The sequence below is a fragment of the Schistocerca cancellata genome, chromosome 2 (assembly GCF_023864275.1).
Source record: "Schistocerca cancellata isolate TAMUIC-IGC-003103 chromosome 2, iqSchCanc2.1, whole genome shotgun sequence".
Classification (NCBI taxonomy): Eukaryota; Metazoa; Arthropoda; class Insecta; order Orthoptera; family Acrididae; genus Schistocerca; species Schistocerca cancellata.
In genome coordinates, this window is record NC_064627.1 from 640,407,114 (window position 1) to 640,479,202 (window position 72,089).

The window sequence follows — 72,089 nt, forward strand, 5'->3', positions numbered from 1 at the left end:
GGCGATTGCATCTTTCAACACGATCGAGCACCTGTTCATAGTGCACGGCCTGTGGCGGAGTGGTTACAGGACAATAGCATCCCTGTAATGAACAGACCTGCACAGAGTCCTGACCTGAATCCTATAGAAAACCTTTGGGAGGTTTTGGAACGCAGGCTTCGTACCAGGCCTCACCGACCGACATCGATACCTTTGCTCAGTGCAGCACTCCCTGAATAATGGGCTGCCATTGCCCAAGAAACCTTCCAGCACATGACTGAACGTATGCCTGCGAGAGTGGAAGGCTAAGGCAGGCCAACACCTAATTGAATTCCAGCATTACTGATTGAGGACGCTACTAACTTGTAAGTCATTTTCAGCGAGGTGTCCGGATACTTTTGATGACATAGTGTATGTTAGTCTCATAAGCTTTTTTCTTTAAATTTCGATTGTAAATTAGGAAAGTTTCACGTGGACAGCTTGTAATTTATTCTCCTGTATAGGTTTATGTATGGGTCCATAGCTGCTAATGTATTAAGTGAATTTTTCACAATAAAAATTATAATGTTTATTGTGTAATGCATGCTAGTACACTGACAACATGCACACAGGGATTCCACATTTTAGATTTTACTTGTGGACTTCACATCTTTACCTTACTAGGTACATGCTGCTTTTCCCCACTCTGTTGTGTGGGTTATAGCATGCTGTATGTATAGAAGCTTTTATTGCTACTTCGCTTGACAATGCCCAAGGGTAAGAAATCATCTAATTGCTCTATAATGAAATAAGGTGTACAAAATGAGAGAACAAAGGAAAGTGAGTTCCATGGGGCACTTTGTAGTTGTTGGTTTTGTTTCCCTTGTCGTCGGTGTTGCGGCGTCCCGCTTCCTGCAGCTTCCAGACGGTCAACGCCCCACCCGCGCTCTCATTTCGCAAGTCTCGGGCTTCGCTGCGTCGATGTAACGTAACGTAAGGCAGCCTACCGTAAGGCGACCTTTATTAGGGCGGCCATATAGCCAACCGGAGGCAGCGAAAGGCGCTGCGCGTTCGCCGCTCGCTTCTTAGGGTTAATTACACGTAACGTCGCTGTCCTCATGGTTGGTACTGGCTTCGTATATGACGACAGTAAATTGAGTGTGCCCGAGGAATATTTTGCACTTATGAAGGATAGTTACAACGCTTGGGCGAAGCTAAACTCGTATTACGTCCAGTGCGCCTTCCACACTAAAATTCAAGACAGTGAGGTCATCCTCCTCATAAAACTGTTGTCACTAATAGTGAAGCGTGTCATACAAAAATTTAGACAATGTGCGCTGTATTCATTCACCTTCACCATAAAATGAGTACTTCCTATCCTTCCTGCCTCATATCAGTACTTTACAGTCCATTAAAGCCCGACACCACAGTGTTCAAAAGTATCCGAACAATCTGAATGTTTTTAGCAAATTAAATATTTTCCACATCTAAACTGTTCTGTGATTCTTGTCAAGTGTACAATGTTGTTTCTTCATCTAATATCATCAATATAAAAAATCCCACACATCTATCAAAGCTGGTGCCTAAATAAGATTGCGAACCCACAAATCAAGTGTCTCGATGCCTAAACACATGCTAAACAAGCAATTAAATTTCATGTTTAGCCTAGTTATGGAAATGTTGTAAAACTAACCTGATAATGCACATGTATGCTAAAATATTATGCTAAGCAGGAAAGCACAAAGAAACAGGCAGTCGGAATTACTGACGGCTGCTGGAAGATTGTATTTAAATCCATATCTTGGACCTACAATTGGTGTAAGACACAATACACACTCAAATTAACTACTTTCACATCTGAATTTTTCCAAGATGCCTTTAGGTGTTAAATACCTCAATGTCTAAAATACCAAAAGTTGTTTGTATTTCAATCTGAGGCTATGTTTTTATTGTTCAGCATTAGTCAGCCACTTGGATGTGTACAGACACACGATAATAAATTTCGGTTGTTACATTAATAGGCACCCAGCCAATCAGTGCAAGCTCTCATCTAACGAATTAATGGCATATTTAGGGGATTGAGCGTAAATGCTTGTGTAGTCGCTGGAATCGAAGATTTTTCGAAATAATTCTGCTTCATGTTGCCTGAATTAGCTAATAATACCTTCACTGGTGTATGGACGCAGCACACTCCTATATTTTTAATGCAAAAAGAATTAAATTACTTTCTTATGTGGTTTTATAAGTGCTTGGTGTTTTTCATTATTAAGGCCGCTATTATTCCACATTACTTCACAGAATTTTCTGCTGAGAGTTTATTCGACAACAGTGCCCCTGTCTACAGTTTCATTCATTCTCTCATGAACATACACGAGTACAGAGTAGCTACAGATTTTATATTCACCATTCACTACAGAAAAATTGCACTTTTTCTACCACTGAGTAACGACGACAACATGGCGAGACGAGAGACAACGTGAGTTTTGTAAAGGATCCGATTCTCCAAAGTGATTAACCAAAGAATCATAGAAGGAATGGAAATATGCAACAGAAGTATGTTATATGGCTGCTTGGCCTGTTTTGCTAATGGCACTTATAAGTTTAAAATCAATGAAAATACAACTCTTGGTTTCCAATATCAAATGTAGATAATTATAAAGCCATGTTTCGTTTGTTATTACTGAAATGGAATAACCATGATCGGAGGATGTACCCGACTGGGTTTCCACTTATTCAATGATTAATAAGCTAATGTATGAATATTCATATGGCAGGAATTATAGTCAATTGTAATTAATTTTTATTACCTGGTCCTAGTCATGAAGAAAGCACTTGAACGATAGGCATTGGACTCCTTTTCAAAAAAAAACTGGATCTCAATCCCCGTGACTAACATTCTCCTCTGTTTTTATGAACCACTTTGAACTATTTGTAGAATTCCTTCAGTCGCATACAGTCCAGCTCCTCTACTTTTCATACACAACAGACAGTACTCTGCCTCTTACAACGTCTGCGGTATAGCAGTTGTTCATCTTCTTGAGAAGGATCAGAGATTTAAGTCCCGTAAATGACGAGATGATACGAAACGCAGTAATGCTGGAGGATAGGAGTGAAGCTGACACTGTACTGTCGAAAGGAACTGTCCTGACATTCGTTTAAGTGAATTCCGTCCTGCTGAATGTAGACGCGATATGTTAAATACAGCCTCATCTCGCCTGTACTTCTCTTCAGGCATTCGCCATATTCTCTACCGCAAGCAGGACCATAACTCGAAAAGGACCTTCCATGAAATTGTTTTATAAGAAGTATAACTGGAAACAAAAGTTCTTGTCAAAACGAAAATAAACCATGAGAAATATTCTTCAGTAAATCGAGCCTTCCCCTATACGGCACACTGTATAACTTACAGAGGCAGGTAATTATTAGAAAACTATCACTTCCGTTTTTGCTCGTTTGACGTATTTTTCCAAAGGAAAAGGAAGGTGATCAGTCATTTACTGATCACCAGTTTATAAACACACTTCACTCACTTTAACGTTAATTTAGTTACCGTCTAAAATATGGTAACAGTTCTAGCAATTCAAATTATCACTGTGTTAGTAAACACAAAAGTTCACTATGTCGCTCTGAATATCATGGTTCTGATCTTCGGGCTCTTATTATTAACCTCGTAACAATATGCTTTGCTCACAATTCGTTGTTCAACTTCATCGCTTACATTTTATTGCCACCTGCTGCATTCCACAAATCAGGACACTATAATGTTTCACGCTAATTATTGCTGACGGATGCAATTACATTGCCACAGCGGACTTCTTTTTTTCGAAATGACACTGCATAAAAGCAGTAATTTCAGGAAGTATTCCTTAGCACTACCATCGATTTATTGTTCATAGCACGTACTGTTAGCTCCATAAAATAATGCGACATTTTTACCTTCATTACAATCGTTGATGGTAATATTACAGATTCAGTGTTATTATGTCTCAAACTTTAAGTAACACTGAAATTAATAACCAGAACAGAAGAACATGGACTGTGACTCCGAACTAAATAGAAAAATCGTGCACAAGATTTAGTTGAGACAATGAGTACTGTTGCGTAGGAGAATAATTTTGTTGTAAATGATAAATTTTTTTACGTTCTACCAGGAGAGCAGAATGGAGAAGGCTAGATCTGGACCTGTGTGCCAATCGGAATGTCAAAGAGACATACCATTGAGAAACGGGCATCTGGGTATGAAGTGCGAGCGAGCGAAATGGAAACGTTAATGTCAGAGGACTATATAACAAAGTAGTGCGAAGTAACTTCATCACCAGAGCGCCACTACAAAGTCACTGACCTGAGCTCGATGGCCCAGAATAGTTACTGAATCACCACAATTAGGCAAGGAGCGCTGACGGGACCGATAAACGGGGGCAAATGCACCCATATATTCAGGGCCACTGCATCATAAGTACAACTGGCCCTGCAAGCTGCTACCTGCTTGCTCACTTCAGAACCGAAACACAGCCAATGTGATGCATACCACAGTAATGGTCCGTCATTGCTGTCAATTGGGACATTGTGAATGAGGAGTAGACTGATGTGCGGTTACCTCTCGTCCAGAGAATGTCAATCGCAGATGATATGCAAGCTGTCTTTTCCACATCGACCAGGCGTGGCGCTTTCCCACAACCCGCTGGCCGACTCATGAACATCTTCTGCAGCCTTGGTCGGTCCATGGGGGATGACCACGGCCTGATCTTCACAACTGACATCCTGAACCACAATCTGCTGCCTTCCGCTGAGTGCACGAGGTGCTGTCTAGTGATGTGCGAGCCGCGGGCTGGCGATGTCTTCCCACAGCATGCCACCATGACATGCATCGGGGATGTCGCAACTCGATGACGAGGCGTCAGCACTTCTTTGCCGACGGCACGACCAAAAACACTATATAGCTCTCTAAATTTAGCCTGAAAAATAAATGTTACTGCAGATACCACTGTGTCGCCGACGCCCTCCAGGTGTCAATACGACCACTCTCCCACAGTCTTTACCTAGCCTCCTGCACACAAAGCGTTACAGATCCCTGGGTCACTGTTCACAGTATGCATATATCCCCCCACCCCTCGAAAAAATGAAGCATTATGTGAGAGGCCAGGTTTGTACAATTCTGAGAAACCAGGTGTGGTAGCAGTAGACCCAATGATGTATCAAACGTGCCCTCATCCCCTTTCACGAACAAAACAATGCTTACGTCATTTGCTGGATTGATGTCATCTTACTCCAACACTAATCGTCAGCTTCTTAACGAAAAGACAGGAGCACGATAATATCACCTGCTGACTGTTTCACAGTGAGACGTGGACTATATTTTATGGTGTCTCATGCAGTGTGACTCAGACAGTGGTACAGATTCGCAATGACTATGCCTTCTCAACCGCTCCATTTGAATCAGAAAAGTTTGGTACGAAGTTTAGAGTCTGATTTAATAATAGACCATTTGAATCACATAGTTTTATACCCTAACGTTATTTTTCACGCAATTTAAGGTTAAACGTCATGTTTATTATGCAACATCTTACTAGCTTTGTATACATCTAAAAACAAAAGAAAGAAATCAGATATCCAATAATCTGTAGGAAGAGTGCACTCTATGTAATAGCACCGAACACAGAAACAGACTAAGACTACTCGATTGCATAAATGCGTTTTACCCTTGACGATAGTGACGATGTTTATTGCTGGCACCGCGGTAGGAATGATACTATATTGGCTTCAGAGGATGGTAAGTCCAATCAAAGCTGTTAGGAAATGAAAGCTTCTTTCTTTCTTTCTTAATTGCATCCCTTGTTGGTACAAAAACTAACACTGAGTGAATACTTATCTACAGCAAGCAGACGATTATGAACTGATGAAATTTTGTTAAATATTCTGAACTTCGCAGACACCTAACGTGTTAAAATTGATTAATAACTACACTCTATACAAAAAATACCGGTGTCCATCGCCTCTCGCGATACGTCGTAGACCAGAAATCTCATGGACTGGAATGGAACTGTCTTCAGCGATGAGTCCCGCTCCAAACTGAGCCCCGAAGACCAGCGAGGACGTTTTTAGGGTCGCGTAGGATAGCGGCGGGGTACCAACCTGACTGTCGCCCGCCATACGGTCCGGCAGTTGCGTGAGATAGACTGGACTGCCATATCTTTTCGTAGCAGGTCCATTTTGGTTGTCAGCCGCAACACTCTTACAGAACAGCGGTACGTCGACAATACTCTAAGCCCCATTTTGTTACCTTTCATGAAAAACCACCCTAGACTTACATTTTAATAAGATAATGCCCTTCTGCAAACAGAAAGAACTTCTACCAGTTGTCTTCGTGCCTGCCAACGCGTACCTTCGCCAGCGAGGTCTCCGGATCTCTTACCAGCTTAGAATTTTTGGAGCATTGTGGGCAGGGTTCTCCAACCAGCACGGGATTTTTACGATCTAAGGTTATAATTGGACAAAATTTCGTGCTATATGCCTTAGGGGGACATCTGACAACTATATCAATCATTTATAAGCCGAATAAATGCTTGCGTTATGGTCAGAAGTGCACCAAAGCATTATTGTCTTGCTGCCTGTGCAGCTGTTTCTCTTGAATAAATTGTCCAATTTTTCTAAAATGAAATCATTTTTTGTCTCTATATGTACATCACATCTACCGATTTCCATTCCTTCGTGATGCGTCGTTTCTTCGTCTTAAAATGCATTATGGAACCAAGTCAGTTTTGCAGTGGAACAGATATTTCTCATTAAGTCCACATGAGATGATAAAATAAATTACTATAAATAAGAAAAACTATAAAAAATAAAATTATTAATTATGAAATTTCACTCCGCAGCAGAATGTGTCCCGATCTAAAACTTCGTGGTGTATGAAAACTGTGTGCCGACCTGCGATTCGAAAGTGGCAACGGCCAAGGTCCCAGAAACACAGTTCCAATCTGCAAGGAATTTAAAATCACAGCGCAGTACTTGAGAAGACCACGAGTCACAAGTAACTGTATAACTGTGCCCACCAGCGGAAGAACAATAAGGTGAAAAAACTCCAATGAAGTTCTGCAAAAGCGAACTGCGAAGAAAATTTAAGCCTTGCAAATCAAACAGAAAATAAATATAATGCAATTAACTTAGAAGACGTGGTTTTGAACTGCAGCATCGTAACTTGAAAGTTAAGTACCCTTATGGACTTAAAGTAAAGTCGTATGAAATTACCGGCCGGGGGACCCAGAAGGGCTAGTTCAGCAACTGAAATGGAAAGTCTTCCCTACAAGTCGCACCTGCGGGCACCTTTCCTTGGCGAATTGTTACATCTGTGCACGTAAGTGTATCCTTTAAGTGTAGGAGACTGTGATAGGTGTGTATGTAGTGGAGTGTCATATTTGTGTTGGAGATGAGAGAGAAGGGTGATTGTGAAATCCGGTACCGGCACATAGCATACAGCTCTCGAAGACCATCGAGGCATCGAGAGCGGCTACCGAGCGTAACGCCCCCATCCGACGGACGGATCATCGTCGACAGTGTCGCCTACCCCTGTTTCAAGAGAAACTGCAGACACGTTTGGAGTTGAATCCAGGACATATGGCATAAAGAATCGTGACCAGGAACCCTAAGCCACAACCGTCCCCTCTACCTTAAGCCAAAGGGGAAAATGTCAGCAACATACGGTGTACCTGTACTGTAACCCATCTTAGTACTGGCCTCACCTGACCGTACTTAACTTCGGTGGTCTGGCGGAACCCCGTGAGTCCACTTTGGCATGACCGTTGACATTGTCTACTTTAGGAACGAACAAAAGCGTTCGGCGAAAAGTAGCTGTAATTATTGGTTTCATACAAGCAATGGCATAACAGCTGCTGCATGTTTTTCTGTCATATTTCATGGAGCTATAATTAGGGAAAATACGAGTTACAGAACAAAACAACGCTAATGTTTCTGCATGGATGCTCGACTGGAGATATAAATTGGGAAACCAGGTATTCGAAATTTATTTGCATGAAGTTATTCGAAATATCAGGAACACCATCTAAATTTTATACGCGATACCTGACTCTAAAAACATTTGATTGTACACATTTTAAAAGAAAACATTTATTTCACGAGAAAATTTGTTTCTCCCCTCCACTATACGTCAAATATTTTGTGCTGGATCTTCACGTATATTCTACTCGTTTGCATCTACCGACTATTTAGTGATGTACAGTCACATATATTGAAGAAATTAATGCATTTGAGATATTGTTTTATAATCAGGCGCAGCTTAACGTTCATAATAATTTCTAGTTCATTACGAACGTGCTATTGATACACTGTTCATCCGTTGTGAAGTGGTAGTCAATCAAAAATACATGATGCACCGAGAAACAAACCTGTCAGGCTTAATCTGGCATATACGACGGCATGCTGAAAAGCGATGCCATCAAATTTTTATGTGAAAACTCTTTAAAAAATATAAAAAAACATTATTAACATTCTTTATCTTTGTTCTTAATGTCAACATGTTTGTAGCCCTCCACTGCTACAGGAGCTCTAATTGTAACGTGTAACACGTCGGTACGTGGGAAATAGCATGCTATAATCGAGTTTTGAACTCAAAGAGGCTGTCCAGACATGGAGCATACGCTCCTTCAGCATGACAATGCCGGATCACACAGGAGAACTACGACGTCTGAAACAATCCGGCACCTTGTATTCACCGTCATGGACCCCGGCCCCCATACAGTCCCGACTTGGCCCCATCCGATTTTTTTGTATTCAAAACTGAAAGAACACCATCGAGAACTTTGACAGTGATCCAGCAGTGCAAGCAGAGGAGGGGTTGTGGCTCCGTCAACGAAGTCAAACTGTCTATAATGACGGTAACAACAAGCTGGTCTGTCGTTACGAGAAACGTGTTCGTCGCCATTGTATGTTAAGGAATAAATATGTAGGCATGAAGAATGAAGATGTAGTATGTTAATAATGCTTGTTTTATTTAAGAATCTTTAAGAATTTTTGTTGTGCCGTTCGAAGGACGAAATACGAAGGCAAGGTTGGTACCTCGCGTCCGGAGCTACAAGTATGTACAGCCGCTGCCAGACACGGCGACGAATGAGGGACATCGCCCAAGAACGCCCGCAAGAGTTTCATCCGCCACCGCTGTAAAGTGCTTGCTTACGTCGGAGGAAAATGTTGCTCAGCCCACTCTGCAATCATCGTCAAAGACGTCAGAATTGCCTTACTACCGAGACAGCGGTGCGAGATTTGTATTAACCAGAACCGTGTTGGAAAGGTATAGTCAACTGTACATTGCGAGAAGAATTATTATCTTGTACTGTGTCAAGTGACAATTTAGTGTTCAGTGACAGAAACAAATACAGATGACATTCTATGTTCAATATTTATTCTTGTTCATGTTAAAGTAAAGTGATCAAATATTTTGTGTGTGTTATAGTATCAACTCGGCATCCTCTAAAAGTAATTCTAACATTGGTGTTATTTTCACATTAAAAATTCGATTTTTACAAAATATTTTTCGCCTCGCTACAGATTTTGTAGACTACACAAGACTGCAAGAAATAGTTCAGGATAGCTGAGCAGAACGTGTAAAGGAAAATAAGTGTGTTACGACTACTTACTCTCTAATTTCGCCTTTGGGTCTAGCATCGTTTCATACCGGATGTCATGTGTAATGGTCGGGATATGAGTCGTGGAAGTGGAGCCGGTAGTTCATCAACCTGAGTGGAATGCAGTGAGGTGGCGAGTGGTTGTCTTGTGTCGTCAAGCAAAGGTTTTTCATGAAAGATATATTTTAATGCTGAGCACACTGCAACAATCGTAACGGCCCTCTGCGGTTGCAGTTCACCTCAGCACATATGTGGAAGCGCTTAGAAGAACGGGTGGCTTGTGGCCTCCGCCAGCCTATGGTGACGTGAGGAGCTCGGCGGGAACACTGGCACGAGATGGCGCCGCCTGGACACAGCTTCGCAGCACAAGACAGGTCGCAGAATCCCGCCATGGACCACTTAGAGGAAGACAGCTGTTAGCAGTAGCGCTGGCCCTTTCTGACGGAGGCGGACAGCGACAGAATGCCCACACAGGCGAAGGTGGCTGAGCGGCTGCCCAGCCCTGGTCTCGAACAGTGGCGCTCTATGGTAGGAAGCTGGCGGCGACGTGAAATAGTGTAGGATGTGGGCCACCGGCCGGATGGCGCTAAGTCCAGTGTATCACACTCGCAGATTTACGTCTTTTTAAAAATCAAGTTGATTCTGAGTTCCTTTTCATGGAATATAAGGCCCTTTCTTTCGAACTGTTCTGACGATTTCACACAGGATTAACACACAAATTAACCAAATAGGCCCCTGGATCCACTTGCTTCAGAGCATTTGCAGGATTTACTCGGAAGACGAACTGAATCTCAACACCTGCTACGAAGGACTCTCCTTAGGCTTACATCTTTCTCTTTTAATTCATAGTTTTGGAAATGACAGTTAAATTAGTTTTTATTGCAATTGTGTTTCGTGTGTGTTTGTGTGTGTGTGTGTGTGTGTGTGTGTGTGTGTGTGTGTGTGTGTGGATGTAGTTCTGTTATTGGGTTTTAAGGAACTGGTATGTTTTTGTTCCTGTTGAGAATTTTATCGTTTTTTTAATCGCATTAATGCCACTAGTCGCATAGCATATATTTATAAGGGCGCTTTAGGATACAGGCTCACATCCTAGATAGTCATTAACCGCCACAAAAAAGTTACTCTAACCAGCGATATAAACAATTTATTGCACTTATGCTAAAATACTTGACAGATTTAATTTTTATTATTGTTAAAATATTAGGCATATGTGTGGCACGATAAATGTAAGCTGCACTTGGGGGTGGGGGGTGGGGGGAAGATGCAGACTCAGGCTGTGAGGCAGAAACAGTAAACACTGTGACCTCCCCGGAACCGCTTCGTGGATCCGCACCTGCGTGAGCTACGATGTCTTTTTTTCCAAGCTTCACTGTGCAGCTTTCATGTTACGCAGCTGAGGCCATTGGGTCCATTGGCCATGCAGCACTTCTTTCTTTGTTGAAGTAGCAGCTGTATTATACTTCTAAAATTATTATATATCATATTGGAAATAGTAAATAATAAAATAAAAAAATAGTTTAAGAAGAGCGCGATGAAAGAGGATAGCATAGATTCAGTAGTAGCGGTCCCTTCACCTGTGCTACCCAAGGATGAGGTCTTTGAATATGACGTCGACCTGACATCCCAGTGCAGAGCCTCTCAAGGTTACTTAGTAAGGTATTATGATAGGATAGTTCACTTAAGTATAGGTTAGTGCTTTACAATAACCAGTCAAACTAGATTATACATGCTTCATCGTATCTATATACTTTGTGATCAATGACTACTATTAATATTTGGAGTTGATATTACTAACATATCCATTCATATATTTCATTGTGTAATTACTCTTATTCTAACTTACAATATATTTTAAAAAATCTGTTACTATAGTAACAGGTTTAATGTGGGGCGAGCTACAGTATCCTTCCACGATTATAGGATATGTCTCTCTGGTTTGATCTGTTTTCAACGTTCCTGTATTTGGGTGTCTACATGTTCCTCTTTGAGTGTAATGCAGCTGGAGGAGTCCGCAGTTCTGCAGTCCTCATTTGGACTAACCCAGTCGTCTCTTTAGCGCCTGCTACGATGCCTGTAACGTCTCATTTGTTTATAAATAATGTGTTCTGTGCTAGTGGCGCAGTCTGTTAGTTCACTTAATTCTCCCCATTTGTGTGAATCCCTGATTATCTGTTGTGTTTCAGTTGTGATTCCTGTATGTTTCGCCATGTGTGTGAGTACCATCCACAATATAGTACGATGTGTTTAGGGGATCCGTGTTCAATGAATTGGCAGTTACTGTCCGCTGAGAAGCTCTGAAGGTGCGCTTGATATATGCCACACCCAGTCGGGGACTGGCAAGGTGTACACCCTACAGTCTTTGTCACCATTGTCCCACTCCAATTGCTAGACATCCAGTCGCCAATTGCTTCAACGGTGCTTGTGTTCGATATCTCCCCCTGTTATTCCCCTGATCTTATCATGTCTTCCCCTCTGAAGACAGTAGCATGCTGATCGATAGCTGACCGCTTTGTCGATCGGGAAGACAATGTTCACTGCAGATAGAGCCTCTGTTGAGGTAGTGTGGAATGCCCACGACAGCCTCAGGAGTACACTCCTTGGTCCACTCCTCACTGCTGTCCTGTCGGTCACTAAAGCAAGCCTATAAGCCAAAATACTTACTGTGAAGCTCAGCAACGATTAATAGAGAGCGCAGTGGTGTACCATGACGTGTCTGGTTGGCAATCAGTACTGTGTAGTAGTTGTGTGGGAGAGTAGGTAAAGCATTTTCCTTGCTTTACCGTTAGTTACCCATATGTGTCGGGAGAAAGCGTGTTTTTCTTTAGTGTGTATTACCATGTATCATGTGGCAGTTTTTACTTCAGTGTTTATATTCTACATTTTGATTGATGGCCGTCACCATAATTTGCCTCTCAGTTTACCTACGCTGTCTCGTGTGCTGCGATTGTTTGTGTTGCGCCAATACTGTATAGTGTTCAGGATACCACTGGCTTTGCTCTGTAGTGACGACCGGTTGTTAGCGGAAACCACCACAAACAAGTCATCGGTGTACGCCACGACTCCATCAGAGCGTCAGTCCTCGTGTAAGAGATGCCACAAGGACTCGACTGCGATGGCCGAAAAGACAGGTTCGCAAATCAGTCCTTGGGAGCATCCCTTCGTGAGCTATTTGACTAGTTTCGGGTTTCTCGCCAGACACTTTTCGTGCAATAATCGTGGAAACTTTTGCAGGGGGCTGCGGGTACCTGACGGTCATGGAGTCGAGAAAACAACGCAGTCCACGAAAGGTTGCCGAAGGTGCCTGCAGTGTCGATTAAAACTGTATTTGCTGCATCATTTATTGATTGTCCTGCTCATACTGACTAGGGCTAAGGTCGTAGAGTTATCTATGTACATGTAGGTGGTTACATGGGAGCTGTTCCATAGCTAGAAAGGTCATATGGGCCTGTAGGACTCAGCTTCTGAAGGGCCTCTGTCTACAGATATTTTGATATCGTTATTGGTGGTTTTCCCTACCCAGACGCACAGCGTCACGTAATATCTCTGTTACGTGCCTGTTGTACTGTTGGATGTTGTCAGGGTGTGGAGCTTTCTTTTTCTCAGACTGACAGTTGGCAATCCGACCACCTCACTAGCAAATGAGTATGTAACACTTCCAGTTACGTATTCCTTGTATAATTAATCTCTTAGTCTTCGTTGTGGTACTGTGCGCGTCGTGGGACCATAGTTGTGGAGTAATTTATTAAGTACAAATTGTGTCATGTCTCTACACTCAAGGGTCATGGTGCCATCGTCCTCCCTTAACGTGGCCCGAACTAAGGGATATCTTTATCTTTTCAACCATTATTTTAATGGATGACCCAAGTATCAGTTTGTAATTGCGTTACTACATGTTTTTCCCAATGCTTGTAGTTTGTTCCTGAATACATTTTTTTGCGTCTTTCTAGCTCTGCAGTCTTATCTATTTTTCTCTGGCTGCGACTGAACTCTGATAAAGTCAGTTTTTTCGTCTTGCGGCCTATCTTAGTCTGGTTAGTTCAGTATTCCAAGGTGCTGTAGTACTAAGTCTGTTTATTACGCGTCTGTTTATTGGAAACATATTGCGCTGTCTCTATTACCTAGGTTAGCTTATGTGTCCTGTATTCTGTGCTGCCAGAAATTTCTGTGTTTTGCTATACATGGGTCTTTAATCTATCCCAGTCAGGGGTGGTCCGTTGTATTATGTTGAACAATTATCATGATGGTGTTGTAGTCCACGGTTGTTGCATGTGGCAAGACAGTCCAAATGATGTTCATGCTAACGCTTATGGCATTGGCTAATCTGATGACGATGTTACTCATTCTGCTAGCATAGCCATAAATGCGTGTTGTGTGTCTCCTTTGTTTAACACAGATAAGTTGTTTCCTGTATGGCCTCGTTTACAATTTGTCCTCTGTCATCAGTTCTGTCTGCATTACAGATAGTTAATCTAGCACTGCTGTCCGCTGACATTAATAATTTCTTATTTCTGTGGTATTGAGGTGCATCTCCAAACATTTCTGTGTGTGGTTCAATGAACGTACAATGAACGTACATTAACGAGTGTACCAAAGTTTGTCCGCCAATGCGTGACTCAGTTGTCACAAGATACCTATTGCAAAGTTGTGAAATTTTACAGATGTTGAAGTTCTTATTGAGAATAACAACTGCTGTAATGGCATTTTGGTCTCCGATGTTTCTCGTTGCGTGTGTTAGAAGACAGGTAAGTTGTCCATTTTTCATGTACGGTTCCTGCAAACATACAATGTCAGGTCTGAGTTCACACACGAACCTTGATAGTTCTGTGGCCACCAGAACGCTTGGCATTGTGGTTAGCTTCAGGAAAGTTTCCTATGTACGAAACACTTTGTTCCTAGAAGATCCCGTTCTACGTCTTTGTATACCTTTAAAATGTTTACTTCTCTGACCTTTGACTACATGGCTATGAAAACAGTTCGCGAAGTTCCAGCGGCCCTATTAGTAAGTTTTCGGTGAGCATCATCATTCGGTTCGTCTGTTTCTTTGCTGGGAGCAGACTGATTCTCCTTTTGTTTGGCACTGACGGATAAACAATGCAAGAGCAGTTTGAAGCACTTTCCTAAGCTCCAGTCTGCTTAATCTTTCATACTACATCATGGCTGACTTTCTCTTTGTTCTGTTGGCGTGCACGTGTGTGTTTGTCACAGTATTTTTCGCCTTGTCTGTCGTGTAGTTCATGAGTGCAGTAGCCTAGAATTTTGTCTTTATCTAACGGAATTATATTTTTCCTCCAACTGAATTTTGTTCGTCTCGCGTTTGCTTATGGCGCAATTGTTTCTCGTCACACTCATTGTTACCACTCTTGTTTACTTTTTCCTGTTTGTCACGCTCTTAATTTTATGTCTACATCTGTTTTCCACACGCATGAGTTTAATTTTGTGCGTTATCCTTAATGTTGTTGTCTGCGATGGGCGTGTCCAGGTTTGGATAGCCTCCAGGTCACTGGTTTAATGTATTGCGGTATGATATATCTTATATTTGGTCTATTGTTTGTTGGGATTTGTGATTCTGTTGCGAAATGTAGTGATTAGTCTTCAGTGTTTCCTGGCGCGTTGATGCAGTTATGATTTCTCTGCTCCCATAGCCTTTCTTTGGTGTATTCACTTGCTAGCTGTTGTTGCTCAAGTTCTTCTGTTCTAAACATGAGTGTGAACTGCAGCGTTGCCCATTGATATAAAAAGTGTTTAAAAAAAAAAGAAATAGTTCAAATGGCTCTGAGCACTATGGGACTTAACAGCTATGGTCATCAGTCCGCTAGAACTTAGAACTACTTAAACCTAACTAACCTAAGGACATCACACAACCCCCAGACATCACGAGGCAGAGAAAATCCCTGACCCCGCCGGGAATCGAACACGGGAACCCGAGCGCGGGAAGCGAGAACGCTACCGCACGACCACGAGCTGAAGACAAATAGTGTTTCAATTGCTGCGCTACTCCTCGTTCTATTAATCCTGCGAGACACATGTCGTCTATGTAGTCTATAATGTTTAGGAAGCTGCAACGATAAAAGTTATTGTGTACCAATGATGGGATTTTTTTGCTGTCGCTACTGGGTGTTTCCGCAGATAAACTGTGTTGGTGATGGCAGGTGACTACTCGACGCCAGTTGGCTGGTCTGTTGGTGGTCAATTGGTGTTTGTGTCTGCTGGGTGATATGGTGGTCCAGAAGTGTATCTTTGTGATTCGTGGTACTATGTTGAGATTGCTTGTTGTGTTGCAGTGGTTGATGACGTGTTGATTGATTGGTAGTTCCCTTGTTGCTCTTCTCTTGGGCTGGTAATTTTGTATTCACACTGTTGATCTAGTTCTCCTAACCACGCCTAGTCTATAGCTTAGCGCATTGATATAGGTCATATCTCAACTGAAGAGTTCTCCTATGTTCTTTGAGTGTTTCATAACACAAGCCCGTAGAGTTGAGAAAGTTAGATTAAACGATCTCTTGAAAGACTAGCGAGGCAATTGTGTTGCCTTCGATGTTCAGCGTTTCTAGAGACAAGTTATGATGGCAGCGCTAGGAGATTGCTCGCCGACAGCTTCTCATTCTTGTTGAGGTTTGTTTACACTGTGAATTGTGTTGGTTGTGTAATTTAAGTCAGAGATTATGTTACTGACGTTGTTTGTTCGTTTAGCAGACATTATTTTCTCAAGTTGCCTAACGTATAGGCATTTTTAAGTTTGGCAGTTCCCTCCCCGTTTTTGGTACACGAATTTCATTTGCCACTTCTTGTGCAGGGGATGCATCCGAAGGCGTTATGTTCTTTCTGGCATTGGATTTTTATGTCCGTCCATGCTACGTTGACAAGACATCTAACAGTATATCGACAAGCACCAACGACCATGCAGCATTTATGAACCACACTGATTGAGGAATGGAACGCCATATCGCAAGAACTTCTTACCAACCTTGCGCCTAGCATGGGTTCAAAAATGGCTCTGAGCACTATGGGACTTAATTGCTTAGGTCATCAGTACCCTAGAACTTAGAACTACTTAAACCTAACTAACCTAAGGACATCACACACATCCATGCCCGAGCAGGATTCGAACCTGCGACCGTAGCGGTCGCGCGGTTTCAGACTGTAGCGCCTAGAACCGCTCGGCCACTCCAGCCGGCAGCCTAGCATGGGTGCAAGTTCTAGAGCATGCATTGCTGTCATCAGTCACTCTATTAAGAATCACTTCCCGTGTTCTGTTATGTCCAGGGGACCATCGTACAAAGCGGTGACTTGAGTGCAATGGTGTTCCTGGACATCGAAAAGGCTTTCGACCGTCTATGGCACAACGGCCTCATCCGCAAACTAAGCGACGCGGGATTCCCCGGCGGGCTGCTGCGTCTCATAGACTCATACCTCACAGACAGGAGTTTCAACACTGACGTGCAGGGAAAACAATCAACACGACACGGTATACACGCGGGAGTACCCCAGGGAAGCATCCTAGGGCCCCTACTGTTTAACCTCTACATAAACGATCTCCCAACCACACACAACACAACGATGGCAATCTACGCGGATGACACAGCCATCCTTGCGCAAGATTGGAAACTATCAAACATTACTTCACGCCTACAGACTGCACTCAGAGTGGCTGAGCCTTGGTTGGAGAAATGGCGTGTTAGATTAAACGTCGACAAGTGCGAAGCCGTTCTGTTCACTAGAAGACCGAAGCAACTGCGCAAACACCGCTACTGCAGACCAATAACTCTACATGCACGCCCAATACGTTTCCGCGAGAAAGTCAAATACCTTGGGGTCTGGCTGGACCGGAAATTACTCTGGGGGGGCCACATACAATAACTGATCAACCGAGCTAGCGCGAGGCTCAAACAGATCTATCCTATGCTCAACAGGCGTAGCACACTGAACAGAAGGGTGTCGAGGTCCATGTACATGATACTCATCCGACCCCTGATGACGTACGCATCTCCTGTCTGGGGATACGCTGCGCCTACACGCCTGCGCCGTCTGCAGCTCATACAAAACACTCAAAATCATAAGCAATGCTCCACGATACACACGCATCGCGGACCTTCACCGGGAATACCGACTTGAGACTCTCACGGAGCTAATCCACAAACTCACCACATGACTATACAGAAACTCGAGACATTCGCAGGACCCGTTTATTCTGAATCTGGGGAACTACGACCACAACCATAGATGGAAACATAAAAGACCAAAAGACATACATGTAAGGACCTAACATCTATGGCCAAGCATACGCAAACATAACGGTACAGGCGAGCCCCTGTTAATCAGACGCCATTACTGGATATCCAGCTGGAATACACTGCCGAATAAATGGCACCACGCAGGGAAGCCGTACCGTACACTGCATGCAGACAAGCTCCACACATCCTTCACACAGTGAGATGATCTATGGCCAATCTCCCACTACTGTATAACGATCGTGATTGTTCCAGGAATGTAGCAGCTGCAGCAACTGGGATACATCACCATCGCTTGCCACGGTAATGATACACGATACCTATACTAACAAATTCAACCTTGCATGAACTATCGCAGCTAGTAAGACACTACTGCTATTACTACCCATCCCACTGTCGCAGATGTTTTTTTCCCACGACACGAGCCATGGCACTTTTTTCCCTCTGCTCTTCAAATCGCTAACCTCATTCGCGTTTCGTCCACTGTCTATCACCTGATGGACCGTGTTAATGCGTAGTCTTACCCAGACGCCCGGATAACATCACAGCCCAGCATCCTGTGATCCACTTACTAGATAACTAACATGTTTACAGAGGTGACAGTAGAACTTTTGGTTTGGTCACCACGTTGGTGCGGGCGTTGAGGGGGCCCATCTCTATAGTGTAATTATTGCCTTTGAATAAGTCACTTCTGTTGTCTCGTCACGTATTTCTTTCAGTTGCCTTATGATACTGTAGTAACTCTTTCTGTGTATGGTGCAAGTGTCATCGAGCTATGTTTTTTAGCAGTTACACATCATGCAGAAGTTATTTTCGTCCTTAAGTTTGTACACCAATATTTGCATCTGTATCCACAAGTCATTTTGCGACTTGTGGCGGAGGGTGTTTTGTGTACCACTGCCACTACCCTCTATCCATCTCGAGTCGCAAATGTTCTGCGGGAAGAACGATTGCCGGTGAGCCTTCGTGTGGGCTCGACTAAATCTTAGATCAGAGCGCTGTCCGAAATCAGAAATCGCAGGGCTGTGTTTTTCTTGTAACGTTATGTATGTCTAACCGATACCTTACATTTGGATGTGGATGCATTACACACGGCTCACACGTATTAATATCGTGTGCGGAATCTACGTGTATCTGCGATAGCTGGAAGAGACGTGACGAGACACGCAAGAGATTCAAGGTAAGTTACAAGGGAACAGTAGAAAGTATCGCAGTTCAGTTACTAGCTTATTTTTGGATGATATTCTGCTCCTGGTATGTGAAACTCGATGCACATTTCAGTACTTTTAGACCATGTCCATCCAGTTTAGTGCTGATCAGTGGTATGCTATCTAATTTTTCCGTATTACTAATTTTAGTCCATTTCATTAGCTATGGTTTTATTTTTTATTGTTTAGTTAGGTGAAATAAGCTGTTTGACATCTTCGCCGTAGTATGAATATGTGCGGAGGAAGCCGTAAAGAGAGAGAGAGGAGGGATAGGGATGCTGATTTCACACGTAAACATGCGACCGCGAGCGCCTAGGTTGCGGTGAAGATCGAGGTGCGCGTGTTTTGACAGCTAAGATCGATTTGACAGGAACACATAGAGGGCCAATTCACACTCTCTTCACAGTCTCTGAAACATGAAAATTCCAAGGAGAGAGACGGGAAAAGTGCGAGCGGTTGAAGGAGGGTCAATGGAGTCTTTCTCATGGTCGCATTTCTGCGAGTATGTGAAAAATAAACTTACTCGGAAATTAAAAAGTATTGGTCCATATGTGCCACTGAGGAGGTAGTAGGCTCAGAGAAAGGAGACGATTACGCGAGTGAAGGCGGGCCTACTATATCTGCATTAGTTTGTAAGTTATTGTAAATTAAATATTATTTATATTTTCCGCACCATAAAAGCAAATATCTCGGCAACGCATTCTGCAATTACATTCTCTGTGGATACGCCTCATAGAGCTGTGTCGGACATAGTCGACTAACTGAAATTATTGTACACATTATTAAATGACAGGCAGAAATATGCATTTCGCTCATCAAAAACAGTTATTCATGCTAAATAACTACAAAAATTCTGAAAGTAGCGCCAGTAATGAAACCTAGAAATAAGTGGTAAGTTATTGTATAGTTTACATTATTTACTGTATCTCAAAAACTAAGGACAGCCGCAGAAAAATGTTATTAATGAAGAACCTATGCCAAATAGAAGAAAACGAACGGCAGCTTGAGATTGCTCGGAAAATTTCCATGTGAGCCGATTTCAAGCAGGTATGTTAAATGTTTAAATTATGAATTTCAGCAACTGTATTACTAAGCTATGGATTTGACTTCAGCGGTTATAAAGGTGACGGCTATGTTTAAATGGTAGGTTTGGTAGAAGCTTGTCTTGGGGGCAGTTTCTGTGAGTCTTTGTGTTTGATGAGCGGCAACATAGCCACGGTTTGCGAGCACTGGATTTTCTACGACCAAAACAGTGAAATTAAAGAATTTCGTTGTGGGTCGCTTGTAGGAACTTGCGACTTCATTTCGGTAAGCATGAGCGGAATTATTCTAAGTGCCCAATCAGGACTTAGTTGTGGTCATAGGGACTTATAGATTTTAGGCTGTTGCACCCAGCTACAAGTTGGACTTATTACACTAAGGTGACGAAACTCATGGGATAGTGAGATGCGAATACACAGACGGCGGTAGCGTCGCGTAAACAAAGTATAGAAGGGCAGAGCAATGGAAGAACTGTCATTCATACTCAGGTGATTCACGTGGAAAAGTTGAGAACATGATTATGACTGCACGACGGGAATTAACAGACCTTGAACGCGAAAAGGTAGTTGGAGCTAGATGCATGGGACATTCCATTTCGGAAATCATTACGGAATTCAGTATTCCGATATCCAGAGTGTCAAGAGTGTGCCGAGAATACGAAATTTAAGGTATTATCTGTCACGCCATACAATGCAGTGCCTAACGGCCTTCACTTAATGACCGAGAGCAGCAGCGTTTGCCAAGAGTTGTTAGTGCTGACAAGCAACAACGCATGAAATAACCGCAGAAATCAGTGTCTGACGTACGATGAACGTATCCATTAGGACAATGGGGAGAAATTTGTCGTCAGTGGGATGTGGCAGCAGACGACCGATGCGAGTACCTTTGCTAGCAGTACGATATCGCCTGCAGCGCCTCTCAAGGGCTCGTGACCATATCGGTTAGAAACTAGACAACTGGAATGCCGTGGCCTGATCAGGTGAAGTGAGCCCCAATTTCAGTTGGTAGCAGCTGATAATAGGACTCGAATGTGGCACAGATGTTTACATGGAATGGACTGTCTCCTCTGGTCCACCTGAACCGACCATCGACTAAAAACGTGTATGTCCCACTACTTGGAGACCGTTTGCACCCATTCATGCAGTTCATGTTTCAAAGCAATGATGTCATGCCACTGGACTACAATTTTTCACGATTGCTTTGAAGAACATTGTGGACAATTGGTGCGAATGATCTATCCACCCATGTCATACGACATGAATCCCATCGAGCATGTACGGAACATAATCGAGATGTTAAGCCATCAACAACATCCTGCACCTGCAAAACTTTCGCCGTTATGGATCAATATTTCTGCAGGGGTCTTGTAGGTACTTATTCACTCCATGTCATGTTAAGTTGCTGCACTAAACAGGGCAAAAGGAATATTAGGAGGTTCCCACGACTTTTGTTACCTTGGTGTTGGGGTAAGCCAGTGTGGGATTCAAAGTCTGAACTGGTGGTGTGGAAGTTTAACTATTTTCTTGGGGAATTTTTCAGGACATGAGTTACTTTTTTTCTTTTTTGCTGTTCGTGTTTATGGGAGAAGTAATAAACTTCAATTAGAAAAACACTTTAGCCAGCTGTGAGGGCGTACCTAATTTCAAGTGTAGAAATTCCTGGGTGTATTTATTTAAAAATATTTTGGCCACATGGTGACAGGTGTGAGTTGACGCCCTTAGACATAAAACACAACTACATTGTTAAGTCCAAACGTAACCTACGAAGGCCTAGTGAACTGTATTGTACTGGGCTAAGTTTGCGTAACAATTTCGTGAATTAGCATGTGGCGGCTCGAAGATTATTTATAGAGGAAATGTGAACTGATTGGCTCTAATTTTGGCGAGTTTTCCAAAACGTTTATTCGTCACCACAGCGTTAGCAAAAGTCCGCGGTACAGTCGCAAAGTAAAAATAAAGTAATTTGAAGTTAATATGTGTCCCTGGATATCTTGTATGAATTTCTTAGACAATAAATAAGTAAATAAATAATTTATGAACATGAACTGTTCGAGGAAGCATCAATGTTGATGTGCGGAGAAAACTTAAAAAATTACTGTTAACTCAATGACTACCACATTCGCATGTCAGCTCAGCAACCTTTTGTGTTGTCTCTTTTGCTTACCATAGAAGTGGATACGATATTGTAGAAGAAAGAAGTTTAAAGGAATAAAATCACATAAACTTCGGGATCCTAGGATTTGCTGAACAAGGATATAGGAGACCATGGCTTGTTTCCTTATTGTAGGAATCACCTCCGTATTCGCTTGATATGCCATCTGTAAACCAAAGAAAAACTGAGGATATCCGGGCGACTATCTAAACGCTACTCTTAACACATACTAGATCACTGTGTTGAGCACGTGGAAGATCGTCCGTTGCGGTGTCGCGCCATGGATACAGGGAAACCTCATGAAAGTTTATGCAGTTATGCTATTTGTTTTACAGTCGGGGAAGATACCTGAGAAGAAATCTCAGAATTGGGGGTTTGGAAACTATTTTTTATGTCTTTATTGCTACTGCTCGCGGGTAAAAGCATTGTAGGTGTCGTGCATTAATGTACGTGAAAATCAAAGTGTGCGTCGACAGATCGCTCAAAGAATTATTTCAGTGGATGAGCTTGCCCTCTCTGCACGTTCATTTAAGTGGCTGCATGAGAGAGCACTGATTTTTTGTTGCATGCTTATAAAGTGAAAACAGTGTTTTGACTTTCCTTTTTTTACTATACCCATTTTCGTATCGTGCTCGTTCTCATGCTTGGCGATGTAGTATAATGTAAGCTATCTCCGTTGGCGCACTATCATCTTGGCGTATCTAGTCCTTAATGGAAAGGAGATTTGCATTCGCTACGAAGGAGCTTAACCGCTGCTTCATTTCGGATTACGTTGGTGACTTGGCTTTCGCAGTGCTGCCTTGAAAGGGGCCTACGATGAAGTGTGAGAAGGGGTGCGTCCGTGGCAGCCAACAGTTTCGTCTTGCGTGCCGAGCGTTCTAGCAGCGCGAAGTTTCAAATTGAGTTTTAAATTTTTTTTCGAAAGTCGTTTTGCTGTGATTTAATCTCGTTGCTGTTGACTTAATAGGATACAAAATGTTTTATAATATTTTCTCGCTTAATTCTTTGCCATAGTGCACAAGTAAATAATAAACAACGCGATTTTATTCTTTAATGGACCTTATGAACAGCAATATTTTTTTTTAAAACGTTCGCATAATTCCACTTCATTCTCCCACACCTCTCTCACATGTCTCTCACCAGATTTTCAGCAGGTAATTACTGGTCATTACTTCATACACGATAGTCGAAAGGAGTGCCTCAGCAGACAAAACATGCTTTAATGGAATTATAAACAACGTAGGCAACACTGATAGTGCGATGGGAATTCCACTGCTGAAAGTAGCGCAGGGAATTGATAGGAGGTAAGAGTACATTGAAGATCTCTATGAGGGTGAGGAACTGTCTGATGAAGTGTTAAAACAATAAACTGGAGTCTATTCGAAATGTACAGGGGATCCACTGCTAGAATTTAAAAGAGATCTGGAACACCTAACAACAGACACAGCAGAACAGATGGATAACATTCCATCGTTACTTCTGAAAAGTCTATTCAGGTTGGTTGGCAGAATCTATGACACTGGCTACATACCATAATAGGAAAACCATAATCCACAGAAATCGGAAGACATACTATGTGATCAAAAGTATCCGAACACCCCCCAAAAGCATAAGTTTTTCATATTAGGCACATTCTGCTACCCCTTACTGCCGGGTACTTTATATCAGCGACCTCAGTAGTCATTACACATCGTTAGAGAGCAGTTTGGGGCGCTCTGCGGAACTCACGGACTTCGAACGTGGTCAGGTGATTGGGTGTCACTTGTGTCATGCGTCTGTACGCGAGATTTCCACACTCCTAAACATCCCTAGGTGCACTGTTTCCGATGTGATCGTGAAGTGAAAACGTGAAGGGACACGTACAGCACAAAAGCGTGCAGGCCGACTTCGTCTGTTGACTGACAGAAACCGCCGACAGTTGAAGAGGTTCGTAATGTGTAAGAGGTTGAAACCTATCAAAAACCACCACCTGGAATTCCAGACTACATCAGGATCCACTGCACGTACTATGACAGTTAGGCCGGAGGTGAGAAAACTTGGCTTTCACGGTCGAGCGGCTACGCATAAGCTACACATCGCGGCGGTAAATGCCAAACGACGCCTCGCTTGGTGTAAGGAGCGTAAACATTGGACGATTGAACATTGTAAAAATGTTGTGTGGAGTGACGAATCACGGTACACAATGTGGTGGTCTGAAGGCAGGTTGTGCGTATGGCGAATGCCCGGTGAACGTCATATGCCAGGTGTGTAGTGCCAACAGTAAATTCTGGGACGGTGGTGTTATGGTGTGGTAGTGTTTTTCATGGAAAGGGGTTATATCCCCTTTTGTTTTGCGTGATACTGTCACAGCACGGGCCTACATTGATGTTTTAAGCACCTTTTTGCTTCCCACTGTTGAAGAGCAATTCGGGGACGGCGACAGCATCTTTCAACACGATCGAGCACCTGTTCATAATGCACGGCCTGTGGTGGAGTGGTTACACGATGATAACATCTCTGTAATGGACTGGCCTGCACAGAGTCCTGACCTGAATTGTACAAGACACCTTTGGGAAGTTTTGGAACGCCGACTTCGTGCCAGGCCTCACCGACCGACATCGATACCTCTCCTCAGTGCAGCACTCCGTGAAGAATGGGCTGCCATTCTTCGAGAAACCTTCCAGCACCTGATTGAACGTATGTCTGCGACAGTGGATTCTACACACGAACCTGAATAGTCCTGTTGTTGTAAGTTATTTTGAGCCAAGTGTCCGGATACTTTTGATCACATAGTGTAGCAGGAAATGATGAATGCGAGAACTACCGTATAATCAGCTTAACAGTTCATGCATGCAAGTTGTCGACAACAATCATAAATAAAAAAAATGGAAAAGAAAATTAAGGATGCTTTAGACGACGATCAGTTTGGCTTTAGGCAAGGTAAACGCACCAGAGAGACAGTCCTGTCACTGCACTTGATAACACTGTTCTACAGAAGAACACTTTGTTTCTATTTCTGAAAAAATACATTGTGATCCTAGTTGTACTTCGAGTGTGAATTCATATCTGTTTCTAGTTTTTTTTCTGTCAGGGATAGTTTACGAGTAATCGCAATTTTATTTCTCTTTTCTGTTTCTGATATAGTGCAGCAAACATGAGGTGAAATTCGATAAGCAAATTCACGTTTTTATGATGTTATAACTTCATCACATTAATGGAGGGTGAGATCTAACATATAACACAGTAATTTTTGTGTGTAAACTTTGTAGAATTTATTTGACATGAGAAATTACAGAAAATTGAAAAAGAATTGTATTGTAATGCACATCACTTTTTTTCTCTTTTATTGTGAATCTTTCTTCTCTCGAATGATATTCCAGCAATAATCTACTAACATAGATGGTACCCCACTTTCCTTCATAACGCCTTTCTATGGTAGAAATGTCTTTATGGGATCTTTTGCCATGTTCATCCGATACGTCACTTCAACTCTGTGTGAAGTAGTCCAGATGTGGTCCCATAATATGTACCTTCAAAGACATATTACACACCAGATCTTGGTATGCTCTGATCATGTCATTCAGCATTGCTTTGTAGTTAGTAGCTCTTCTTCTGAGGAAGTTTTCTGACACCGTCTTGAAACAGTTCCGTGCTGTCTTTTCTTTGTCAGTTAAATGTGCTTCAAAATTTGCATCTTTCTGCAGCTCCTTGATTTGTGGGCCCACACCTTCCTTTATTTTTGCAGCTGAAAGACGGGGGAATTTGGTAGCTAGATATGCAAACCCACTGCTATTGGATCCATGGCCTTATCGAATTGTTTCATCAGGTTAAGTTTGATGTAAAGCAGTGGAAGTAGTGTACCTTCAGAAGCTACCAAACTTTTACGTTGTACATCCTTTTCGCTCACTTTCCGTCTCCGTCTAGGCCATTTCTTTTTCACGTAGTGAGAATTTCTCTCTGGACTATCCCACTCGCAAAGAAATCAGGGATACTTTGTGTAGCCTTGCTGCATCCCCATTATCATAGCAATTACTTTGAAATCTGCACGTATATTCCATTTATATTTATTGTATTGTAATGAATTTAGCATCCTTTGTACGAATTCGTAATTCTCTTTGGTCAAGTTGCTGTAAGCTACTGGAACAGAGGGTATTTTATTTCCGTTATGGAGCAAAACACCCTTGAGAATTATTTTTGACGCATCTATGAAAAGTCTTCACTCCTGTGAAATATAGGTGAAGTTCAGCACTTCCATTAGACAGCAACGTCATTGCAAAATGTCAGTGCTCCGTCAGTTGCAAAAATAGGAAATAAAGGCATGTTCTCTGTGCCTGAACTCACTGATATTAGTACTTTAGTGGCGTAGATTATACTCTTGTAATCTTCAACCAAGCAGCTGCGCCTTTTGTTTACTAGATCGCGTATTAAAACGTTTAAATCTGCTTGTGTTAACAAATGTGACCATGACTCACTTGTGCAGTGATATAACGGATCATCTGTGATTTCTTCAGTACTACTTACTTCACTCTCAATGCGAATTTGACCTGTAGCTCTTGAAGGTACTGGAAGACTGTCAGAATGCTGCACTGGCGTTCTCGCTGAAGTCAGATCTGGGTAAACAATGTGCCTCTTCGAATTTTTTGTTCGTAAAACCCATAATTTTTGTTAGTCAGAAATAACAATCAGTAACGTGGTTCTTGGGCTCTTTCCACACCATGGGCCCGGTGAACAACGCCACATTCTCTTTACCTTTCCACCACTCAATTAATTTGCAATAACATTTAACACAACAGAAATGTTGTGCCTATTCTCTATCTTGGACTCCTACCTCTACTCTAAAGTAATGTTTATATGCTTTCTTTATGACTGTTGAAATTTTCTTCCTATTTCTGATAAAGACGAACTTCCCACAGATACAGCAGAAGTTGTCTGGCTTATATCGACATCCTCGACGACGTGGCATTTCTGAAAATTTAAAAATACCTCTTCAGTAATACACCTGTACAACATTAATGCTAGGGAACTAGAGAAATGCTGATATGTAAAAACAATTAGTCAGTTTACCTTCAGCACCAGGCTAAATCAGTTTAAACACAGGAACTTATAAGTTCAACTGTGCTCGGAAATATGACAGAGACGGTTGGTTACTTGTTAGCCAAGCCGCTCGTTAAGGTTGACGCAAATGACGGCTAGCACCATTGCTGTAAACTCGATGCATCTGCCTCTGGGAAGCGTAAAGGTTTACTGCCGAGGCAGCGACCGGTTGTCGCCGTCCGAGTTAATGAGCCTAATGACAATGGTGTGCCGGGGGATAACCCAATGACATCTGATTCCTCCCACCTGCTGTTGAACAAAAAATTGTCACGTTCCATCATCACTACTGGATGCGGCAACATACCCGTATTTCTCTATAATGTCCCTGTGTTTGCCATGAATTGTGGATCTACCTAAATATATGTACACATTTTACATAAAACGTATCTCTGACAATGATATTTTGTTTACATATTTGAATTTCCCGTGGTACACTGGTTTAGTAGCACACACTTTAATATCAGAAATATAACCTTGTAAAACAGTGTAATGTAAACAAAAAATGAAGGCAAATGAGGACACGTACATGGGATTTGCCAACAATGTAAAATGGTATGTTTCTGAGAAAAATAGGTGTAGGTGATAGCAAAGGACGGGTAGTATACAATATGCATAAGAACGAAGAAGAGGAATAAGACTGGAAGACCAAGAACGCTTGGATTAAGACGGGTGTAACACAGGGATGCAGTATTTCGGCACTGCTATTCAATCTATACAATGACGGAAATAAAAACAAAGGTTCGCGGGTGCGACAGAAATTCGGGGGGAAACGATACCAACGATCAGATTCCCTGATGACTTTATTATCCTCAATGAAGCTGAAAAAAATTACAGGATTTGTTCAAAGGAATGAACAGTCAAATGAGTACAGAATATGGATTGAGAGTAAGTAGAAGAAAGACAAAGAAATGAGAAGTAGTAGAAATGACAACAGGAAGAAACTTTAAATCAAAACTGCAAATCATGAAATTAAGGAAATCTACTGTCTTGGAAGGAAAATACCCCATGGCGTACGAAGGAAGGGGAACATAAAAGACAGACTAGCACTGGCAGAAAGGACGTTCCTGGACAAGAGAAGTCTAATAAGATCAAACATAGCTCTTGATTTGAGGAAGAAATATCTGGGGAGGTACGTTTGGAGCAAAGTGTAGTATGGTAATGAATCACTGACTGTGGACATGGCGGACTACATCAAACGCTTCAGCAGACTGAAAAAATAGATAAAAGAAAGACTTCCACTTATATTCAACTATCATCTTCGAAGATCCCAAACCCCTGTTGACATTTCTTTCGTTCTACGATAGGAGAGTCATTTCTGTACGTAGCTACAATAGAATTATTATAATTTCAGGGGGTCTCCAATTATGCTCTAATGGTACTGTGTCACATGATAATATACGTCTGTGCTATTCACCCTACTGTTTCCCAACAGTTGAATGTCTCTCTTCACACGGTCAAATTTTACAGAAATCTCTTACCGTTTCACTACAGCAAAATTCACATCACGATGGAGGTTCATTAACCTTTCTGCCGACTAAGAACCAACGCATTTGTTTGTGTATTAGGTGTCTATTATTGAGGCGAGCAGACGTGTCGCTCGCGTTGTCGCGTTGGTGTGATTGGTTGGTCCAGAAGAAAAAGTGGCTTTGGCAGTAGAGAGCCGACGACAGTAGTAGAGTAGGAGGCGGCTGCTGCAGTGCAGTGGGCGACTGCAGCCGTGCACGCAGCAGCGGACTGGCTGCCGGCAGCGGAGCCGGCTGGGGGAGCCGCGTCCACCGTAGGCCTGTCCTGAATGCAGATTCGTTTCGGAGGCAAGGTGCAGTTTCCTCGTCGTCGAATACAGTTTCTTCTTAGCGTCTTGTCAAATCGGTATCATTGATGACGAAGTTTTTATTTTATTACTTTAGTTTGTTTGCTGTAAATCCTAATGTTTGTGTTTCGACGGATTCCTTGATAACCTGGGTCAAAATACACTGAAGAGTCAAAGAAACTGGTACACCTGTCTAATTTCGTGTAGGGGCCCCGCCAGCACGCAGAAGTGCCGCAACACGACGTGGCATGGACTCGAATAATTTTTGAAGTAGTGCTGGGGGGAAATGAGGCCATGAATCCTGCAGGGCTGTTCATAAATCCGTAAGAGTACGAAGAGGTAGACATCTCTTCTGAACAGCACGCTGCAAGGCATGCCAGACATGCTCAATAATGTTAATGTGTGGGTAGTCCGGTCGCCAGCGGAAGTGTTTAAACTTAGAAGAGTGTTCCCGAAGCCACTCTGTATCAATTCTGGACGTGTGAGGTGTCGCATTGTCCTCCTGGAATTGCCCAAGTCCGTCGGAATCCACAATGGAGATGAATGGATGCAGGTGATCAGACAGAATGCTTACGAATGTGTCACCTGTCACAGTCGTATGTAGGTGTATCAGGCGTCCCATATCACTCCAACGGCACACGTCCCACACCACTGCAGAGCCTCCACCAGCTTGAACAGTTCCCTGCTGACATGTAGGGTCCATGGATTCATGAGCTTGTCTCCATATCCGTACACGTCCATCCGCTCGATACAATTTGAAACGAGATTCACTCGACCAAGCAACGTGTTTCCAGTCATCAACATTTCAATGTCGGTATTCACGGACCACCCCGAGGTGTAAAGGTTTGTGTCGTAAAGTCATCAAGAGTACACGAGTGGGCTCGGGTCCGAAAGCCCATACCGATGATGTTTCGTTAAATGGTTCGCAAGCTAACACTTGATGTGTCAGCATTGAAATCTGCAGCAATTTTCGGATGGGTTGCGTTTCTGTCACGTTGAACGATTCTTTTCAGTCGACCACAGCGATGTCGGAGACTTGATGTTTCACCATATTCCAGATATTCACGGTACACTCGTGAAGTAATCATACGGGAAAATCACCATTTCGTCGCTACCTCGGAGATGCTGTGTCCCATCGATGGTGAGCCGACTATAACACTACGTTCAGTCTCACTTAAATCTTGATAACCTGTCATTGTAGTAGCAGTAACAGATCTAACAACTGCGCCAGACTCTTGATGCGTTATATAGGCGTTGCGGACCGCAGCGCCGTATTCTACCTGTCTACATATCTATGTATTTGAACACGCATGCCTGTACCAGTTTGTTTGGCGCTTCAGTATATTTGCAGATAACCGAAGCTCTTTACTTTCATGAGATGATTGATTTGATAGGAATAATGAAATAGGATTTTCATATACTTTGGGAAGGTAGTACCTCACAGCTCATACGTATTTGAAAGACCTCATATTTCAGCGGCTAAATGCTGCTGCTAAATAGTACTGCATTCGCAAGCAGTTGCGATCTTCCGATCACCTTAAGATGTCTTATTTATTTAAAACAACTCGCATGGTAATATTCAACCTGTAACGTCATCATAAAACCCATCCTACGTCACTACCGTCAGTAGTACAATACTTCACATAGTCAACAGCATAATGTACAAATAGTGTTAATCTCTTTCGACCAATTTGCAGTCGGATTTCTCCTTTTAATGTAGAGGCATTCTACAGAGTATAGTGGACTATCTCTCTGAAGTTGAAGAACTGACATGCACTGATGAGGTGAAACGTTATAGCCAACTCGATTGGAGTAACGTACGCCAGTAGTTTTACTTGGCATAGATTCGACGAGACCTTGGCAGGATTCCGGACGTACGTGGCACCAGTTCTCGTAACGTATTGGTAGGTCATTTGTGAGTGCGGACCTGGAACCAGATAGCGTCTCAGATGTATTCCATCGAGTTCAGATCAGGTATGTTTGGTGACCAACACATCAATGTGCTGTTGTGACACAACGCTGGCCGTGTGGCACAGACAAAAATCTTGCTGGGGAAGACCATCGCCATCGGAGAAGACATCAACTATGAAGTGATGCAGGTGGTCCTCTGTGATGTTCCTGCAGTAGTCCACAACTGTCATGGTGCATTGTTACTACCACAGATCCCATGAAAGACCAGGGGAATGCCCCACGGTGCCTAAAAGTGCCCCCATATGCCGGGGGAGGGGGTGATGGTGCATGTTTCAAGCGACCGTTCGTCCGGGCATAACCATCGACGTGGTGTGCGTCTACATCTACATCCATCCACATGACTACTCTGCAGTTCACACTTCAAACTATTTCTCTACCGTGCCACTCTGTAACAGTGCGTGGCAAAAATGGACGCTTTAATCTTTCTGTACGATCTCTGGAAGTATGATGATGATCATTTGTACCTTTGTAGTTAGGCGTGAAGCAAAAATTTTCACGTTCAGAGGAAGAAGCTGTTGAGTGAAATTCCGTGAAAATATCTCGATACAACGAAAAATGCCTTTGTCGTAATGACAGCCATCCTAACTCACTTACCATATCCGTCACACTCTCTCCCCTATTTCCCAATAACACAGAACGAGTTGCCCTTCAAAGAAAGGCACAGCTTTGAACTTTTTCGATGTCCTGGTAAGGATCACATATAGCACAGTAGTACTTTAGCAGAGTATGAACAAGCTTAGTATAGGCAGTCTCTTTAGTAGATGTTTTACATCTAAGTGTTCTGCCAATAACGCGTAGTCTTTGGTTTGCCTTCCCCATAAAATTATCTATCCGATCGTTCCAACTGAAGTTCTTCCTAACTGTAATACATAGGTATCTAGTTGAAATGAAAGTCTTTAGGTTTGTGTTATTTATCTTTGAATAGAAATTTAACGGATTGCTTTTTCTACCCGTGTGGATGACCTCACACTTTTCCGTATTGAGAGACAGTTGCAGCTTTTCGAACCATTCAGATACCGTGTCTAAGGCATTTTGCAACTGGTTCTGATCTTCCGATGGCTTTACTAGACGGTAAATGACAGCTAAGAAGGCTGCTACGATTCTCTCCTAAATAGTTTTTGTAGTTTAGGAACAGCAGAGGGCCTATAACACTTTCTCGGGGAACGCCGGATATCGCTTCCGTTTTATTCGATAATTTTCCGTCGATTACTACGTACCGTAACCTTTCTGAGAGAAGATCCCGGATCCAGTCACACAACTGAAGCAACACTCCGTAGGCACAAAATTTCGTTAGAAGTCTCTTGTGAGGAACGGTGTGGAAAGCCTTCAGGAAATCTAGAAATGTGGGATCAATTTGAGATCCCCTTTTGATACTACTCATTACTTTGTACGAATAAAGAGCTAGTTGTGTTCCACGAGAACAATATTTTCAGAATCCGTGATGACTGTGTGTTAATAAATCGTTACGTTAGAGCTCATTCATTATGTTCGAACACAGTAGACGGTCTAGAATTCTACTGAAAATCGACGTTACTGGTACGGGTCTTCAATTCAGCTGGTTCCTTCCCTGAGTGTTGGTGTGACCTCCGCAAGTTTACAGTCTTTTGGCACAGACCTTTCGTCGATCGTGCGGTTGTATATGATTGCTAAGAATGGGGCTATAGCATCAGCATACCACGTTGCTGGTATGCTCTCTGGACCGAAAGACTTGCCCTTTTTATGTGCTTTAAGATGCTTCGTCGCATCAAGGATATCTATTTCTAAGTTAATCACTTTCGCAGTTCTCGATTCAGATTTTGGGATAGTTACTAGGTCTTCTATGGTTAAGGAATTTCTGAAAGGTGTGTTTAATAACTCCCCTTTAATGGCGCTATCGTCATTTATATTACCATTGATAAAGATATTGATTGTGTCTTACCGCTGGCCTTCTTTACATATGATTCGGGTTTTCTGTCAGATTTCGAGACAGAATTTCATTGTGGAAGGTATTAAAGGCATCTCGCACTGAAGTCTGTGCCAAGCTTCGAGCTTTAGTAAGACATCGCCAATCCTGGCGATTTAAATTTGGTATGTTTTCTTCGTTACCACTTCAACAGTGTTATCACCTGTTTTGTATACCATGGGGTATCACAGCCATTTTTATTTATTTGAAATATATCTCTCAATTGATTCAGATACTAATCCGATAAATAGAAGCCATACCTCGTAAATATTTTCATAGTTAATTGGGAAGAAGTGGAGGCTGTGCCTAAGAAATGCGATAAGCGAATTTTTATCTGCTTCTTTAAAGAAAGTTCAAGTTTATTTTCGCAACAATTTGCAGTACGAGTGGGCCTTCTGAACTAATTGCTCAAAACAATTTTCGGAGAAAGTACTTAGTATAATTTATGACGATGTTTTATACCTGCAACTGACGTTGACTACGTACTTTCTCCAACAAATCGAGGATTGATTGTATGTGATTTGTGATGAGACTCGAGTTTTCTCCGAACTATTCAGCAACTGTATCATCTTCGTCGGGTGGCCGGGGGGTCGGTAATGGCAAACACGTAACAAGAAACGTGATTCATCCGATCAGGCGACTGTCTTCCATCGATCCACAGTCAAGTTTCGATGATCTTGTGCCTGTTGCAACATGGAAACATGTCCGAAAGAACAGATACCATCTTCATATAGTTAAGGCTAACAGGCCATTGACCTCCTTCTTCTCTGCTGATGCACACGCATTGCTCGAACTCTTACGCGACTCGGTAAGATTGTCTGCCGCGAGTAATGAGTATAATGGGCAGGGTCACTACGAATGTAGTGTGTGGACATCACGTTGGGAATGTGGGTCTCTGGGGAGCGTGCAAGGGATAAATATCCCTGCAGTCGCGCTATCCTCTATGCCCTTGGCGGCTCAGATGGATAGAGCGTCTGCCATATAAGCAGATATTCTGGATTCGAGTCCCGATCGGGGCATACGTTTTCAATGTCTCCGTTGATGCATATGAACGCCTATAGACAGCTTCGGATCTTGATTTAATTATTATTTCATTGAGATGAAGAGGTTAGCGAAGAAGAGGAATTATTGGCGGGCTGCATCAAAAAACCAGTCAGAAGACTGATACCCCCCACGAAAAAAGAAAAAAAGAGTTCATTTGAATTATATTCCATATCCCTTGTACAGCTTTCCAAGGCATGCGCATGTCGTTGCCTAAATTGTTTGACAAACTGCTTTATTTATTTATTTACTCGTTCGGCATCACAGAGGCATAATTTACAATATTCTTATCACTATATACTAAAAAGAAAACAATATAATTCTACACTATATTAGATATGTTTTTGAGCCACTCTATGGCTGAGTCACTATGTATATCTATGAGTTCACCACCATAGCCATACACTTTGCACACGAGTAGATGGTCCATTGTCTGTATTTCACCGCACTCACATACAGCGCTGTCTGCCAGGCCCCACTTGTTCATCAGGTGTTTACATCTCCCAACACTCGTTCTGACCCGGTTTAGAGCTGTCCACACTCTTCTTGGTAGGTTGAAGCCATCAATCTTCTTGTTCGGATCGTGTACTAAGTTTTTGTTCTTAAATTCACTTGCCGACCATACTTCGTTCCAGGCCGTTCTCGGCTCAAAGGCTTGTAGTTCTTCACCGATTTTCCAAAAAGGTGATCTGGATTTAAGCCTGTTTGTCGGTGTCAGATCTTGGTGGATAGGGGGGTCCGGGTTGTCTATAATTTTCCTGTAGGTTTTTAGGGCTAGCTGTGATCGCCTGATTTCTGGAGGCTCTATGTTCGCTAGTACAGGAAGCCATGCACAGGGGGTGGCCCTGAGTGTTCCCGAGATTATTCCCATTGTCTCCCTCAGCTCGACATCCACTTTAGATACGTGTGCACTTCTCCTCCAGACTGGTGAACAATATTCAGCTACACTGTAGCCAAGGGCTAGTGCTGAAGTTCTCAAAGTGCACGCTCCACATCCCCATGTTGTTCCAGCCAGTTTCGAAAGGATAGCATTGCGGGATTTTAGTTTTTGCTTTGTGTCTTCGAGGTGTGAGCTGTACGTTAGGGTCCGGTCTAGTTTCACTCCCAGATATTTAGGCTTTTCCTCATGTCTTATGCTTTGGCCATTCGAAAAGATCTGTAATTTTCTGTGTGTCTCTCTGTTGTTGAGGTGCATTATAGTACTGGTTGTTTTGTTGGGGTTGGGAAGTAGGTGCCACTTGGAGTAATTGGTGTTCAGGACTTCAAGGTCTGCATTCAGTGTTTCGTCGAGATCGTTGTAGTTTTTACTCTGACATGCGATGGCCAGGTCGTCTGCATATGCAAATTTGCGTGATTTAGTTTCTGGCAAGTCAGCTATATATAGATTGAAGAGAGCGGGTGCTAGTGCCGAACCCTGTGGCAGACCATTATTCAGAACCATGCTCTTACTGTTCGTACCATGGAGTGAGACCATGATTTTCCTGTTCGTTAGTATGTTCGTGAGTAGTTTGTAAGTCTGCTTGCAATTTATGACTCTAGTTAGCTTAAGCAGTAACCCTTCAATCCATACTGTGTCGTAAGCTGATGTGAGGTCTATGAGGACCAGGCCAGTTTTCATCTTGTTCTGGAAGCCTTTCTCCATATAGGTTGTGAGGGACAGCACTTGATCGCAGCAGTTTCTACCTGCTCGGAAACCCGCTTGGTATGTTGGGAGGTTGTCTTCGATGTATGGAGTTAATCTAGTCAGCAATATTCTCTCCAATAATTTATAGGAGGTACATAGCAGGGATATTGGTCTGTAATTCCTAGGATTATCTCCAGTCTTTCCGGGTTTCAGCACTGCAATGACTTTTGCTTCTTTCCATTCCTTAGGCACAACCCCCGTGCTTATGCATTCCGTACAAAGTTTGGCCAGCCACCTTCTTCCTAAAGTTCCCAATTCCTTTAAGAATTCTGGTAGGATGTTGTCGGGTCCGGCTGCTTTTCCTGTCTTCATTAGCTTCAGGGCCTGGGATATCTCTGTCTCCACTTCTTTTACAATGCCCATGTTGGTTTGATTATTAAGCAATAAACTGCTTAGCTCTTGGGAAATTTCTCTCTTTTCGGCTGTTTTTAGCTGGATTTTGGAGGTCTGTTTCAGGACAGCTGCAATCTCAGATGCGCTGGTTCCAAGAGTCGGCCTCTTAGGCGCTGTGGCACCGCCTAATTTCCTCAGCAGGCCAGAGCTCTTCCTGCTGGAGTGGGTAAAATCTAGATTTTCCATCGCTTCCTTCCATCTACTCCTACGTTCCTCATTCATGGCGTTGATCAGTTGGTCTGCAGTCTCCTCATCCCCAGTCTTCTCATATTCCTCCAGTAGTATTTCACACTCTTTCGTCCAGCAAGGGGTGTATTCCTTTCTCGATCCTCGTGGAATTGCATTTAGGGCCGCTTTTTGTACTAAGTTTACGAATATTTTGTAGTTCTGCTTGAAAAATGTTAAGTACTAAACCGACTTAATTGTCAATCTCTTTTAATTTCGTTATTTTGGAGCGCAATGATTTAATTACGTCAGATAAACGGGTCAGTTTCACATGTCTAATTAACCTACTCCTTTCTGAGCTCGCATGATGGAAAATTAATAGAAATTTTAATGTTGACATAACGATTGGTACATCAGCTCAGGTCGGACCTTCTCCGTTCCAAGCTCGCCCCATGAAAATTTTAAATGTGCACAGTAAAATATTCCGCTGTGCAGCCGGAGCAAAAACTATACCCACTCCCTGACCTTGGTAGTGTGATCAATTATTACGATTACCCAACCCATGTCGTTGCAGTTAGGCTCAAGTTTAATGAGCGTGTTAAGCGAAGGAAGCAATCCTACGCAGAATGGGCTGTGATGATGTTATTCGTCTCCCTCCTGATCGAGAAATTAGTGCGAAGGCTTCTGAGGCATCTCATCCTAGGCGGGGTAATGTGTTAAAAATGACCAAAGCTCGCCATGCAAATGCGTCAGTGCAAGCTACGTTTCACGATTACTCTAGTGTCGACTTACTTGTAGTAGTCGCCTTTGTGCTCTACGGTCAACTGATGACGTCACGCTCCGACTTACCCATCACTTGTTTTTCCGGTAGATCGGCGACACGGGACTGAGTAGTTAGTGTAGTAGTTAGTGATCCTCCGCCGTCATCGTCAGTAGACGAGCACAAAGGGAAGCGTTTTGTTCGCCGTCAGCATGTCGAAACGCGAGCGGAGACTCATGCGATATTTTTCTTCCCGTCGTTGTCAAAGACTGCACAAAAATTCATGTCATCAAACCGTGTCCAGATTGCAGCCCTCAGCATCAACGGCGTCACTGTGCGAGGCCCATGAGACCGCGGTGCACACGTCACAACACGTGACTCTGCAGATCTCACGAGTGCCAGCAGCCATCTCCGGCAGGGAGCTAATGTCTATTTCAGACGAGTTTAAACTGCACGTTTAAATGTACTCCAGCTCTAGACAGGACGTGACAAAGTTAAGGCCGTTAGTGGGTACTTTTCCATTGACATACTGGTTCCGGTGAGCTTGCACGGAGCCTAGTGTTCGCGAAGTATGGCAGACAAGTCGAATAGTACGACGTCACAAGCTCGTTGCGGGTCCCGTTCTTCCCTTGGGGCCTGGTATCCTTTGCTCGACGTCATTGGTTCTGCATGCCGCAAACCGGGTCATCTCGCGAACGTATGCCCCGGCTGCTAAACCTCACCAGACAGCATCCTTCAGTAAGCTACACTCTTCAGAGTACGCCAAACAAATATACACACTCTTTGTCAGGCTCTATCGAGATATCGATATTGTCGTTCGATTTGTGTTACGAGTATGTTGCAGTATGGTCTTTGGCTCAACAGATGTTAGTACTTTCATCTCGATATTGAGAAAACAAGATGGCTGGAGCACGTTTGACATTCGAGCAACGAAAATGTATTGTGAAGTGGTTTTTCAAGTTTGATAATGCCCTTAAAGTGCAACGTCAGTGAAGTTAGAAGTTTGAAACAGAACCACCAACCCACCTAACAATTAATAACTGACATGTTTGAACTCCATGGAACGATTTGTGATATTCACAAAGGAAGATCGTGAAGACAGTGTACATTCACAAGTCCTGTTTCGTCGGCTCTCGTGTTGGAAAAGTTTGTTAATTCTCCATAGGAGTCTGCTACGCAATGAGCACGTGAAGTGGAGGTTAGCAGTACAAGTGTACGAAGAATTCTGAAAACTTGAAAGTGGGAAATTTACATTCCACGATTTAATGATGATCCTGATCGCCAAATGCAACTTTGAGAATGGTATCAGCAATGGTAACTCATGACGAACAAATTATGACGGAGGCAGTGTGGAGTGACGAGGCACAATTTAAAAAAAAAAGTTTCAAATTGCTCTAAGCACTATAGGACTTAACATCTGAGGTCATCAGTCCCCTAGACTTACAACTACTTAAACCTAACTAACCTAAGGACATCACACGCATCCATGACCGAGACAGGATTCGAACCTGCGACCGTAGCAGCAGCGCGGTTCCGGACTGAAGCGCCTAGAAGCGCCCGGACACAGAGGCCGGCCACAATTTAAACTTAACAGAACCGTGAATCGGCATAGCAGTGTGTACTAGGCACCAGAGAATCCGCATGTTTATGTGGATAAAGCGATCAATCCGCCAGGGGTTCATGTGTGGTGTAGACTATCACGTAGGGCCTTAGTAGGACCCTTTTTCTTTGATGCTACTGTCACTGGAGAAGTGTACCTGGAAATGTTACTCACATCAATTTTGCCAGGTATACGTGCGCTTTATGAAGCTGATGAAGAGGTCCTCTATAAACAGGGTGGGCCGCCACCGCACACCACCTAGCCGTACGAACCTTCCTGGATGACAATTTTCCGGGGCATTGGATTAGACGAAGAGGACACATTGCGTTCCCTCCACGGTCGCCAGATCTAACATCTAAGGACTTTTACTTGTGGGGAGCCGTGAAAGATAACGTCTATAGACGTAAGCCACGCACGTTGTATGAACTTCGCCAGGAGATTATAGCGACATGTGCAGCGATCTCCACTGTAACATTGACGACCACTCCTCCTTCTGTTATGTGTAGAAACACCAACCGTGAACATTTTGATGATTTAAAGTAACCATGTGTTAAACTGAAGGTTGTACAACATGTGTGATCAATTATTAAATGTAACATAAACACGTACGCAATGCTTTTCGTTCCTAAAGGTGTGTATACATTTTTCTGTCGGACTCTGTATTTTGTCGGTCTCTGTGGTAGTAGTAAGTGGAATACAGCATCTCTGGTTGGAACTGCACATCAAAGGACCGAAGGCAGATTTATAGTAGGACATAAGCGAAACCCTGTCTCTGATTAATGACGAAGAATATGGGGTAATGGCTTCCCGCAGTCGTCGTCATCTCAGCGCAAAGTGGTGACGTGAAATGGACAGTACATCGGCTTGCAGGGTCAGATTATAGTCCAAGCTAAGTATAAGAATGTAGCTCGGGAGCTAACATTGTAGCAATCTCCTCTTGGACAACTAGCACTATTGGTTTCGATGATTTTGCGGTTTTTGGTTTTCAAATTCAGGAACAGGTTAATCTGGAATGGGATTTCAAACTCAGCAGCGGAGTGTGCGCGATATGAAATTTCTGGCAAATTAAAACTGTGTGCCAGACCGAGACTAGAACTCGGGGCCTTTGCCTTTCGCGGCTAAATGCTCTGTCAACTCAGCTACCAAAACACGACTCATGACCCCTCCTGATAGCTTCAGTTCTGCCAGCACCTCGTCTCATACCTTTCAACCTTCTCAGAGGCTCTTCTCTGCACCTAGCAGAACTAGCACTCCTGGAAGAAAGGATATTACGGAGACGTCTCATTCTGGAAACATCCCAAGGCTGTGGCCAAGCCATGTCTCCGCAGTATCCTTTCTTCCAGGGTTGCTAGTACTGCAAGGTTCGCAGAAGTGCTCCTGTGAAGTTTGGAAGATAGCACGAGGTACTGGCAGAACTGAAGTTGTGAGGAGGGGTCGTGAGTCATGCTTAGGTAACTCAGTTGATAGAACGCTTGCCTGCGAAAAGCAAAGGTCCCAAGTTCGATTTCTCTGCATCGTGATGACTTGGTGTTGTGTGATGTCTTAGGTTAGTTACGTTTAGGTAGTTCTAAGTTCTAGGGGACTGATGACCTGAGAAGTTAAGTCCCATAGTGCTCAGAGCCATTTTCCCCGAGTTCGCGTCTCAGTCCGGCACACAATTTTAATCTGCCAGGAAGTTTCATATCAGGTTGATTTGGTTTCAGCTGCAATCCCGTTTAAGGCACTTGATACATCAGGTCGACGAATACTTAACGTAGTCTGCAGGGCCTAAGTTTTGTAGACTCGTTCTGTGCCATTCGCCATGTTCGATCAAGTTAAAGCAGAACTAGAGAATTTGCAAAGTGTGGGTATGATATCCCCAGTACCCTCTAGCAGTGGGCTATTCCCGTGATCGTAGGAGTCCAAGGCTATCGAACATGCCCAAGCAAATGTCAATTTGTAACGTTTTCCGACCTGAGGAATTGGTGGCAAAATTGTCTCGTGGACATTATTTTTCGAAGCTTAATTTCGCTGATGCCCACGTTCAATAACTTGTAGATGATCACGAAAACCAGTTTTTAGTGATTAATAGATCGTTCAGCATGTATCGTTATGACCAGTCGGCATTTTCGGTTGTAAACGCTCCCACCTTGGGCAACAAAGGTACCCGAACTGTGTTAAATATTTGGATGATTTGTTAGTTACCGGGTCACTACCAACAGATGTTGTTTGAGACATTCCAAGACCATGGTCTATGTTGTCGCCTAGATAAAACTATAGTTACTTTGAGCAGAGTGTCAAATTCTTGGACATGTATTGAGCAAAAATGGGTTCACAACCACATAGAGTAATGTGGTTGCAATCAATAACTTGTAGTTACATTCGTGGTGTGTGTTCTTTCAGACATGCCCGAAAGAAAAGTCATGACTCAGCAGCCGTAAATTTACAAGATGAATGAAAAATACTAATGTAAATCGCATTAGGGCATTGGAATATTTCAGTGGTGAGAAACGAAAATTTGTGTCGGACCGGAACTCACCCCCCAGATTTGTTCCTTTGTATGAATGGTCGTCTCAACAAGTTCGCCATCCGAGTATGCTTCACTGCCAACCAAAATTCTCAACTAGTCGCTCAGTATATCTGTAGGAATTTGGACAGGGGGCGCTACGGAAGTAGTATATCACACGTTGGGAATTTGAGTTGACCATGAAGTGTGCTTGTATAGAGGTTAAGGCGACCGCCCGCATAAAGGACGAGTCCCGGTACAGCACAAATTTTCACTTATCACCTCTGAAATATTTCATTGCCCTAATACGGGTGATAACGGTATTTCTCTTTCATCAGTAACTCACAGGCTTCTAACAAGGGAACCTCCCCATCGCACCCCCCTCAGATTTAGTTATAAGTTGGCACAGTGGTCTGACCACAGATCAATCAAGAAAACAGGAAGAAGTTGTGTGGAACTATGGTAAAAGTAAGCAAAATATACAAATTGAGTAGTCCATGCGGAAGATATGCAACATCAAGCATAACCTGAGCTCAGGAGCGCCGTGGTCTCGTGGTAAGCGTGAGCAGCTGCGGAATGAGAGGTCCTTGATTCAAATCTTCCCTCGAGTGAAAAGTTTAAGTTCTTTATTTTCGCAAAGCTGTGATCTGTCCGTTCGTTCATTGACGTCTCTGTTCACTGTAATAAGTTTAGTGTCTGTGTTTTGCGACCGCACCGCAAAACGGTGCGATTAGTAGACGAAAGGACGTGCCTCTCCAATGGGAACTGAAAACATTTGATTGCATGGTCATAGGTCAACCGATTCCTCCACAGGAGAACACGTCTGATATATTCTATACGACACTGGTGACGGCATGTGCGTCACATTACAGGAATATGTTGTCGACCCACCTAACTTGTACGCTTGCGAATGGGTAAAAGGATTCTCCTACCTTGCCCGATTTAGGTTTTCTTGTGGATGTGATAATCACTCGAAAAAAAGTGATGAAAACATAAGGGTTTGTCACATAAACTGCAACAAATGAATGCAAGTTTCACAGTAGCATGGTTTTCCCTGTGCTCTGTCAAAACATATGTTTTTAACGTTTTCAAATTTTTCCGTGTGTAGACCGTCAAATCCTGCATACGTCCGAGCAAATCTGAACATGTGCTGAAAATACGAAATTAAATTTTTCACGCGAGGGAAGACTTGAACCAAGGACCTCTCGTTTCGCAGCTGCTCACGCTTACCACGAGACCACGGCGCTCCTGGCATCAGGTTATGCTTGATGTTGCATATCTTCCACATGGACTACTAAGTTTGTATATTTTGCTTATTTTTTCCATAGTTCCACACAACTTCTTCCTGTTTTCTTGATTGATCTGTGGCCAGTTTTTCAAGGCCTATCCACTGTGCCAACTTATAACTAAATCTGAGGGGGGGTGCGATGGGGAGGTTCCCTTGTAAGACACGTGGTCTACTTGTAGCGTCTTTGACTGGTAATTAAGACATCATGGCTCCCGGGTTCGAACGTAACCCCTTCTTAAATTTTGAATAAGAATCATCAGCAACGGTGACCTAAGACTTCCGGGATAAGAGTCACCCATGTTCTGCTAACGGCCTTATCAAAGAGTACAGAGAAGCGGACAGAAATTCAGGCTACTCTCTTGGCCTTGGGGTGAGAAACTGATTTAAGAAGGCAGAAGAATCAGCAATGATCACAGGAATGAGTATTCAGAATGCAATGGAAACCACTGATTAAAGACACATACAGTGTATCCACAGGACTAGTGGACTGTAAGTGGAATAGTACCTAAAGATTTCTCCACTGACAAAGGATTACAGATTATTCCCCCATTCTTATCTCTGGGAGGGAACTGCCATTTGGGAGGTGACCATGTTGTTTAGGAATTTCAGTTAAACTAATATAACAGTCACAGTTCATCATACATATTTATCATGCCTAAACATTTAGATTACGTAACGCAATTAGGAGAAACTTCAGCAGACACTATATTGTAAAACTGCATTTGATATTTTAATGTCTGTTCAGACACCCCCCCTCTTTCGGTGAGTTCGCTTGTCGTATGGAGCATCAGTAGGTGGGACACTTGCTTAAATATATCCTATTCTCACGCAAGCAATCTTCGGAAACTTGTATGCAGTCTAATAATAGATGGCATGAATTATCCAATAAAACGTTTAAATATGATTTTCCCTATCACAAGTGAATAAATCAGAATGAAAAGCACGACGCACATTCAGTTCCACTTCGAAGGTAGCATCGTGATTAATGAAAAATGTTCCTAATGTGGATGGCAAGTCTTTAATATATTTAGACTTCAAATCAGTACTGTTCTTTCTTGAAGGGCGATATTACTGCTGAGGGACAAGGGGATGGTTTGGAGGCTTGGGTAACGTCATTTATTTGGAATTGGGTTGATTAGTACGTTTTAATACAATATCAGATCATTGACTATGACAGTATTCCTTATGGTTGTACACATTTTCCTCGTGACTTCGCACACCTGCATTGTGGCTTAATTTTCTGACTGACATGAAATACATACTTGAACAGCTAGGACAAATATTTAATCATGCACACCGCGGTTTGGTGGGGTGTTGTGGATTATATGAACGCCACAAATCAGAATCACACTCACAGCTTACTTAAAGGAAACACGCAACAAAAAAATTAGGGTCAAGGAAAGATATAGAACAGTTGGGTGAAACCTAGAGCACGCAATTGAACGACACGAAGGAATGTGTTGGGGCGCACCGCGAATTGGAAATTTCCACGCACAATGATATGAAATAATAAATTGCCCTGATAGCCAGGAAAAGACCACCATCTCCTTCAGAAGTGCCTCTCTTCTATATCAAAACCCACAGAAGGATGCTTGATGGCGGATAGCCAAGCTATCTTTCACCTGCTATCGTTCACCCAAAAGGAAACGTAGATTAACACCCAGTCGATTCAGCTTATTTAACAACGCAGAATATGTGTTCTCACGATCACTAAAATGAACCAGCATTTATTTTATCAACAAGTGGTGGCTGAATTACATTCAGTTTCGCTGCAATTCCACTTAAGTGAACATACGGCTGGTTCATCTTACTTAGCATTACCGGATGTGAGTACTCCCCATTTTTTATATGAACTAGTGTTTACTCTAATGGCATGTGGTGGCGGAGATCCATAGAACCTACGATAAAGGCAACTTAAATAGTATCAGCCATATAAACTTAAATATGCACACGTTCGCCATCCCAATTCAGAAAACCAGAACCTGAATATTTAACATGGTTAAGCTAGACATATACCGTAATACACAAAAAACACAAAAAAAACAAAAAACCACAAAAGAACTATCCAAACGGGACGGAAACATGTAGATGCGATATAAATGTACAGATAAACAAATGATTATAATTTCAGAAAAATTGGGTAATTTGTTAAAGAGAAAGAGTATCGCCAATTGAACACGTCAGTAACACGTTAGTCCTCCTTTGGACCTTATGCAAGCATTTATTTGCCTTGTCAGCGATAACAGAATTGTTGGATGTCCTCTTGAGGGACATCGTGTCACATTATGTCTAATTGGTGCTTTAGATCGTCAAAATCGAGCTTGTTTTGGGACACTGCCTTTAAAGCTCCAAATGTTCTCAATTGGGCAGAGATACGGCGACTTCTTGGCTAAGGTAGGGTTTGGCAAGCACGAAGATAAACAGTAGAAACTCCGTCGTGTGCGGGCGAGCATTATCTTGCTGAAATGTGGGTCCACGATGACTTGCTATGAAGTACAACAAATCTGGTCGTAGATTATCGCCGACGTACCGCTGTGTTACAAGGATGCGGCGGATGACAAACAAAGGGCTCCTTCTATGAACAGAAATGGCAGCCCAGATCATCACTCCGGGTTGCCGGGCGTGTGACGGGGGACTGTCAGGTTGGTACCCCGCCTCGGTCCAGGTCGTCTCCACACATGCCTTCAGCCTGTAATCTCGTCAGTTGAAGTAGGTCTTCACTGATGAATCCCGCTTAGAAATGAGTCCTGCTGACCAATGAAACCGTGTCTCGTGACTGGACGGAATTTGGCATGATATTCCTCAGGAGGACACCCAACAACGCTATCAATCAATGACAAGTCAGATAACTGCTTGCATAAGGGCCAGAGGTGGACCAATGCGTTACTGTCTTGCTCAGTTTGTGAAGCCCTTTCTCTTGAATAAATCATCCATTTTCTTGAAACTAGAATAATTTGTTTGTTTGTAGCTATACATCACATCTACCGATTTCTGCTCCTTTCGAATAATTCCGACGTTGTGAGATTTTTTTTCCTTAGAGTGCAGTTACTTAGTGGATTAAGAGGCTAACGGTTTTCTGTGTGAACAAAGCATGGCGGAGAACATCTCAAATCACCTAAAATGTACTCAGAATTTCGGACTAACCTCGATTCGTGAATGCTATGGACACCATCACATTGCAACGGATCCAGAAGTAGAATGAGAAATTAAAAGAGCTTTGGAAGACATAAGATGGAATATGGCAGAAGGGATAGGATAAAATTCCATTGGAATTACTAAGATCATTTGGGGAAGTGGCAACAAAACGATTATTCACTTTGGTGTGTACAATGTATGGGACTGACGATGTATCATCAGACTTCGAGAAAAACATAATCCGCACAATTCCCAAGATTGCAAGAGCCGACAAGTCCGAGAATTATCGCCAATCAGCTAGATACTTCAAACGTCCACGTTACTGAGAAGATGAATATAGAGAAGAATGGGGAAAGAAGAATCTGTTACATGATGATTTATTTGACTTTAGGAAAGGCAAAGGCACCATAGATGCAGTCCTGACGTTGCGGTTGATAATATAAGCAGGACTGAAGAAAAATAAAGACATATTAATGGGATTTGTCGACCTGGAAAAAGCGTTCGACAGTTTGAAATGTTGCAAGATGGTCGAAATCTTTAGAAAAATAGGTGTAATTTATAGGGAAAGGCATCGAATACACAATACAGGAACCAAGAGGAAACGATAAAAGTTAAAGGCCGAGAAGTAAATGCACAGATTAAATAGGTTGTAAGACAAGGATGTGGTCTTTCCTTTCAATTGTTCAATCTATACATCGAAGAAGGAATGAAGAAAACAAGAGACTCAAGAGTGGGATTAAAATTCTCGGTCAAAGCGTATCAGTGATAAGATTCGCTGGTGGCATTGCTGTACTCAGTGAAAGTGAAGAATAAATGAAGAATTAAAGGATCTGTTGAATGGAATAAACGGTCTTACGAGTATAAATGTGGACTGTGAGTACACCGAAGAAATAGGAAAGTAATCAGAAGTAGCAGAAGTGAAACAACGATAAACTTAACATCATAATCAGCGATCACGAATTAGATGAAGTTAACGAATTCAGCCACCTATTTAGGAGGAGGACATGAAAACAGATTAGAACTGGAAAAATGGCATTCCTCATCAAGAGAAGTCTCCTAATACCAAACATAGATCTTAATTTGAGGAAGAAATTTCTGAGAATGTACGTTCGGAGCACAGCATTATAAGGCAATGAGACATGGACTGTGATTAACGGGAATCAGAAGAGAAACATTTGAGATGTAGTTCTACTGAAGAATGTTGAAAATTATGTGGACAGATAAGGTAAGAAATGAGCTGTCTCTGTAGAATAGGTGACGGACGAAAACAGTGAGAAGAAGAAAAGCAAGGATGATAGGACATCTGTTAAGACATTGTGTAATAACTTCAATGGTACTAGAGGGACTGTAAAGAGAAGAAACTATAGAAGAAGACTGGCATTGAGATACATCCAGAAAATAATTGAGAATGTTGGTTGCAAGCGCTAGTATGAGATGAAAAGGTGGGCACAGGAGAGGAATTCGTGGCGGGCTGCATCAAGCTAGTCAGAAAAAACCTCCCCTGCATTGCACATAACTGGCCTTTAATGGAAAGTACCATACCACTTATAACTTTCTGCGCAATCTTGGCGCCGAGCAAGATTAGCAGGTCAATTACTTACTTAGCAGAGCAGAAGAGTCTTCGAACGCCCTGCGTCTGCAAGGCGTCCCTACCCTGGCGTGCGAAGGCGCAGCAAGTCAGACTTGTTGCCATTACTTGCTTTCCACACTAGCGGAGCATGCAATCCCTGCTTCAGCTGTCTCTGGCTCCTCCCCAGTTGGTACTTCAGCCGAATAAAACCAGGACACTTTATGTGTATATAGAGGAGCAAGTTTCAAACATCCGTGTCGTCCCAGTTAGACTCTCTCTCTCTCTCTCTCTCACACACACACACTCACACACACACACCCATAGATGAGAATCATACACAATCGCATCCTTCCTTACCCGAGGCTAGGTGAACAACTTCCCTAAGAAAAAAGAAGGAAAACTTGGACGTAAAAACTCAGTGGTAACTTGTAAAAGCGTAACATACACAGAGTTACAATGAAAGTGGGACGCATTGTCATAATCAGTAGTGTGTCATCTGTCGTATGACGTGATTTCGCTGTGTTATTCAATTGTTCTTTCTTTAAATGCCAAAGTTTTAAGCGGCTCACTTATTCCAGTAGATGGAACATACGACGTTTCTCACTTTTTTCAAGTTACTATTTGTTTCTCAAGGTTAATTTTCTCTGCAGCTGTTAGCACCACTTTTACAGCAGTCTCAGCATTTCCTTCATTATCTTGTTACGGACACTGGTCTTCAATGCATTTCACTGTGTATACGGGCTGGTCAGGAACAGTCTGAAAACGTTGTAAGGAAATTTCAGGGTAGGCTGCCTGAGAAATAGTTGTTAATAAAAAAATTCTATATGTAACACAGTTTGTGAGTTAATTGGCATTGAAGTTAGCTAATCATGCCGTTGGGCGCTCGTATTGAAGCGGCGTCCCACATACAATTAGTATGAATTGTTCACATAGCGAAGATGATAGTGTAAGAGACTTCTCAAACCTTTGCTCTGGTTCGATCCTTACTATCATCCCATGTCCAGTTTTCGTATCGCTATCTTGTTCGGTTTTAGCAAAACAAACAATAAACACGTTTAGCGACTCCATCTCCCGCAGGCCGCCTGAATTTTCGAGCATAACGGCCTATCTGAGTAACATCATGGCTAATTAACTCGGAAACGGCGTAACGAATCCATTTTTTAACAGTTATTTCTCAGCACGAGCTACCCTGCAACAACCTTACAAACTTTCCATACCGTTTCTGATGACCCTGTCTGCGTACAACTCCATGTCCAAGTAGTGTCAATAGCTTCCCTCTTTCCTCTTGGCTCCCCTTGTCATGTCTTCAACGTGGCAGTATGTACCAGCTGCACGTCAATATGGATGCGGCGAACACTGACGGCAGAACCGCTTGCTGTCTGTTAACACTTTATACCAGCGTAGCCGTATTATTTCTACTTTCGCGTACAAACGGGATACCTGACTCAGTATTTAAATAATAATTTATCACGAACAAGTTTAGCTGACAAAACACTTACTGACATTAAGGCTCGGACATGAAACCGTTTATAATTTTCATGGCAAACGTGTTCTTTGTTTGGTTTCTTAAAACCGAAGAAGATAGCGATACGAAAACTGGACGGGGGATGGCAGTAAGGATCGAACCCGAGAAAAGGGCTGAGCAGTCTCTTACACTATCATCTGCTCTATGAGAAGAATTCTTACTTATTGTATGTGGAGCGCCGCTTCAATACGAGCGCGCAACAGCCTGATTGGCAAACTTCAGTGCTGAACAATGTAAGCGTGAATGTGACTATCTAAGCCTGAATGTAACTGTCCTCGCACTGCAATGTCGGCCGGCCAGGGTGGCCGAGCGGTTCTAGGCGCTACAGTCTGGAACCGCGCGACCGCTACGGTCGCAGGTTCGAATCCTTCCTCGGGCATGGATGTGTGTGATGTCCTTAGGTTAGTTAGGTTTAAGTAGTCCTAAGTTCTAGGGTACTGATGACCTCAGAAGGTAAGTCCCATAGTGCTCAGAGCCTTTTTTTTTTTTTTTTTGTAACTGCCATGTCTTTCATAACGGACAAATGGTGACAACGTGTCGCCGTCATCCATCACAATACACAACATCTGGACTGCACCCTCTTGATCTTGCTTGTCCTGTCATATTTCCAAACTGAAACTGTACACGCAGTTGATGATTCGATTTACTCACAAAATTTTCACTTTTTACTGACGTGAGTTGGCTTTTGTTGACACTAAGCATATTGTTTTGCAGGGAAATTTACCCACTGTATCCAGTGGTGTACCCTCCTAAAATCAACATAGTGAGCTGGCGCAGTGTTTAGTAATTGGACAAGCATTCAGGAGAACGGCAGCTCAAATCTACATCCGACCACCCAGTTTTACGTTTTCCGTGATTTCGCTAAATCTCTCCAGGCAAAAACCGAGATGGTTTCGTTGAAAGGACACGGCTATTTTACTATCCCATTCTTGACGTAATCAGAGCTTGCACTCCGTCTTTAATGACCTCGTTATTGACGGCGGTTTAAGCATTAAACCTCCCCTCTAGGTCAGAATAAAAATAAAAGCCTCATGGCTACCAATGCCCGACCTCGTATATACCTCTGCCGTAAATTTTATTGATAGAGATCAGAAACCGAGCGAGTGCGTGTCTAACGTTCGGGGTTGCATATTTCATATATCAAGGCTTCCTTCGTTCCCTCTGTAGTTCCGCGATTGTTACCGGTCTGAGAACTGTGGCGCTGCGGTCGCTAGATACTCATCGATTCGTTTTCTCTTACTGAAGCATGCAGGAGTGTCTACATCTACGTGATTACTCTGCTATGCACAATAAAGTGCCTGGCAGAGGGTTCAATAAACCATCTTCAAACCGTCTCTCTACTGTTCCACTCTCGACCGGCACACGGGAAAAAAGAGCACTTACACTTTTCTGTGCGAGCTCTGATTTCTCTTATTGTATGGTGATGACCATTTCTCCCAATGTATGTGGGTGCCAACAGAATATTTTCGCAATCGGAGGAGAAAACTGGTGATTGAAATTTCTAACGCTAGTCATGAATTATTATTAATATGTAAGATAAATGCACGATATTTCTGACTGTCAAGGTGAAATGTCCAATTGCAGGGATGATATGGCCTTTAACAAAGCTGTGTTTTGTGAGACTGTGGAGGGTTTAAGAGGAAAATTTATTGATGCAAAGTACACATCTGCAAAATTAGAGGAGGAATAACATCTGTAATAAGATTCACGCTACAGTCTGCGCTTGAGAAGAAAATTACTAATTTAGCTCAATGTAAACAACGTGGTTGTATTCTTGCTTATTCTACCTCCAGTGTGCGAAAGCAAATGTGCTGCTGCATAAGAAAACTGGGCTTAGAGCAACGTCACTGTTATATCACTGCGACAAAAAAGTGCACTATTTCTGTACTCATTTGGTAAAGGAAACTTGACTTTACAGGCTAACTAAGATTTGGGTAACTTATCATTCATTACCATAATTTATTTTCATAATTAATCATTTTGAGATTGTACTTCAACCTCATATCATATTTTCTGGTACTGTTGTAATAGGCTCGGTAACGCCTCGAAAGTGTGTGAATGTCAACTAATTGTCAGACGTTATCTGAATAGGTATTAAATATTTAAGTAAATTTACTACGGTCTTAAAAAAGTTTTATTTATATAAATACACTCCTGGAAATGGAAAAAAGAACACATTGACACCGGTGTGTCAGACCCACCATAGTTGCTCCGGACACTGCGAGAGGGCTGTACAAGCAATGATCACACGCACGGCACAGCAGACACACCAGGAACCGCGGTGTTGGCCGTCGAATGGCGCTAGCTGCGCAGCATTTGTGCACCGCCGCCGTCAGTGTCAGCCAGTTTGCCGTGGCATACGGAGCTCCATCGCAGTCTTTAACACTGGTAGCATGCCGCGACAGCGTGGACGTGAACCGTATGTGCAGTTGACGGACTTTGAGCGAGGGCGTATAGTGGGCATGCGGGAGGCCGGGTGGACGTACCGCCGAATTGCTCAACACGTGGGGCGTGAGGTCACCACAGTACATCGATGTTGTCGCCAGTGGTCGGCGGAAGGTGCACGTGCCCGTCGACCTGGGACCGGACCGCAGCGACGCACGGATGCACGCCAAGACCGTAGGATCCTACGCAGTGCCGTAGGGGACCGCACCGCCACTTCCCAGCAAATTAGGGACACTGTTGCTCCTGGGGTATCGGCGAGGACCATTCGCAACCGTCTCCATGAAGCTGGGCTACGGTCCCGCACACCGTTAGGCCGTCTTCCGCTCACGCCTCAACATCGTGCAGCCCGCCTCCAGTGGTGTCGCGACAGGCGTGAATGGAGGGACGAATGGAGACGTGTCGTCTTCAGCGATGAGAGTCGCTTCCGCCTTGGTGCCAATGATGGTCGTATGCGTGTTTGGCGCCGTGCAGGTGAGCGCCACAATCAGGACTGCATACGACCGAGGCACACAGGGCCAACACCCGGCATCATGGTGTGGGGAGCGATCTCCTACACTGGCCGTACACCACTGGTGATCGTCGAAGGGACACTGAATAGTGCACGGTACATCCAAACCGTCATCGAACCCATCGTTCTACCGTTCCTAGACCGGCAAGGGAACTTGCTGTTCCAACAGGACAATGCACGTCCGCATGTATCCCGTGCCACCCAACGTGCTCTAGAAGGTGTAAGTCAACTACCCTGGCCAGCAAGATCTCCGGATCTGTCCCCCATTGAGCATGTTTGGGACTGGATGAAACGTCGTCTCACGCGGTCTGCACGTCCAGCACGAACGCTGGTCCAACTGAGGCGCCAGGTGGAAATGGCATGGCAAGCCGTTCCACAGGACTACATCCAGCATCTCTACGATCGTCTCCATGGGAGAATAGCAGCCTGCATTGCTGCGAAAGGTGGATATACACTGTACTAGTGCCGACATTGTGCATGCTCTGTTGCCTGTGTCTATGTGCCTGTGGTTCTGTCAGTGTGATCATGTGATGTATCTGACCCCAGGAATGTGTCAATAAAGTTTCCCCTTCCTGGGACAATGAATTCACGGTGTTCTTATTTCAATTTCCAGGAGTGTACATGTATGTAGAACAATATTCACTACTCACCGATCAGCAGTTATATTTGTATATAACTTGCTTCTGTCCTTTAAGAAAGTCGGACATTTTGTGACAATTCAACTTAATTTGAAAATGGCTGTAAAGCCGAAATGATGATTGCGTGAAATAAATGAATAGTCATTAGCAAGTTAAAAGCGGAAGTTGCCTTCAGAACAGTTGCTTATGCAGCGGGAACGCTACGAGACTGCGGTTTCACTTGCGAGCTCGTGTACTCTCTGTCCTTCCCGGGCGAGTCCAGTCCACCTGTTCCCGACAACAGGCTCAGGTGACTAGTTGGCTGCGGCGGAGACTTTAAGAGCCGAGTCTAGGACACACGGCGAGTTCGGAGATGACGTCACAGGACTCACTGGCGAGGCCCACGAGCCGGCCGAAGTGGCCGAGCGGTTCTGGGCGCTATAGTCTGGAACCGTGCGACCGCTACGGTCGCAGGTTCGAATCCTGCCTCGGGCATGGACGTGTGTGATGTCGTTAGGTTAGTTAGGTTTAAGTAGTTCTAAGTTCTAGGGGACTGATGACCTCAGAAGTTAAGTCCCATAGTGCTCAAAGCTATTTTTTGAGGCCCACGAGAACGACAGGACGTGGGGCGTACGACAGAGCACGTGACGCTATAGGTCTTACGAGAGCCAGCAGCAGTCTCCGGCGAGTAACTATTTCAGACGCCTTTAGTCATTCTTGACTGCATGTTTAAATGCGTGGAAGTTGTCCATAGCAAACAATAGCTAAGGATTTTCTTGGGAAACTTTTCAATTAAATATTGATTTCGCCTGGGCCCTTCACGGAACCGAGTGTTCACTAAATGTGGCGCACTGGGCGACTTCTGTGACGAGTTCGTTGCAATGCATGTTTATATTGTTGGCCCCGCTCACTGGCGAGTTTCAAACGAGAATACGGTGCTCATTTTTGACTTCCAGTTCTGAAAACCATCTATTTCCTGTCCCCACTTCACCTATGAGACCGATGGGACACTGTAAACAGAGGCAAGAACTGTAAATTTATTCAGATTTTCCAAGTTGCTGCACACTCGTCCAGAATCGAAGACACCAATTTCACAAAATATGACATAAAAGGAAGCTACTACTTTGTTTGTTCCATAAAATTTCGGGCTTGCAGCAGCATAAATTCAACTACTTTTTCTTCTAATATTTCGGCTGAATACCGTCCAGGGGTCAGGGATTTTCTCTGCCTCATGATGACTGGGTGTTGTGTGCTGTACTTAGGTTAGTTAGGTTTAAGTAGTTCTAAGTTCTAGGGGACTGATGACCATAGATGTTAAGTCCCATAGTGCTGAGAGCCATTTGAACCAATACCGTCCAGGCATATTCAGAATGTGCCAAGGAGACTGACGCTCCAGCACTTCCTCTGTCCTTTTAAACCCGTGGACCGAACCACTGCGCATGCTGCCGGCCACATACACAAGGCGTCAAAGACGTTGATCGGCGGTATGACATATGCACTGAATTAGATGCATGGCTACGCAGTCGATCCGCACGGTGATATCGATGTATCTCACTGAGAGCTGCACCGTCGCGACGTCTTCGTGATTTAATTACAGAAATTGCCGGATTACATGATTTGTCCAAGCTGAAGCCGCTATCTCTATTAATTAAATTCGTCTCCAATCGAATTTCAGTTGCTTCTTACACTACAGAGTCACAGAAGTCGAGGCTAAAATTTCGACATAATCGTAAACCATAGAGTTCCCAGTGTCAATACAGTGCTTCGTCAGCGCAAATTTATTAGGTTGTAAGAGCCGGGTGTACCTGCGGTGCTGTGTGCGTCTTTCCCGGACTGTACGTGTCGTCTGTTCGATGTATGAACGGCCGCACTCACAGGGGATCTTGTAAACCCCAGGCTTCGGAAGCACCGAATCATCTTTATGTGTCATTATTAGAGGTCATTTCATGTGTTTGACATGTATCTGAAGCATAACGTTTCCCGAAAATACTATGTTTTTGTCTACGTTTGATACAAATGACCCTGTCTATAACATCCTGAGTGGTGTCACTTCGGAGGATGCAACTAACGTCACACAACATCTTTATTTTGAGGTGTTTGTGGATTCGAGGAGAACCAAACAAATGTCCTCTTCTTGAATGGCCCACAGCAAGAGACTAGGAGCGAGCAGTAAACGCGCCTGAGTCACGTCCGGCGGCCGGTGGCGGCGCTGGCCGTGTATATTTGCAGAGAGCTTCAGTGGCTGCGACTCCAACACAGTGTTTGGGAGCGCAGCGCTGTAAATTGTGCGGCGCCAGATGCTGCCCGCTCGTAGACCACTGTGCGGGCTGTCGCCATCTCCAGACTGCGCTTCTCCGCGGAGAAGAGAGACCTGTGGCGAGAGGAACTCTCCCTGCTACTCAGTCACCCCAATACAGTTTCAGAATAATAGAAACTACTGAATTAACCGGAATTATCAGCAAACGACACGGAGACTGTCAGGGGATAAAAAGAAAATATGATAGGAATAACAATTTAGACAATAAGAGTAGAATGATAGAAACTACTGAATTACCCGAAGCATCAGCAAACGACATTGAAACTGTCAAGGTATAAATGGAAAATACGATAGGAATAACAATTTAAACAATAAGAGTAGAATGACAACATTTCATAAACTCTTGTTCAGAAATGTATAATTTAATTGGCTGTGAAGGTAGAGTAGCAACGAACCGAGGCCGGTTTATGCGGCCGCTTGGAACCATCAACCCGAGAGGGGCGGCAAGCGCATATTTTGTATACAGGGTAAAAATAATTAGCAGAGAAAACTGACATAGGCCAGAATATACGATAATACTCTTAGACGCAAAAACGTTCCAGCATATTTACGAGGTCTCAAAAGAATCGTTTCCGACATAACTGGGAATTTGTGATTATAAGGTAGTTAGTTACATATTCCGTAAATCATTTAAACGATTCTTTTATGGAAATGAGGTTGGAAGAGTCAGTTTACAGGATACGTATACATGATTAGTATCAACGCTCATGAAAACACAACACTTAAAAACTAGGTACTAAATACTTCTTTTACAGGCTACGAATATTTAAATAGAAATTTGTCCATTGAATAAAAGGATGTGACTAAGAGAATTATTTTAAATTAGATATAAAATATTCTTTTCTACCTTCCAGATATTTTAAGTTATTACACAAATCATCAAAGATTTTTCTTGATGCATACTGAACTCCTTTCTGAGCCACTGACAGTTTTATTAATAGATAATAAAGTTCACGTTTCCCTCTAGTGTTAACCTCACTGTTCTTCTTAAATTGTGATGGATTATTTATTACGAATTTCAATAGCGAACATGCAGAGTGACAGGGCTATAGGCACAGATTTCGTGACAATTGGTGCCTTAATACGAACCCACTTCAGCGTGTTAGTTGTTTTTCCTTTGTGTCTCACAGTGTTCCCGCAAGCACGTAACACAATTTAGTACCTGATGTTCTCTTCATCATGGTTGCAAATACTTCACAAAATGGACTATGCCTGTCACTATAGATTATCCATTTTGCATCCACACTTCAATACCTGACCTGCTGCCCAGAGGAAAATAAACATAACGGCTCGCTTCCGCCACGCCCACCTGGAGGTACTACAAGTAAACTCCGCCCGAACACACCTTGAAGGCCCAACGGTACCGAACCGCCGTCGTGTCACTGGATGCAGGGGCACGTGGTGAGCACACTGCTCTCCCGGTCGTATGCCACTTTACGAGGCTGGAGCCGCTACTTTTCAGTCAAGTAGCTCCTCAGTTTGCCTGACGAGGACTGAGTGCATCCCACTTGCCAATAGGGATCGGCAGACTGGATGGTCACCCATCCAAGTGCTAGCCCAGCCCAGCTGCGCTTAACTTCTGTGATTTTACGGGAACCGGTGTTACCTCTTGCGGCAAGGCCGTTGACCACTCGAAGGTTCTAAAAAATCTAAAAACATGCTACCCGTAATAGCTATTAGTCTGAAAATGAAATAATTACCACCTTCCACGGCCATCAACAGAAATATCCGTACTTGTATCCCTAACACACTACGTGTATTGTGACAGCGCGATTAAAATACTTTGAAGAAGTAGACCCTACCCACATGATATCCGTGGGTGAACACCACATATTACTCTCACTACTCGCTTTAGTGCTATAAATAAATTATTTCTAAGTGGTGATACCCAGAAAATTAATCTGTACGACGTTATAGAGTGGAAATACGCAAAATATATCAGGGAGATAATTAGTTTGTTTCCAAGCTCAGCAATTATACGAAGATCAATAGTTGCTGAATTTAATTGTTCAAGAAGTTCATTAATAAGTCTTCTCTAGTTCGAGTTTTCATCAATAGGTAGACACAAATATTTGGAGCATTCTACGCTATTTACTGAAATCTACTGCAGTGCTACATCAGGTGACTGTTGTACAGAACTGAATATAATGTGTTGTTTGAAAATTTAGTGAGAATCTATTTTCTGAGAACCATTTCACAGTTCTTCGGAAGGCAACATTCACAATCTCTTCTTTTACTTTCTGGCGTATGACTTAGTATCGCCTCCAAGAAGTACCAATGCTGTTAGTTGAATGTTAAGTGGAAGGTCATTCACGTATATAAGGTATAGGACAGAACACCAAAAAGTGAACCCTGTTGGACTCCCTTCGTGATTTATCCCCAGTTCTACTTTTCCAATAATGCTTGAGTTATTTAGCAAACCGTTTTGCATTCTGTTTGTTAAGTATGATTCAGACGAGCTGTGCATAAAATCATTAGTTCCACAAAACGTGGCTTTCGCTGAAGGAGTAACATGATCTACACAATGAAACGCCTTGGGAAGATCGTACAAAATATGAACCGGTGATGTTTTATTGAGTCAGGTTGTACTACTTGGCAAGTGGATGTATGAATAGCAATCTCGGTCGAGCAACCCTTCCGTAATCCAAAGTGTGATACGCTAAGTAAATTATTTCTGAGGTTGAAACAGCCAGCGGCCGGTCGCTACCATTGGGGTTTCATGGGTTTTTTGTTAGTACGAATGTATGCAAAACGTAAAATATTCGATTAAGTTTCTATGACTCGAATCTCACCGAATGTCTACGTTAAGAAGAAATGCGGTAGTACATCAGCACGCCCCACGTTGTAGCTTTCTGTACACTCGTATCTGTTGAAGGATGTATTCCACGGACTGCCCTCATATTTAAAAGCATTACCTACCTCGCTCCTGCAGTGAGTTACGAATTATTTTAAACACCAACAAATCATCCTGTAAATCTTGACAAGACTCATGTTCGCTCTTTCAGTTCTCTTCAACCGCATCAAATGGATGTGCTGTGGACATTGCTTTTCAGATGAGTCGGAAGAGAAAATTCCAAAGGATTGAGGTCAGGTGACTGTGGCCGTCAAGGTAAAGCCAGTTAACTTACCGATTTTGGACCATAGTGGTCCATTAAATGTCGCCTTACATCGGTAGCAAATTGTGCCTATGCCCCGTCACACATACAGCATTTTCCCCAACCTTGCTCAAGGCAATGAAGGCCGCAGGTAAATTATGGGCCCAGTTAGACGCATACTAAATCCAAAAGCTTTCATTTCAACTAACTAGGACGATATTTCATTCTTAAGTCAGTGACAACTCGTAGATACACATTAGCAGTTGAAACTTCCTGGCAGATTAAAACTGTGTGCTGGACCTAGACATGAACTCGGAAGCTTTGCCTTTCGCCGGCAAGTGCTCTACCATCTGAGCTACCCAAGCACTACTCGCGACCCGTCCTCACATCTTCAATTCTGCCAGTACCTCGTCCCCTACCATCCAAACTTCACAGAAGCTCTTCCGCGAACCTTGCAGAACTAGCACTCCTGGAAGAAAGGACATAACGGAGACATGGCCTAGTCACAGCCTGGGGGATGTTTCCAGAATGAGAATTTCGTGGAGACGAGGTACCGGCAGAATTGAAGCTGTGAGAGCGGATCGCGAGTCATGCGTGGGTAGCCCAGATAGTTAGCCAGTACGGTAGCTCTGCGTGTTCGCTCAGAGAAAGAAACTGAGTGAACGGATCAACGGACAACCCGAACCGAACGGGTGTCATCGGACGTCCGCCCCGAACAAATTCAACGAACAATGTAGAACAAAGTGAGATTTAAAAAAAATGCTAGAGCACTACTCCGCGAAAGGCAAAGGTCCCGGGTTCGAGTCTCAGTCGGGCACACAATTTTAATCTGCCAGGAAGTTTCATATTAGCCCACACTCCGCTGCAGAGTGAAAATCTCAATCAGGAAAAATTCGCAGTTGTCTAGAAAAGGCTCGTTAGCGGCCCTATGTTCACTGGAATCTTTTTTCTGCTGCCATTATAACCTTCGGACCTGTGATATGCGGGTAGCGTCTTTAACTAGAAATGAAAACATCATGGGTCTCGCGTTCGAAGTTAGACACTGTTTAAGTTTCGAATAGAACAATCATCAGTAATGACGACCGGCATAATAAATCATCCTCGCCCGGTTGGTAGAGGAACAGACAGAGGTTCAGGATACTCTCTTGACTTTGGTATGGGAAACTGCCCTTAATAGCCGCAAGAATCAGCGACGATAACCGGCATGAAGACGCAGAAGGTGTATCCGCAGACATGTGGCCTTTAATTGAGAGAGTGTCATTCCGGATTAGGTATCCATACAGATCTCTGGGAACGGACTATCAAGGAGCAGGTAACTATGATAATAAGGTGGAATAGTCAAATAAATGTTAATATTCTTTGAGTTAGAGCGTAGAAAGCCGGGAGTTTGAACCTGGTAGTTAAGTTAGAATATTTAAAAAGAAGATGCAAAGGCATATCTAGATGACGTGGGGCGCATTGAAATGAAATGGAAAGAAGACATGGTTTCTCATTAGACGATTACAGTGTAACATCAACAGCAGCAGAATATGGTATAACAGGAGTAGGATTTTCTTTATGAATATAAACGCAGTGCAGAGAGTGAGTTACTGTGAACATTTCAGTGACATGGTTGTTTTCATTAAATTCGGCACGAAACAAACACCGGCAACAGTAGTTAAAGTATACGTGCTGAAACCGCAAGCAGAGGACGTAGAGGTGGAGAAAGTACATGAGGATAAAGAACGGTTAATTCAATATGTAAAGGAAGATGGAAAATGGGTATGAAATGCGGTTATGTAGGAATAAATAGAAGAAAGAGCTACCGGAGTATATGGCTTGGTAGCAGCAATGACAGAAGAGAAAAACTAATTGAGCTCTGCAACAAATTTCTGTTAGTAATAACAAATAGCTGTTCATAAATCAGAAGAGGTGGAAGAGGTTTGCTTGAAAAAGGACTGGAAATACAGGAATATTACAGCTAGAATACACCACGGTCAGACAGTGATTCCGCATTAAGATACTCAGATCACAATTTAGAAATAATGAAAGTAGACTGAAGTTTAAGAGAATCTCGCAGAAGAGTCAGCGTGGAAGGATGTGGGATACTACAGTACTGAGGAATGATGACATGCGTTTGAAATTCACTAAAGATATAGATGCTGAGGTAATGAATACCACAGTAGGCAGTTTAGTTGAAGAGGAGAGTACATCTCCAATAGATCCATCACGGAAGTTGGAAAGACAGAAATAGATACTAAAAAGGTAAATATTGGCAAACCGCCGGTAATAGAAGACATTCTTCAATTGATCGATGACAGGGAAGCAAAAAATGTTTAAGGAAATACAGGAATCCAATAAGACGAATCACAAATAGAAAGCCCAGGGAAAAAAGGCGAAATGGGTGCAAGAAAGATGTAAAGAAATCGAAAAGGATAGGACTGACACGGTATGTAGAAAAATCAAATCAAATTTCGGTGAAATTAAAATCAAGGGCAGCAATAATAACAGTGCAATGGTAATTCCACTGTTAAACACAAAGGAGAGAGCAGATACATGGAAACAGTACTTTGAAGGCTTCTGGGAGGGAAGGAACTGCCTGATGACACGATAGAAGAAGAGATTTGAATATAGAAGAGATTATGGAGACCGTATTTAAGTCAGAATTTGTAAGACTTGAGATTAACGAAGGCACAAGGGGTAGGTAACACTCCATCGGAATTTCTAGAATTAATGCGGGGAAGTGTCAACCAGATGACTGGGTTCGTTTGTAGAACCTATTAGACTGGCGATACACTATGTGATTTCCGGAAAAATATCACCGATTCAATTCCGAAGACAGCAAGAGTAGGGAAGTGTGAGAACAATCAGCTTAACAGCTCCTGCATCCTATCTGTTGATAAGAGTAATATGAAAATAAAAGTGGAAAAGGTAATTGAGGAAATCTTAGATAAGGACCTGTTTGACTTTATGCAATCCTCACGTTTCACTTAATGAAGAACGCAGGGTTGAAGAAAAATCACGAGACGTTCATAAGATTTGTCGATCTGAAAAAAGCATCGTCAATGTGTAATCTTGCAAGATTTCCGAAATTTTGAAAAAAATAGGAATAAGCTACAGAGAAAAACGAGTAATATATAATATGTGCAAGAACCAATAGGGAAAAATAAGAATGCATGATCAAGAACGAAGTGCCCGCATTGAAAAGGGAGTATGACAGGGATGCAATTTTTCGTCCTTACTGTTCAATTACAGATCGAAGAAGCTATAATGAGAATAAAAGGAAGTTTGAAGAGGCGATTAAAATACGGGGTGAAAACATATCAACGACAAGATTCGCTGATGACATTGCTATTCTCGGTGAAACCGAAATATTATTGCAGGGTGTGTTGGACGGCATGATCAGTCTAATTTGTACAGTATAAGGATTGAGAGCAGACCGTAGAAAGACAAAAGTAATGAGAAGCAGCAGAAATGAGAACAGAAAGAAACGTAAGATCAGAATTGAGGTTCACGAAGTATTTGAAATTACGGAATTGTGCTACCTAGGCAGCAACATACTGTAACTTATGATGGACGAACAAAAGCCTTAATTTCACGAAGAAATTTTTGAAACTGTACATTTGGGGTACAGCGTTATATGGCATTGAATCGTGGACAGTGAGAAAACTGGAAAACTTGACAATCGAAACTACTACAGAAGAATGTTGAAAATCAGACTGCCTGATAAGGTATGAGGAGGGAACAACCTTTTTTACTGAAAGATTATAAAGATTTCAGGACTTACCTTAAATGGAAATGAATTATCTCTTATCTTAAACTTGTCGCTTTAGTCCTTACATCGAATCTCATGGCGCAAAAACGAAAACTGGTAGTGAGACATGCATATATATTCATTTGCAATGTGTCTACATCACCAAATAGTAATACTAAATAATTTATGTAACCACGAAAACGTCTGTTTACATTGGGCTGTGGGGTAGGGGGGAGGGAGGGAGGTTGTTTACAGCACACCTGAGTAACATGAAGACGTGGTGGAACCTCCTCGTGATCGGATGCTGGCTTCAATTCATAGTAGCATACCATCAATGAGATCATCAAGGCAGTCCCGGTCTATTTTCTTGCACTTGTCAATGACGATTCTGCGCAGTCGAGCAGGGTTCGTGGTGGTTGACGACATCCAAAAGGAGCTGGTTTCAGTCATCTCACACATGATCGATAGGATTCATGTCCGGGGCACAGGCGGGCCAGACCATTCTTATGATTGCAGCATGCTGAAGGATCGTGTTCACCAGAAGTGCATGATGAGTATGCGAGTTACTAGCCATCAGAATGAAAGAGTCACTAAGGTATCGAATATTCGGTCCGACAATTGGTTGCAAAATCTTGTACCTGAACAGTAGCACCGTGAGATGCCGTCAACAATCACGAGAGGTGTCCGGTGGTCCCATGTGATGCCATCCCAGAACGTTACTCCACGACCATTTTGTTGCCCATGTGGTACACTGTGTTAGAGCAGTACAATGTTACCGCGTTGTCTCCGACCATGTTGTCTGTGAATATTAGGGTGCAAACAGATCCGAGTTTCATCCATAAACAATACCTGACGCCAATGCTGGAATTTCCATTCTGCAACGGAGGGCATGGTATTGTCGTATACGGAGAGGCGCTCTCATGGCCGTCGGGAATGGCAATCCGCATCATGCAATCTTCTCCTCTAAGATGCTATACGGGACGTCCTGTAGCCTGTTCGAACACAGAATTCAGTTCTGAAATATTCAGCCTACGGTTCCTCTGATTCAAAAGTGGTAGGTGTCGACTACCCTCTGCTCCTCGCACATCGATGGTCTTTGTGCTGTAGGTCCTCAACACTACCTGTCAATATGAACTGATTCCATGTCCGCGTCACATCACTTTGACTCCGGTACACACGTCGAGCAACTTCCTGGTTGACAAACCTTGTGTGCATAACGCGACGATTGCATTATAGATGTTCATTCTGTTTCACGTTTTGTTTTCTTTCAGCTGAAATTCTGCAGTCCATTCGAGTGTGGCGCTCTAGCCCTAGGCAGCAGCAGCACACTGGACTCGCATTCGGGAGGACGACGATTCAATCCCGTCTCCAGCCATCTTGATTTACGTTTTCCGTGATTTCCCTAAATCGTTTCAGGCAAATGCCGGGATGGTTCCTTGAAAGGGCACGGCCGATTTCCTTCCCCATCCTTACCTAACCCGAGCTTGTGCTCCGTTTCTAATGGCCTCGTTGTCAACGAGACGTTAGAAAACACTAACCTAACCCCTAGGCAGCAGCCATGGTAACTGTGTGTATGTTTACAGACATCATGGGTGACCTTCCGATCAGTACCACAACAGTCACAATAGCAGTCACTTGCACAACACATGAGGTTGAAGCAGCACTTCCGTTGACGTGTGTGTTAAGCACCGAAATAAAGTTCAGAAATTTGTTGCTATTAAAGAAGAATCTGTGTAGTACATATTTTAAAGAAAGAAACAACTCAATTTTACGATCACTCGATTTACATTTCTTTTTGAAGGGTGTGTCAAGAGCACCGGGAAAGTCAACTTGTGGCTGAGGGAGGCGGTCGGAGGAAGGAGTTGAGAGAAGAGGCGTCAGCTGACATGTCGATTTTGGGGACAGTATATTCTCGAACCAGCCCTGCAACCAACATCAGACAGAGAAGCGTTCTATGATTTCCTTGAAGGTTTGTAACAGTTCCAGCAATTGGAACAGAAGCAGCCATTAAACAAAATAATGATATTGTGGAAGTGATGCCAAATGAGGTGGTGTGAAATGGAATGTGCCTGGAAACGATTGTTTCAATATAAATGATTAATATTGAACGGAAAGTAATACAAAACTAACTTCGTAAATTATTTATAAAATGTCTGTGGATGGGATGTCACAAAACGAGATCAGTGTTGTATTTACTCCGATTCGCAATAAGGGTGACAGGCAAATCATAAACGTTACCGAGCTATCAGCTTCCCGTAGTGTACAAGACATAGACTCATGTGATCAAAAATAATAAAAATATTAGACGAAAGAAAAGGAATCTTTTGAAGTTGATGTAGCGTTATATACCAGCTGCAAGACGTGAACATATTTGTCGAAAAGGGCAATGACTATGGATTACCATTTTATCTGGGATTATTAAATTTTTAAAGAAGTCTTACTCAGATGCAGCGAAATACTTGTTAAAAGCAATTAACAGGTGAGGCATTGATCAACCTACATTAGTATCCTGAAGAAATAATGTAAGAGGTTTATCAGCACAGTAATTCATTAATTTTTCTAAGGGGACGTTTCATATACATTATTTGATTTTCAAACAGCTGAGCAGAACTGAACGTACTCAGACGTTTCGCTCTTTACCTATTCTGATCAACACTAAACTGACACACAATATTTTTAGCGCAACGCAATCTGACTTTCAATAATCCCTACAAAGGAATGGCCCTGACTAACAATAACCTATACCTTTCATGAACCACTTACCTCACAAAAATCTTCGTTACTCGATCCACTGCAATACAGCGAGCGCCAATACTGCCAGCTAAATAAAGGATTCTAACTACTGAAGGCACTAACTACTGATAGGCATAGTTAGCAAATGAAAGATTTTGATAGAGAACAAACAATGTATTTACCTTAATAGTGTTCAAAAGCCATAATATATATAGCAGTTCATGGCATCCAGCATTACAAATTTACTCTCTCTAATGGACACACGTCCAGATCATCCGCTCTCAAAACTCCGCCATTACTCTCCCCACATCCACCAATGGTGGCGGCTCACCTCCAACTGCGCAACGCTGCGCGCTGTTAACAGCCAACTGCCCAACACTAAAATAGCGTATACTCCAACAATGCAAACCAACCACAGACTGCACACAGAACAGTCAGTGATTTTCATACAGAGCGCTACGTGGCGTTACCAACATAAAAACCTAAACAGCCAACTTAACAACAGAACCTGACAAATACTTGCACGAAGACCTGAACGATACCCAACAGTAACTAAGCACGGATGAAGACAAATCGGGAGTCGATGCACACACACACACACACACACAGCCGACTCATGAACTATCGGCGAGCCAACACACGTCGTCCGGTAGGACGACCGACCGACGATCCATCAAGACGGTGGCCTGGCTCAAGTGATGCGTGACGGCAATGGTCGGGCGAGCCATGCCTCACTGCTGCTCCAACCCGACTGCACTAGTGCCACATTGCAACTTCCTGACTGGCAGGTCCGGACAGCGCTCCAGACGCGTTCCAACTGACTGGCAGACCCGAACTCGCAACCCGAACTCCCTTACGACAGACAACGACCGGGAAATAACGGCAGTCGAGCAAATATACTAAGAGAGGGGATATATTGATACGCGCTGCCAGCGCCGCTCACGGTCAGGTAAAGTAGTAACTGAGTGACACCAGAAATTTAAATTAAAGTAGTGAGGTGGAAGTACGTTAAAAACAGGGTGTAAAATATATGATGGAGGGAACATGAGCCACTCACGGCTCAAGCTACATATGGAAAACCGATCATCATTATAAAATAAGAAAAATCAGAACTCCCAAGGAAAAATTTAAATGCTGTTTTTCCCATGCGTTGTTCGAAAGTGGAAATACCTTGAAAGTGGTTCGATGAATCTTTTGACAGACACTTAACAGTAATTGCTGAGTAGTCATGTACACGAAGATGTTGTTGTTGTTGTTGTGGTCATCAGTCCTGAGACTGGTTTGATGCAGCTCTCCATGCTACTCTATCCTGTGCAAGCTTCTTTATCTCCCAGTACCTACTGCAACCTACATCCTTCTGAATCTGCTTAGTGTATTCATCTCTTGGTCTCCCCCTACGATATTTACCCTCCACGCTGCCCTCCAATACTAAATTGGTGATCCCTTGATGCCTCAGAACATGTCCTACCAACCGATCCCTTCTTCTGGTCAAGTTGTGCCACAAACTTCTCTTCTCCCCAATCCTATTCAATACTTCCTCATTAGTTATGTGATCTACCCATCTAATCTTCAGCATTCTTCTGTAGCACCACATTTCGAAAGCTTCTATTCTCTTCCTGTCCAAACTATTTACGGTCCATGTTTCACTTCCATACATGGCTACACTCCATACAAATACTTTCAGAAATGACTTCCTGACACTTAAATCTATACTCGATGTTAACAAATTTCTCTTCTTCAGAAACGCTTTCCTTGCCATTGCCAGTCTACATTTTATATCCTCTCTACTTCGATCATCATCAGTTATTTTGCTCCCCAAATAGCAAAACTCCTTTACTACTTTAAGTGTCTCATTTCCTAATCTAATACCCTCAACATCACCCGACTTAATTCGACTACATTCTATTATCCTCGTTTTGTTTTTGTTGATGTTCATCTTATATCCTCCTTTCAAGACACCATCCATTCCGTTCAACTGCTCTTCCAAGTCCATTGCTGTCTCTGACAGAATTACAACGTCATCGACGAACCTCAAAGTTTTTATTTCTTCTCCATGGATTTTAATACCTACTCGGAATTTTTCTTTTGTTTCCTTTACTGCTTGCTCAATATACAGATTGAATAACATCGGGGAGAGGCTACAACCCTGTCTTACTCCCTTCCCAACCACTGCTTCCCTTTCATGTCCCTCGACTCTTATAACTGCCATCTGGTTTCTGTACAAATTGTATATAGCCTTTCGCTCCCTGTATTTTACCCCTGCCACCTTTGGAATTTGAAAGAGAGTATTCCAGTCAACATTGTCAAAAGCTTTCTCTAAGTCTACAAATGCTAGAAATGTAGGTTTGCCTTTCCTTAATCTTTCTTCTAAGATAAGTCGTAAGGTCAGTATTGCCTCACGTGTTCCAGTATTTCTACGGAATCCAAACTGATCTTCCCCGAGGTCGGCTTCTACTAGTTTTTCCATTCGTCTGTAAAGAATTCGTGTTAGTATTTTGCAGCTGTGGCTTATTAAACTGATTGTTCGGTAATTTTCACATCTGTCAACCCCTGCTTTCTTTGGGATTGGAATTATTATATTCTTCTTGAAGTCTGAGGGTATTTCATACATATTGCTCACCAGATGGTAGAGTTTTGTCAGAACTGGCTCTCCCAAGGCCGTCAGTAGTTCCAATGGAATGTTGTCTACTCCGGGGGCCTTGTTTCGACTCAGGTCTTTCAGTGCTCTGTCAAACTCTTCACGCAGTATCGTATCTCCCATTTCATCTTCATCTACATCCTCTTCCATTTCCATAATATTGTCCTCAAGTGCATCACCCTTGTATAGACCCTCTATATACTCCTTCCACCTTTCTGCTTTCCCTTCTTTGCTTAGAACTGGGTTTCCATCTGAGCTCTTGATGTTCATACAAGTGGTTCTCTTATCTCCAAAGGTCTCTTTAATTTTCCTGTAGGCAGTATCTATCTTACCTCTAGTGAGATACGCCTCTACATCCTTACGAAGATGTAGATGTAGAATTTTTTGATGTGTATTGTATGCGGCAGGGAAACACACATTGTCAATGTGAAATCCATTCAAAAAGTGAGAGTTGCTCATTGAGCAATGAGGAGATGTATTAAGGGAAGGAGTAGCAAAGCAGACCTTCGCGATTTGTCCCTGGTGGGCTAATAGGGACCGACCGACCACCTCGTCATCTTCTGCCGACGGCGTCGTGGGGATGCGGTGTGGAGGGGTGCGACGTCGTGCACACTGCACCGCTGTTCATCACCGGCGTTCTTGACTTGGGAGCATCTACTTCTCACTCAAGTACCTCCTAGGTTGTCATCAGGAGGCTGAGTGCACCACAGTCCAATCCCTCCACCACGAAAAAGTCCTGACAATACTGCGAATCGAATCCTGGTCCTTCACATAGCTGCCAGACTCGATGAGTACTGAGATATGGAGGGGGCCGGGAAGGGCTAGCAGAGACAGTAGACAGCGCAAAAGGATCTGGAGTAGAGGGGAAGATTTAATTATGAGTGTATCGTAAATTAAGTGGAACTGGGTGTCACATGTAACGAGGAGAATGAATGGTAGAGGGCCAAGGAAGATATTTGCTCGATTTCGAGCGATGAGGATAGACCGAGATGATCTAATCTAACAGACAGATGACTCGTAAGTGATATGGATACCTACAGCAGGAGACCATAACGTAAACCCACATCTCTAAAAATTCTACACACAGCAGTTGATATCAGAGGACTATTGTTAATGGTTTTGATGATGATGATGAGAAATAGTGGATAATGAACAAGAAAATCATGCAGAAACTAATAAGAATCTTGTGTTATGAAATTGCATCTACATTTCGCAGTTACCACAAACCGAATAGAGACACATCAATTTTCATTTCTTTTGCCTGTTTGTAAATTATTTAAACTGGTCAGAGGCTGATGTTTTATAAGTCGAGTTAGGCACACAAATGTTAGAGAAATCCTATATCAATACATTACAGCATGGGCGGCCAAGAATTCGGCTCATGCGCCGTGCCGTGGCACGAGTGCCATAACGCTCAGCCTCGTTGCCCATTTCCACCACTGCCATGGCACACTTTCTGAGGATGAGAAACTACGGGAAACTACGAACTTGGCACATTTAAATGGTACTGCCGTTGCACTGCATACGACTTAGTTCTATATTTCGCATTTCTCTACAACGCAGGTCACAAACAAAACAAATATTCAGTACTATTTAACTATTATTTGCATCCTGAAGACATAATATAATTTTTACCTAGTGCAAACTGTCTGCATACGGACCGAAGCATACAAAGTTAAAGATTTTCGCACTCAAGTTACCACACTCAATAGTGACTTATTTAGTTTCATAATCAAAAGAAGTTCTTTCAGAAACATAGGTTGAAAGAGTACTGTAGCGCTTTTGCAATCTAGAGGTGAATACTCTACCTGAGGAAGGCAATGCAGACGTCTTTGATATTTTTAATATAGAAAGAGCTGTCTTTAAAACTGGAATTAACTTGTAGGTGAATCCGCTACGTCTGCAGAAGCACAGGGGCGCTTTTAAATGAAATGTTAAACGATCTCCAAAACAGATGTGAGAGAGCAGTGTCCACTAAACGTTGTGCAACTTATGCTTGTAATTGTTTCAAGGCCACAATGAATTATTCAGAAGTTGCGATTTTTGTAACGCCAGTGACATTAGTGAACTGGAGTGTGTTTGTAAGAATGTGTTCCTTCTATTTTCTTTTTAAATGCATTCCCATCAAATCAGAAAGAAGTTGATTCTCACCTTGCAATGTCTTACTGTGAGCAGTATGCAATCAAGTCCACTTAAAATGTGAAGCCTAGCCGGCCGGAGTGGCCGTGCAGTTCTAGAGGCTTCAGTCTGGAACCGCGCGACCGCTACGGTCGCAGGTCCGAATCCTGCCTCGGGCATGGATGTGTGCGATGTCCTTAGGTTATTTAGGTTTAAGTAGTTCTAAGTTTTAGCGGACTGATGACCTCTGCTGTTAAGTCCCATAGTGCTCAGAGCCATTTTTGTGGAGTCTACAATTCATACCAGACGTTCCAATTTCCGTCCCTGCACTCTTTCTTCCTTCGTAAATTCAAAAACAGCGAGTTTTAAATTGAATCATCGGTCCAGGCATGTTCTTTGAGTTAACCTATGTACTTTGCAGCAATATGTGCACTGATCAGCCAGAACATTGTGACCACCTACCTGGTATGTCCACCTTTGACACGGATAACAGTGGTGACGCGACGTGGCTTGGATGCAATGAGGCCTTCGTAGATTTCTGGAAGGAGTTGGCACCACACAAGTCACCTACATCCCATAAATTCTGGGGAGGTGGCTGCTAGCTCTGACGCCACGTTCAGTCACATTCCAGACATGTTCGATCGGGTTTAGATCTGCCGTGTTGGGTGACCAGCACATCAACTGGAAGTCTCCACTGTCTTCCTCGAACCACTCCATCACACTCATGGACTTGTGACATGGCGCTTTATCTTGTTTAAAAATGCAACTGCCGTCAGGAAAAATGATCTTCATGAAGGGATGTGCGTGGTCTGCAAACAGTGCACGATACTCCTTGACCGTCATGGTGCCCTGCACGATCTTCACTGGACCCATGAATGCCCACGTGAATGTTCCCCAGAGGACTATGGAGCCGCCTCCAGCTGGTTTCCATCCCGCAGTACAATTGCCAAGGAGCTGTTCCCTTGAAGGAAGAACAATTCGCACCCTCCCATTGGCATGATGAAGAAGGTAACGGGATTAATCAGACCACGTAACGCTCTACCACTGCGCCAACGTCCAGTACCGATGGTCACGTCTCCATTCTAGTTGTAGCTGCCGATGTGGTGTTCACATCGGCATGTCCATGGTTCGTCGGCTGCGGAGAGCCATGGTTAGAAGCGTTTGGTGCACTGCATGTTCCGACACACTTATACTCTCCCCAGCATTAAAGTCTGATGTTAGTTCCGCCACAGTTCGCCGCCTGCCCTGTTTTACCAGTCTGCCCAGCCTACGATGTCCGACATCTGTAATAAGGCGGTCCGCCCAACCCCACGGCGTCTGGAAGTGGTTCTACCTTTTTTACTTTCTCTACAGCACTCCTTGAGCACCCGACAACTAGTGCAGTTTCCGATATTCTATTGCCGAGCATCCAAAATGTTACAAATGACTCTGAGCTATATGGGACTTAACATCTGAGAACTACTTAAACCTAACTAACCTAAGGACATCACACACATCCATGCCCGAGGCAGGATTCGAGCCTGCGACCGTACCGGTCACGCGGTTCCTGATTGAGGCGCCTAGAACCGCTCGGCCACACAGGCTGGCTGCCGAGCATCCGGTGCGTTATAATCGGCCATCAGTCAAACTCAGATAGATTGTTAGGCTTCCCCATTCTACACATGGTCAGTACGCTCAATGATACTACATGCCCTGTGGGTGTGCATGACGTGCAGTCATTCTTCGCCAGGTGACGCTGTTAACGCCTGGACGGGTTTATATCCATACTAGTTTTTTATCATCATGTTCTTGTTCTGGCTGATGAGTATAAAGGATCCACACTCTAGGGCCAGTTCCGTTGAAAACAGTTGCAACTGACAGTGAAATATGCGTTCTGCTTCAGAAATTCCACTACGCATAGCATCAGTTTCTTTACTTGCTGCTCATTGTACTTCTTGATGTACAGGACAATGAATCCCGTCTGTCGACTTTTGTAATTTTAGGCTCTTTCATGGTCAACTAAACCTTTAAATTCTTTCTGTATAGTACTTAATGTCGTTTCATAGCAAATCTGCACTACCTGTCACTTGTGCGCCTGCATAATGTATCTGTGTACGTACGCCCCCTGCACCGAATACCTCTGAGAAGGATCGAGCAAAGACGAGGCAGGCCGAGCCTTGGCCCACACGCAGCCCCCACAATCGGCCTACATGGGGTTCGACACACTTTTGGGCCTGCCCTGCATTACTGTGTTTTGCACTGTATTGGAAACGATCATTTGTGTGACACGAAAATTATAGAAGAATTTTTCCGTGTAGATGTCGCAGGTCCTTCATACACGATGAACGGAAGTGTTCAAGAAAAATTATAGTCTGCTGAAGCGCTCCAGGCGTACTAGGCCCGTACTATGAACTCGTTCAAGGCCTTGCCGCAGCGTGTTTAAATGATTAACGTAAACACAGCGTACCGCCACTATCATAACAAAGTCGTGATTTCGTATTAGTGTTATATGAAATTTACAAAGATTTAAAAAGTCCCGTGAAAATATTTTCGTAAAGCGCCCTACACTCACTTGCTCAGAAAGTTCCTTGTGATAACGAAACGAGTATAAACAGATACAAAACTCAATATATGGTAAGTGCAGCAGAAAGCAGTATGGCAGACTCAGCACTCAGCAGAGACGTGATCACACCAGGCAGCTGCTAGCTCGAGCATACACAATGAGGCGACTAATACCGATTTTAGAACTGGTCCTATACCTTTATCACTAGGATTACCGCTACTAACGCGATCATAATAGTGAGCCCGATCACAGGATAGACTTCCTCCGTTCACACAACTCGTTGTCAACCTATTACAAGTTAGTTGATCGTATAAAACGGGAATAATATCGCATGACATTACAGCAGCGCATTTACAACTGAAAATGTATTGCACAGTGATTCACCTGTCGATATGAAATGGTGCTGTTGATTATTTGGTATTTAGACATTTACGATACGTCAATTTTATGATAGTATGATATAAAATGAAATTAACGGTAAATATATTATCTAAATGCTTAATGCATTCCCCTTTCTTACTTTCTCACTTCCTCTGTGTTGTAAAACAAACTGGTGCACTTAAACTCACACATCCACTAACTCACACATGGCTAAGGCCATGCTGCTAGGCCCTTGTGGTTGACCAAGGATTAAATCTCTAAAATGTGAATATGATTATTTATTTATTTGTTTCATAATG